Source organism: Nicotiana sylvestris, chromosome 7, assembly GCF_000393655.2.
Source record: "Nicotiana sylvestris chromosome 7, ASM39365v2, whole genome shotgun sequence".
Lineage (NCBI taxonomy): Eukaryota > Viridiplantae > Streptophyta > Magnoliopsida > Solanales > Solanaceae > Nicotiana > Nicotiana sylvestris.
In genome coordinates, this window is record NC_091063.1 from 33,045,091 (window position 1) to 33,117,179 (window position 72,089).

At 35.4% G+C, this 72,089-nt stretch overlaps 2 protein-coding genes across 10 annotated transcripts; one reads left to right on the forward strand and one right to left on the reverse strand.

Annotated features, from left to right (window-relative positions):
• The first annotated feature begins 16,434 nt into the window (after positions 1-16,434).
• On the forward strand, positions 16,435-31,672 carry LOC104250114 (uncharacterized). 9 transcript variants are annotated; one of them, XR_011400854.1, is made up of 7 exons: positions 16,435-16,561; positions 18,391-18,685; positions 18,794-18,877; positions 18,959-19,021; positions 24,003-24,079; positions 24,577-25,896; positions 30,312-30,600. XR_011400854.1 is itself a non-coding variant. In XM_009806674.2 (7 exons), the coding sequence occupies exons 2-6, from the start codon at positions 18,391-18,393 to the stop codon at positions 30,837-30,839; spliced, it is 591 nt and encodes a 196-aa protein (XP_009804976.1). In that variant the 5' UTR covers positions 16,435-16,561; the 3' UTR covers positions 30,840-30,880; positions 31,413-31,672. The 9 variants fall into 9 exon arrangements, 6 of the variants coding, with proteins under 6 accessions (XP_009804976.1, XP_070006641.1, XP_070006639.1 ...); XR_011400855.1 differs by lacking the exon at positions 30,312-30,600 and adding an exon at positions 27,044-27,845 and having other exon boundaries at positions 23,986-24,079; XR_011400853.1 differs by lacking the exon at positions 30,312-30,600 and adding an exon at positions 27,044-27,845.
• A 4,957-nt stretch (positions 31,673-36,629) lies between these two features.
• LOC138872964 (uncharacterized) lies at positions 36,630-40,141 on the reverse strand. The gene is made up of 4 exons (XM_070151387.1): positions 39,402-40,141; positions 38,556-39,189; positions 37,508-38,512; positions 36,630-37,418 (listed from the first exon to the last, which is right to left on the reverse strand). Exons 1-4 carry the CDS (start codon positions 40,139-40,141, stop codon positions 36,630-36,632), a joined length of 3,168 nt encoding a protein of 1,055 aa, XP_070007488.1.
• Between the last annotated feature and the right edge of the window lie 31,948 nt (positions 40,142-72,089).

A 72,089-nucleotide genomic window follows, 5' to 3' on the forward strand; every position in this document is an offset into this window, starting at 1 on the left:
TCTAGGAATGGCCGTTGCATGAACTTCCTCGAATCTGCACCTTTCAGGATCGGGGGTGCGCCCGGGATTTGGTCAACTCTGAAGTTATAAGTTTCGACCTTCTTATCGTTGGCTGCTATCATTTTTTCGTCTGACTCGATCCTTTTGGTGAGGTCCTCCAGCATTTTCACGATGGCGGGATCGACTACCGATCCATCGTTGCTTGACCTCTCCGGTACCCGTTCGGCTGGGGGAGTAGTTTCCGGCGCTACTGTGCTAGGAGTCTTCGGATGGCGTTGCAACTGAGCGATAGCCAACTGCTGTGTCTGCAACATTTCAAAAATATCGTGAAGACTAACTTCTTGTGCTTCCCAAGCCAGGTTTTCTTGGGCTTCCAGTTGGTCGCCATGTTGTATGCTTCCGTCGGCGTGTGAGGTTTCGTCGACCTGTTGCGCGTCTTGCGAACCCACGTCCGTTGGAATCGGGTCGGGTGCGTTATCAGGGTTCTGCGGTGGCGCACCAACGACTAGAACAGCCACACCATTTTCGCCGTGTTTTTCGAGGTAGTTGTTCTCAACCCTGTTTATTGAGCCAGACATTTCGGCCTGAAATCAAGAGATCTTGGACAAGAAAAAGTGTGAAAGATAACTTGCGTTTGTGCAATGAAGCCAGTAAGAAAATAATCACTATTATTTTTAGCCCCACGGTGGGCGCCAAACTGTTTACCGTGAAAATGGTAACAACAATTAAATTTGTTAAATGGGATTCTAAAAATACGTGATCTATTTTTATGCTAGTTGTTTAGAGCAGTTGATGCTAAAAGTATGAAGTTTAATGAAGAAATACGAGCTAAAGCGGGGCAACAATCAAACCGAGGGGCTTGTGGCCCGAGACTCGGACTGGTCGATGAAGGACCTCGAGGTCGATATCTGGCTCGATCTCGAGCTATTGAGGTAGTCGGAAATGGGATAACAGTTAAAATATAACCACGCAAAGCTCTTTACGGCCAAAACCCAGCAATAAATGAAGAACAAGTAAGAAAGCGATGGATGCTAAAGTGGCCTCGAGCGAGTAAGTTAGAGAGAAGAAAGAGGGGGAGATATTATTGATATCGTGTAGAGTAGTTGAAGCAACATCAGCCCCTTACAAAGTGGTGTGGATTCCCTTTATATAGGAGAGGGAATACAATATAGTACAGAGTGCATTAAATGCAAAGATACGGGGATGAGACGTCTAGGCACGATGCTAGACTTTACTGATGCTGATTGTTCGCCTCGGGAATTCCCCACCCTCGGAATCTTTGTTGGGCCGTGGGCGAACCTCGGGGGAGGGAGCTCGATCGTAGTCCTGCAGCCTCGAGGTACTGATATGACTCCTCGAATGCGCCTTGGTGGCGAGAAATAGACTCCTCCGATTTCACCATGTATATATATATTGGCTATTATTTGAGCGGCTATACATTGTCATTTTTTCTTACGGATAAGTTCTAAGGCCCAAAACAAGCCCTGAATGGCTGCGTAAGCCCAACCTTTTACCAGTTGCTGTTTGTTAGTCTCATGAAATGCCCAAAATACAAAAGGTAGTGCCTTTAAACTGAATAAATCATAACCTAACGTTAGTGTGTAACTAATGGCCACGATAACTTAATCATTTGCCACTTGTCCGACTGAATCAAGGCAAAGCAAATGGATAGAATATATGTTAAAAGAAAACCAGAGGTTAATTAAGCATTTCCAAACTTCCAGCAAAATATAAAGGAAATTTTTTATATTAGAATAACTGGGCTCTCTACTTTTTAATTTTACTAGTTTTAGGGTACGCGCTTTGCGCGTGTACCTATATTTATTATATAATAATATTTTTAAAAATAACATAAATAAGTATTTAAAAGTGGGGTTTGCGTTAAAATAAAAAATTAACCAAAAATTGCAAGTACTCGAAAATGATAAATGCTAATCATGTGATTAATCTTACAGCAATTATTACTTTGATTCATTCCAATACTTAAGCTTAATTGTAAAAAAGTGTTATTGAAATAGTATTTGATTGAAAGATAAAAGAAGTCGTCCTAATTTTATACGACAATTGTTTGTTTGTAACATTTGTGTACTACGACTTGCATGAATTTTGGAGTAATATTCGTTTTGTTCTAAATGTTGGAGTATATTTTCTTATTTCAGTAAAAAGGTCTACAAGAAGTTCTAAGTATTAAGAGTTTTTATCAAATACGGAAAGAGTTTATAATCAAAATTTTAGTTGATTTTAAAATCCTAAATAGTAGAAGAATAATTAAATTACGGTTTTGTCGAATGTGAAATCTATTTTAACGGGTAAAAAAGATGGAAAATAATTTACTATATGGCTTCGTGCGTTTAATATAGTTTTAATGTACCTACGTCGTACATATATTCTGTGTCTATCAATTAGAATTGTATAGAATATAGAATAATAATAAATTATGTGTAATATCAATTGACGTCAATGTAGATACAACATTCATTTAAATGGAAAAGTAAATGTTATTACATTATGCAATAGTTGAATTTATAGTATTTGTAATTATAATTTTTTTTTTATGAATAATGATATATTATGTTTTTGTATTACACGTACTATGTCTTTATAGATAATATTTCTTGGTGTATGTTTTTTTTTTGTCACTTCAATTGCTCTCTCATAATCAAAATCCTTGTTCAAACTGATATAATCCTTGAAAGTGCATAATATAGTTGTCATGTGAGAAAACATGTTGCGGCAAGTACAGTTCAATATTAGGATTATTGGGCCGTGTGCTTATCTATTTGCATATGACTTATTGATTGTCATCATAAAGCATAATTATACTGAAAATTACTTTCTGACAAATTTTAAAGTATATAATACATATCTTTTGAAATATTTTGATAGTTGCTCCACATATGAGAACACAAATAAAAATATTTATGCTTATTGTTTTAGTCGAATATTTCTTAACCTGATTCCTATATGAATGCTTAATTGTTGGAAGGAATATTTTTTTTCCTAATGTTTTCGAATCTCAAGGCCATACAAAGTCTACTAAAGCTACTCAACCAACTCATGAGCCTGTTAGAAAAGTAGAAGGAAATTTTAGCATCATCATTGTGCATTAAAAATAATGCTCAATTACTAACTATAACAAGGAAATCCACGAAGACAAGTAGTTTTCGCTAAACAATGTTTCATAACCAAGCAAGCCTCAAAAAGGAAAAGATTTATCTCTTAATCTATGACTATATGGATAAGAGTAGCACAAAACTAAGTTAACAAAATTAATAAATAAATAATAGCACTATAGTAGTAAGAGCAAAGATGATGGCTACAATTCTCGAATTGTATAAAGTGGTAATCTTTTTGAGACGGAACCAAATTGTACCGTGAAGTGGTACTCTTTAAGATGAAATCAAATTGTATAATTCTCATGGAAAACCCATGTTAAAGACAAAGTTCTAATTAATGTTAGTGTGTGTGATGTCTAAATCCCAATTTACATATTTAATTATATAACTTTTCTCGAGAAAAAGTGCCAATGTAACTCGCGAGGCTAAGAATATCTCAAAAATTATTCGGGAGGTGGAGTTAGTCTGTTTTCGGGAAAAGAATTTTTACAAAAGTCAAAGTGCTATAGTAGACTTCAAACTTTGTAAGACCTCGTACATAAATAAGAAAAAAGCAATGAATATTAAAAGCTAGCTATAGTTATAAGTTATTCAACATAGAATTCACTTATAAAGTTGAATTTTATATTTCATGTTGAAGATAGAATAGATATATAGATGAAAAACAAGAACATAAGAAAAAAATATTCAGAAATTTAAAAGATTCATAAAGCATACATGACCCATTGAATTTGCCAAAAAGCAAGGAGAGTAGAACCAAAAAGCCCTGCGAAGGATTCCCACGGATAGAACTCCGCAATTGAAATTGAAAGCAAAAGTTATTGTTTGATTAATGCATGAAAATACAGCATACAGAATAAACTAAAAAATAAAAAGAATGGTAAACTATAATTATGAATTTGACGATCTATAGGTTTTAATATAACAGTCCCTACTAATAACAAAGAGAATTACAGATGAGAGTGATAGTGAAAAAACTGAGAACTTTGACTACATATACAAACAAACAAACAAGCTAATCCAGTGAAGTTAGATGCAAAAAAAAATGATTGTATGCAAATAAAGTCATCACCTAATCATGTAAAGAATGTTCAAGAAGCATAAGAGTTAAGGCCAACAAATTAAACATGTATAGTTTTATTGCTACTCAAACAAGAGTTTGTAGCCACCTACGTACAGGCTGCCATTAGTTGTAAGTCAACTAATATTTTGAATCTTAGAAATAATTTTTTAGCTAGCATACCTGTTTTCGAGTTTTTGTGAGTTTATTCAAATTTTCAAATAAGATAAAATATAAATTGTGTGAGTTCTCAATATGAATTCAGAATTATACTCATTCTAAATATGAGTTTATTAGAATAACAAAAAAAAAATATTTCTAAAGATGAGTTCAGAATCAACATGTAATTGATGATTAAATAATTCAATTACATCAACTCTAATAGCACAAACATTATAAGGTTTATCTCTTAGTATTAAATTAAACATATAAAAAAAAGGAATCACATACATAAAAAAGAAAAAAGTTTGAAAAATAAAATAAAATAAAATAAAGTACGCTTGCTCAACAAGGAGCATGTTAGTCACGCTTGTAACATATATCAAGTTATAACAAAAATACTAAATTCACTGTTGTGTTGCTAGGAGATAATGAATGAAATCATAATAAATAACTATTAAGTTGCAGTAACATAGTCTAACTGTCTAATAACTGAATTTTCACCACTTAAATTTTTCTTACAGCAACTGGTTGAAAAATCACCAAAGAAAAATTAAAATATGTAAAAAAAAAAAAACTTATAGAAATTGTGATTCAAGAATTGTGCCTCCAATCTCAAAATTATCAAGTTTATATTTTCTTTTTGAATCTGCTATTAATGTTTCTTTTGTCTCTTGTCTAGTGAATATACAAAAATTGTCTCGCTACCAATGATGGTAAATAAAACCTAATTTCAAAATTATTAATAGCTACTAATGCCTAAAAGTAGTTTAAAATTCTACCAAAAGCTTGAAGTTCACGGTCATACCAATAATTTGAAATCTTTCAAAAGACAATATCAATTGTTTGCTTCGTCCTATCCTTATTTGCTTTTTTGGCAAGTCATTATAGCAGCTTTCACCATTGCAATAAATTCTCAAAACCCTGTTGATTAATTAAGATGGATTAAACATCAACATAAACGAATACTATAATATTGAAAATCCATTAAACTTTAGTTAAACAAGAATTACCTATCAAGCGTCTGCAATTACGAAAAAAGCTCATTCAATCATTATTCTTTAATGAAATATTACTAACCTGTTTACAGCTTATGTGATTTGCATCATTAATCCGAAACTTATGAATACCTATACAAAGAAAAAACACACGTAAAGAATCTTAAACAAAGAAAAACCTAAAGAATCCTAAACACAAAGAAAGGGCACACAGTAAAGAAGCCTAATCCTAATTACAGTATATAAAGAAGAAAAAGCTAAAGACTCCTAAACCTAAATACACATCACCTATATAGTCGACAATTTAAAGCTAAAGGCTCCTAAACCTAAATATATGGCACCTAAATAGACGGCATGTTATAAAATAAAGACTATAAAGTAAAGACAAGTATAGAGAGAAACTGATTTATTATTCGAATTCAAACTGATGTACATAATGAACTGAAATCTCTTCTATTTATAGAAGAAAGGAAGCTGTTGTGTAAGCTGCTACTATACCAGATATGGATAATCTTCTACTGAGAGCAATGTTTATCCATAACGGAGTACTGAAAGGATAAGCTTATTATACCCGATATGGATAATCTTCTACCGGGGGTAATGTTTATCCATAACTGGGTACTGAAAGGATAAGCTTATTATACCCGGTATGGATAATCTTCTACCGGGGGTAATGTTTATCCATAACTGGGTACTGAAAGGATAAGCTTATTATACCCGGTATGGATAATCTTCTACCGGGGATAATGTTTATCCATAACTGGGTACTGAAAGGATAAGCTTATTATACCCGGTATGGATAATCTTCTACCGGGGGTAATGTTTATCCATAACCGGGTATCGAAGTGATAAGCTTCTTCAGGAAGCTTATTTTCAATAGAGTACTTAAATAGATAAACATATTTACGGTGGAGTCCCATATGGATAAGCTTCTTCAGGAAGCTTATTTACAATGGAGTACTAAATGAACATCCATAATATAATATATTTATAACACTCCCTCTTGGATGTTCATTAAAAAATAATGTGCCTCATTAAAACCTTACTAGGAAAAACCACGTGGGAAAAAATCCTAGTGAAGGAAAAAGAGTACACATATTTAGTAATACGCATTGCTGGCTGCCTCATTAAAAACCTTATAAGGAAAACCCTGTGGGAAAAACCTTAGTAAGGGAAAAAGAGTACAACGCGCATTTTACTCCCCCTGAAGAAAATCTTATTTCAAATATTTGAGTCTCCGCATTCCAATCTTGTATACCATATTCTCAAAAATTGATGTTGGTAAAGACAATCTGTTGGATTGTCACTTGAACTAATTTGATGCACATCAATGTCACAATTTTCCTGAAGATCATGTATGTAGAATAATTCTGGTGAAATGTTCTTCGTTCTATCTCCTTTTATAAATCCTCCCTTTAATAGTGCTATGCATGAAACATTGTCTCCGTATAATATTGTGGGTCTTTTATCACATTCCAACCCACATGTTTCTCGAATGAATCACTGATCTCAATCATATGCACTCCCTGCTTGCCGGTTTGAAATCGAGCTTTATGGGTATCGGATAAATAACCTGCATCTGCATTACCAATACGATCTGCACCACTTTTGTTAGCATTAGCAAGATAAATAAGTGCACCATCTACACCGAGATAGAGTATTTCAGGACCAAGGAGCTCCTCATCCTCTTCTAGAGGTTGGAACGGATCCTTATTCACTTCAAGTGATTGAATATTCATTGGTGTACTTAATGGGTACACTTTGTCCATGTAAAAGTATTTTTAAGACCCTCTTGGAGCTCTTCCGGAGTTCCAATAAGATTTATGTCACCAACATAAACAGCAAGTGTAACAAATTTTGATGACATTTTCTTTATAAAAATACATGGACAAATAACATAATTTATGTAACTTTCTTTCAGCAAATATTTACTGAGGCGATTATACCACACGCGCACAGATTGCTTTAAACCGTACAAAGATCTTTATAATTTGATCGAGTACATTTCTCAAGACTTTGAATTATATGCTTCGGGCATTTTCAATCCTTCAAGGATCTTCATATAGATTTAGCCAAATAAGTCATATAGGTTAAGACTTGTATCTAAATGGTATGACATCTTCAAGTGTCTGGACTGCTAGTCCGATCCTCACAATCTTTTACAATATTGTGCACTATATTGTATTAAATATATCGTCGACGATCATTTTGTGTCAGTTCCGAAGCGACATAACTTGTGGAGATCTCATCACTTTCTTTATTTTCAGGTACCTGAACTTTTTCGGGAGTTTCATGAAATGTTATGTCGTGGGCTCTTCTAGAGCTTATTTCCTCCTCATTATGATCATTTTGATCATTAGCTCCTACTATTTTTCAAGGATTGTTACCTTTGGAACCGATTGGTCTACCACGCTTCATGCGTACAATAAACTCTATCCTTCAGGGACTTTAATTTTAATAGGAGCATTTGCAGCTGAAATATGATATTTAATTTTGGATCAGCAAATGCTTCTGGCATTCGACTTGAATTATCTTCTAAGTGAGGATCATGATAATTCGATTCATATAGCATATTTTTCAACTGTTTATTCCATCCCCCAAATGTTAGAAAAACTAACATATATCCCCAATCATCTTTGGGAAACATATCTTTGTGTATTATGGTAGAGAAATTAATCATATACCACGCAACAAAAGATAGTAAAAATATTTGGTTTCTGATCCTAAACCAATTGTGAAGGGAGGACTTATCATATATTGTTGATCTGATGCATACAAGTGCTGCTATATGCAATTTAGAAAATCTTAGACCAACACATGAAGCTTTGTTCTCATAAGCAATGGTTTAGCCATTAATAGGAGGTATTCAATGCTAAACCAGCTTGGATATAAACCAGCATTATCAAGATGAACTGTCTTGATTTCATAATCTGAAAATTATGCTCTTAATCGAGAAAAGCAATTCCAAATGCCAAACTGCAGGTTGACAATAATTACACATGTAACCATCTCATATATGCACCTATAAGTGGTTCACATGATAGGTGAACGGGCCCATATTCACCTTTTATATATTTCAGAATCAGGGGTCTTAGTCCCAACTTTAGCTGGTATAATCAATTCATTATGAGAACAAGCAACACATGAGAATTCCTGAAGAATCTTCTAGTTCTTTAGTATATGCTTATCTGAATTCTCAAATAGCTCATTTAAAAATGGCAAATGAAAACTTCAAGTTTATCATGTCATGTGTTATCTCTTAGTAAACTTCTGGTTTACTATGGCATAAACTTTTGCTTTAGTAAACTTCTGGTTTACTGTGATACATGATATAGTACAAATTAAAGAATAAGGTAGGTAACTTCTCACATACATATTATTTTACCCCCTATGATTGTGGAAACATGAAGATTATCAATCTTCCAATCATTTGTAGTCTCAATATGATAGCCATTTGTATTAGTAAACTTCAGGTTTACTACAACATATGTTTTGACCATAATCATATAATATGAATGACATATTTGTATATAAGCTCTTCGAGAGCCTTCATTTATTATCCACAATCTAATATTTATCTGGCACTACTGGTGTCATGTATTCTTTAGGCAAACATTTAGCTCTTCAGGAGTTGTTGATACATTTTGTACTATCAAATATTGCTCAGACACTGCTGGTGTCATGAGAGAAAATCACAATCAAATAAACAATGTAAAACAATTGTTTAAGCACACGAAAACTCCTCTTCATAATATTTTTCCACTTCAGGAGGCAATTTCAATTGTGTTACTTCTTCAGGAGCAAATTTAAAATACGAAATATTGAGTATATATTCTCTCAATTATATTAACTCTTCTGGAGGTGAATTGTAATGTATTCACATCAAGAGCGCGTTCATATTTACCCGACTTATTAGTATTGTCACATTCACTTCAGGGAATGGATTAATATTATCAAAAGTTCTCATCCTTCAGGAAATCGAACATAATTATCTGAATGCGCATTAATCACATCAAATTGTGATGCCTCAACTTCTTTTAAAATATTTACTACTTCAGGAGCAAATCGAGGCGTGCATTTAATATAGAGAATATTTATGTAGCTTATCTTCAATTGTAACCATAGAAAGCCTAAATTATCACTTCTGGTGATCATAGGCATATACCACTTCTGGTAGTTAACAAAATATAATTACAATGAGATATACGAAATATAACCACTTCTTGTGGTTGTATATTTCTTGCAAACTCTGCTAGAGTTTAAGTTGATCTAATAATGTTATCCATATTCTTCAAAATGACATAAACAAGATATATTATAGTAAACATCATTATCAAATCATAATTTTTCTTTATGTACAACAATTACATAACCATACTATCTATTACAAATAACAAAAATTAAAATATTTACATTTCTACAGATTCACCACCGATTACATGACTTGTTTCTCCTTCTGGGAGTGCAAAGTAATCAGCTACATCCAAATGCATGAAGTCTAAATTATCTTCAGAAATAAAATTTGCTTCAGCATTTTTCTCTGTCTTCTTCAGGGAGGCTTGATAAAGCTCAACCAGGTGCTTTGGCGTACGACAAGTACGTGACCAGTGCCCTTTTCCTCCACATCTATAGCATGCATTTTCTGCATTTGGTGCTTGCACCGCTTCATGCTTTTGTTCCTTCCTTTTCCACTGCTGGTGGTGAGTAGTGTTCTTTGGTGCATTATTATTACTATGATTAGAGTTTCTTTCCCGACCACGACCATGACCACGACTGGGGCCACGACTTTTTCCACGTTTAGCCTGTGGAAGTTCGTCTCATTCACTTCAGGGAATGGATAAGAACCAGTAGGTCGGCTTTCATGATTTTTCATTAATAGCCCATTATATTGCTCGGCTATAAGAAGATGTGAGATAAGTTCAGAATACTTTTTAAATCCCATCTCTCGATATTGCTGCTGCAAGAGCATATTCGAGGCATGAAAAATGGTGAAAGTTTTCTCCAACATATCATGATCAGTAATATTAACACCACATAACTTCAATTGGGAAATAATTCTGAACATAGCAGAATTATACTCACTGATAGATGTAAAATCTTGTAGCCTTAGATGAGTCCAATCATATCGTGCCTGTAGAAGAACGACCATCTTCAGGTGGTCAAATCTATCTTTCAAATTATTCCACAGTATGGCTGGATCTTTAACAGTAAGATATTCCATTTTCAGGCCCTCATCAAGGTAATGGCGTAGGAATATCATTGCTTTGGCACGGTCTCGGTTTGATGCCTGATTTTTGTCTTTGATGGTGTCTGCCAGACCCATCGCATCAAGATGAATTTCAGTATCAAACACCCAAGACATGTAACTTTTTCCCGATATATCCAGGGCTACAAATTCAAGTTTAGAAAGATTTGACATTATTTAGGAAAAGAAAGTTCTTACCTCAGATACTCTCAAAATATTTGCTCGAGATGGCAGAGTCTCGTGCTGATAACGTGTTATAAAATAAAGACTATAAAGTAAAGACAAGTATAGAGAGAAACTGATCTATTATTCGAATTCATACTGATGTACATAATGAACTAAAATCTCTTCTATTTATAGAAGAAAGGAACTTGTTGTGTAAGCTGCTACTATACCAGATATGGATAATCTTCTACTGAGAGCAATGTTTATCCATAACGGAGTACTGAAAGGATAAGCTTATTATACCCGATATGGATAATCTTCTACCGGGGATAATGTTTATCCATAATTGGGTACTGAAAGGATAAGCTTATTATACCCGGTATGGATAATCTTCTACCGGGGGTAATATTTATCCATAACTGGGTACTGAAAGGATAAACTTATTATACCCGGTATGGATAATCTTCTACCGGGGATAATGCTTATCCATAACTGGGTACAGAAATGATAAGCTTATTATACCCGGTATGGATAATCTTCTATCGGGGGTAATGTTTATCCATAACCGGGTATCGAAGTGATAAGCTTCTTCAGGAAGCTTATTTCCAATAGAGTACTTAAATAGATAAACATATTTACTGTGGAGTCCCATATGGATAAGCTTCTTCAGGAAGCTTATTTACAACGGAGTACTAAATGAACATCCATAATATAATATATTTATAACACGGCAGTCTTTGCTTTTTCTCCAAAAATAAAAATTTATTAGTGATTATAATTACAATTATATCCAACTTAAAATACAATACAAAGGGCAAAAAAAGCGAACGACAATTCGCTAAGGGCCTTCGTGCTTTTAATATAGTATATATATATATATACTAGTCTTAGGGTAAGCGCGTTGCACGTGTACCCATATTACAATCAAAATCTTTATAAAAATCACATAAATATTATTAATCTAGATATAGAATTTAAACTAAAGGAAATAGTTAACTTCCTAAAAATATGAATGTTAATTTTGTTTAACTAATTCTATAAGAAAAGAAATATCGCCCCACAAAGTCCTGATATATTTTATTGGATTTCGATACATGAGCTTTGTATTTAATTTAAAAGCTCAGAATAAGCACAATATGTTAATTTGTATTAGCAGTAACCTCTAAACTTCTTTATAGGAAACAACTTAAAAGGTTAAACTGAATGTAACAAGTTTGTATTATTCTAAAAAAATGAACAATAAAGAGGATACCGCAATTATATAAAGAGCCATGAATATGCTATAGTTTTATTTATTATTCATTATTAAACAATTTTATATTTTTGTATGTATAATGTTTTGAAGAATAGTACATCATTGAAGAGTAATATGATCTATTAACATTACAAAAAGATATGTTCATCCATAAATAATTATTTGTGTTATAATATTCTTGCTTTTGGAGACAAAAACACATTAACTATAATTTTATATAAAAGCAAGGATGGTTCTTTTCTTACATTGAATTATATGAACTTGACACTTTCCAAAAAAAAAATGTTCAATATAAAAACAAAACATTTTTTTTAAAACAAAATGTTAGGAGTAATTAAAAAGGTAAATAAACCATTCTTAAGTTTTTGTTTGATAAGTAGCAAAGTTGCCGAGAATTTGGAATGACAAATAGTTGATTCCTCCTTGAAAAGATATTTTTCTCTTTTATTTAACCTAGATTTTAGAAATTAAAGACAAATTAATTCCTTCTTGAAAACTATTTTTCTCATTTATTTATTATAGGAGTTCTAGGGTATCTTTTACCTTTTTTATTATTTATATTAGAATTAGAGTTGTCAATATGGGCGGGGCGAGCTAGCCCAACCCAACCCACGTGAGCTTTAGCAATTGACGGGCTGGGCTGTGCTAGCCCACCATTTTGATGAGCTTTATAATGGTCAGCCCACACTAGCCCTATTTGGACTGCTGGCCCCCACGGGCCGGCCCATCATTTTTTAAAAATATAATTTACATTTTTTCTTTAAGTTCTAACCTAAAAAGATAAATATTTAAAAGTTAAAAAAATCATATTGGAAAAATTTCACAAAACTTGATAGCTTTTTATATTGTTCCAATATATGATAAACACTAATAAAAGTATAAACACTAATAAAAGTAAAAGACAAGACTAATTATTCGTTCACTAAAAGTCAAAACTCAAAACAAACTATTCAAGAGAACATCCATTATGCTTACGGGATCCAACACATCATTTTTATCAAACATATTTGAATTCGCTTGTGAGAAAGTTGTCTTAATATCTTCACTTTCATCTACATCTACAATTCGCATGCAATATTAATTAGTTAAATATTAAGAATAATTAAATTTTTAAAATTAATTAACGTTTTATGACTTTGATCTTTTAATATGATGAGCTTAATAAACTTTAAGCTTGGATACTCTTCTTGATATTTTTTGTGTCGTATAGTTTTTATATATTATATATTTCAAATATATATTTTTATTAGGCCCACGGGCCGGCCCAGCCCAATCTCAGTCAAGCCTCTCGGGCCACGGGCTTACTCGGGTCGGGATTAAAAGCCTTAATTTTAAATGGGCTTAAAAATTCTAGCACAACCCTCCTAAATAACGGGCCGGGCTGACCTAACGGGCCAAACCCATATTGACGGTTCTAATTAGAATTTAACCATGTAAATCAAAGTGTATTTCATAATTCATTTTAGAAAAAAATGTAATTATACTCAAGATATTTCTTTTTTATATAAATTAGGAATTGTTAAATACTTCAAAGACAACTTTGTTCCTTCTTAAAGAAATAATTTTCTTGTTTATTTACATTTAGGATACTTTTTTTAAAAAAATTTATTTCAAAGGAATCAATTGATAATAAAATTTGCTACAGATCCTTGGTTGCTGCTTGGTTGTCAGAAATGAACATCTTTCAAAGGCGAAAGTAGATATAATTTCCTTCCTACGCATTTTGAATAGTTTAATTCAAATTAATTTTTTCTTTTTCTGATTTTGAAGTACGTTGTTTTTTATGGGTAAAAGGATCTAGAAATGTCAAAGTTGTTTATTTATAGTAAATTTCAATAATTCTAAATATTATGAGCTTCTACATAGTTCAAATAAGGAAAAATTTAATAAACAAAATTTTATTTAATTTTAAAATCCTATATATTAGGAGAATAATTAAATTACAACTTTGTCTAATGTGAAAGTTATTTTTAAAGGGTAAAAAAGGCGAACGACATTTCGCTAAAGGCCTTCGCGCTTTTAATATAGTATAGATAACATATATTTCAACTTACAACCAACAAGCCAAAAAATAATAGGGTAAGATTCAACATCTAACTCCAATAGGTTCTCAAAATTACTATTTAATTTTTAAAAAAGATTCCTCAAGCTTTTAAATTAATTTTTGAATCAGTAACTGTGACTCAAATATTAGTTCAACAAACCAAATTTATTTGGGTGGTGAAAATTAGATTTTTAACAAGCTTAAATATGTGAGTTTAAATTTCGTATTTGATTTAAATAGAAATTTGGAGTGGGTGTTACTTAGACTTGTTAGAAATAGTATAATGAGGTTGTATATAAAATTTGAAGTCATTTAATGGAGATTTGGACTGGTTTTGAACAAGAATTGCAACTGAAAATCGTGGAATAATTTCGTCTACAAACGCTTGTATAAAGGTGTATAATAGTGCATAAGGTGTGTTTCTACACTCATATACACTATTATACAAGATTATACATAATTATACAAAAAACTGACTTTGTCTTCTTCATTGCGTCTTTTCTGAAATTTAACTCAAATCGGTGCTCAAATCTACTCCAAATCACTTCAAATTTAAATTTTGAACTCCTTTTGATATTTTCAATCAATTGGAACAACACCCAATCCAAACAACTATCAAATTCAAAAAATCCCATTTTCGAAAGCAAAGCTTTGAATGGTCTTCAATGGTTGCCTTCTACTCTTCAATTTTCTTACATTGCAAGCAGGTGACACAAGAAGAGAAGCAAAAAATACACGGTCTCTTGAAGCATATGTAGAAGATGTGAGAAGAGAGAGTAAAAGCAATGGTTGTAAGAACATAGATTTAACTCCATAGCTTTTAAAAGTAATGGTTGTAAAAACACAGATTTTGAATTTGCTGGTGCTTTCAAAATATGTACAATGTGGGCTTGGTCGGGTAAAACTTAAAAATATGGGCCATTTTTTTGTTATGGTGTGAAGTCATGGGTATTTTCTTGTAATTCTTTCGAATAATAATCCCAGAATAAAGCAGTAAAATTAAGAAAGAATTACAAAAAAATACAAAAGACTTCACACCATAATAAAAAAAAAATAGTCCATGTTTTTAAGTTTTACCCGACCTAGCCCACATTATACATATTTTGAAAGCACTAGCAAATTCAAAATCTGTGTTCTTACAACCATTGCTTATAAAAGCTATGGAGTTAAATCTATGTTCTCACAACCATTGTTTTCACTCTCTCTTCTTCTCACATCTTCTACATATGCTTCAAGGGGCCGTGTATTTTCTGCTTCTCCTCTTGTGTCACCTACTTGCAATGTAACAAAATTGAAGAGTAGAATTTCACCATTGAAGACCATTCAAAGCTTTGTTTTCGAAAATAATTTTTTTGAATTTGTTAGTTGTTTGGATTGGTTGTTGTTCCAATTGATTGAAAATAACAAAAGGAGTTCAAAATTTAAATTTGAAGTGATTTGGAGTTGATTTCAACAAGATTTGAGTTAAATTTCAGAAAAAGACACAATGAAGAAGACGAAGTCAGTTTTTTATATAATTATGTATAATTTTGTATAATGGTCTACATGAGTGTAGAAACACACCTTATACACTTTTATACAAGCGTCTGTAGATGATCTTCTTCCACGATTTTTAGTTGCAATTCTTTTTCAAAACCAGTCCAAATCTCCATTAAATGACTTCAAATTTTATATACAACCTCCTTATGCTATTTCTGACAAGTTTAAATAACATCCACTCCAAATTTCTCACAAAATCAAATTCGGAATTTAAATTCACATATTTAAGCTTGTTAAAAATCTAATTTTCACAACCCAAATGATTTTGGTTTGTTGAACTAATATTTGAGTCACATTTACTAATTCAAAAATTAATTTAAAAGCTTGAGGAATCTTTTTTAAAAATTAAATAGTAATTTTGAGAACCTATTGTAGTTGTATGTTGAATCTTAGCCTATTATTTTTGGGCTTGTTGGTTGTAAATTGAAATATGGGTTATCTATATCTATATCTATATCTATATCTATATCTATATTAAAAGTGGGAAGCCCTTAAGCTAAGAGTCAAATTACTAAAATACCCTTTTAAATAATTTAAATACTTTACATATAAAAATATTACACAAAAATGCTAAATTTACTTGAATAGATGTGATGATCCTTCCTATTAGTATCTAATATTCAAACTGATTTTTCCTAACAAGTGTCTATTGTTTACTTTATTTTCAATCGTTTTGCCATATGTATATATATATAAAAGAGGCTTGGAAGCAGCTGGGCGTTGTCTTGCCAACTTGCCGACCAAGGTCCTTTTTGGTCATTTCATGTAGCACAATTTTAATACGTGTTGACTCTACAAGGCCTTGCACGTGAAATCTGCCTACAACTTGAGGTTAAGAAGGACAAGTGACCACTTCAATTTCTATTTAATTATTTACTCTGCTTTTCTCTTCGCCTGTACTTTGTTTTTTTGCCGGTAGTAAACATCATCGAATACCTTTGTTTCTTTGTTCGATCTCTGACCCTCCGACCAAATTACTGGTACGTTTCTCTTTCACCCAGTGAATTATAGTTTTTTAGAATATAAATTTTTAATATTTAGTTAGTAAACTTATGAATATTATGTATTTTGAAGAAGATGAAATGTCGATCAAGGTCATTTATTTCGGTCATTTAGCAAATCTTTTGTAGTGATCTAATCGCACTGATTTCTATTGTAGAGTTAGATGGGATTATTAATTACTGTATTTTCAAAATTGTAAGATCTCAATTTACTTTTTTTTCATGTGTGTTTGAATTGAATCTGAAAGTAGCGTGAAAGGAACAGTGATTTAAGTTTGCATATTTCCTCAAGTTCAAAGGATTTTACCCTATGAATTTCACTTACCATGCAAATCGCATTAACATCTGTTTTTTCTGTCTATTACCAAAAATTAAGTGATTGTTGAATGTTAGAGGTACTAGTAAGTAAATTTGACCAACTATATACAATCTGCTTTTTCTTAGAAAAAAAGCATGTTCAGAAACGTAGCTTAAGCATTGATAGTATGGACAGAGGTGAACCAAAGATTTGAAGATTATGGGTTCGAAGTGTCACTAAACAACATTGACTATTTATGTTATTGATTTTGGAATTCAGTATTTATATATATTTAATAAGAGATATTTTAATATACTTATATCCTGCCCCGCCCTCGAGATCTCACAATGTATTTAAAAGAGAACCAAGTTTTGTGTCATTTTCATTAGTTAGAAGCTACCGAGTTAATCTAACATCCAATATTGCAAGCAGACAAATCATGAAGGAATTACAAATACACATAATTAAGCACTAGAACATGACTCTGTAGCAGAAAGCATTAATTCCTGAGTATAATCAGAAACAGAATGTCTTTTAAAGCAATTAGTTTCATGTTTTATTTTATCACATTCTTCTACCCATTTCTTGAACTTCTGTATTAACTTCTCCTTTTGGAATGATCATTTGAATGAATGACCTCCATTAATATGGGAACTCAAGCAAGTTTCATTATGTCCCACTAATAAACTCCTCATGATTAAGTCATTTACTTATGGCACAAATTATGTGACAATTTCTGTTATGTATCAAGTTTTACTGGATCATAGAGCTTAGCATTTCAAGACTGAGTTTGATGAGGCTGATAGGATGGTTGGTACCAGCTGTTGTATGTGTTATAAAATATAAGTCAATCAGAGGCGGACCTAGGATTTGAGCGTGGCCAATGCACCACTATCTTTAACATAGATATAGCGATATGCACATATGAGGCCTTGCAGTGTTTTGACGATAACAATAATATTTTTCGCTTCCTTCCCTATTCAATCTGTCATGTTCCTTTTGTTTCAACTTCTGCGCTTCTTGTTTTGTTTTCTATCAGTTTATTTGGTGATAAATATTTTTTTTTGGATTTTGATATATCTCTATGAGAGTTACGACATGTGTGTATTTTAGACGGATTCTTCTGCTCTTTTCATAATTTATAGACTGTTTTGGCATATATTTTGTTGTAATTAATTTTGGCCTTCCTAAACGATCAACTTGGTGGTTAATTACACATATACTAAACAGGAAGAAAAAGAAAAACTAATAACACATTAGGTATATTAGAGGCTCACCTAAAGTGATGGGTTTCATATATTGTAGGAATGTTCCAATATTTGATTCTACGTTGTCTGCTCTGGGTCTCGCTTATATATTGTCTTTAGGGATATTTGTGTTCTTTTTAAATTTCTTCATTTTGCAATGCATTTTACAGTACATTTTCGCTCATTATTGATGGTCAGATTAATTGTTTTTTGATTTGTATTAGAGATGTCATGTTAAAAATGTATAAGTTATTCAAATACAGATGCCTATCGATATAAAAGCCACGACGCAAAGCTGTCTTTTCCAGAAGAGGAAGCGACATTACTCAGCAGAAAGAGCTTCTAAACTCAAGCTCAGGAGACATGATGTGTATGCAAATCAGTCAGCGGATAAAAAAGAAATGCTTTTAGCACAACGACGATCAAAAAATATTGAGTCGACAAGCCAAGGTCTCTTGTTTGAACATATTGAAGTAGCATCATCTTCTGAAACTGCCGCCGAGTTACCTAGACAGAGAATACTAACAATAGGGGAATCATGTTGCCTTGATGAAAAAGGTTAGGAAAAGAAATATAACTCTTATGTATATAGAATTTTGGATGTTATTTTTGGGATTTTACCTACATATGTATTGTTAATGTTAACATGCGTTCACTTCTATGTAGCCGATAAATCTTGCGCGGACGACACAACAGTTTGTTCTAACAAAGGGAAGAATATAATTGGCTCCGTTTCTGTATTCGAATATGGTTAGTGACTATTAAAATGCAGTTTCAATTTTAGTTCACTTGAAATATTTCATATATCAGTTATAATGATTTGCATATTAGGTTCCACATCAAATCCACTCGATGAACGGCGTGATCCCGAGGTATCCGTTGTCATAAAAAGAGGTTTGTCTTGGTACTCTTTTAACAATATTAGCCATATATCTTTTCTCAATACTTGTATGATATCCAACAACTTATATACACAGGTTGTAGATCAAAGATAATAGGTTGTTGGAATTTCAAACAGTTGCCCAGTAATGCAACCATTTTGAAAACTGTACCAAATTGTAAATATTGTGGAGCTAAAAGGTTTGATTATGAATCAGCAGAATTTTGTTGTAGCAATGGTTCGGTTAAGTTGACGTCATATGAAATGCCCTATGAATTATTAAATCTCTACTTAGGCAATACCGAAGAATGTGAACATTTTCGTACCTACATTAGACTGTATAATAATATGTTTGCCTTCACTTCACTTGGGGTGAACTATGACAAAGTAATAGCAAAAAGAAACCACGAAATGTATACATTTAGGGTACAAGGTCTGTATCACTTCATAAATGATTTGATTCCAACAAATCGACAACCAAGAAATTTACAGCTGTATTTTTACGATGAGAACATAGAAATATTGAATCGAATGGCTTCCTCGGATATACTTCGACAGTCGATCATTGAGAAGCTGATGGATATACTAAAGATAAATCCTTACGGTATCTTCTTGAAATCTCTGATACATATCCCGGAATTATCAAATTTTTACGCTGCATTGAGATGTGGTTCTAGCTTAGATTAGAGAGTATATAATCTGTCAACTGTGTCAGAAGTAGTAGCATTATGGCTAGAACAAGAAACGAACAACAATATTTGTTCACCGCATATCCGAATTTACACTCACAATAACAAAAGTCAAATAGTAAATTACTATTATGGTTGCAATGATCCATTGCAATATCCGATTTTACTCCCTTACAGTCAAAATTGGTGGCATTGTGGTATCCCAAAAATCTTACAGCCTAGGAATAAATTGAAAAAATGAGCTTACTACGAGACTGAGCAACTTCCAAGCCTTTGTAACATGTGTTCAATTGACGGACTACTTGATATGGAAGCTGATGTTTTGCAAAAAGGAAAACGAAAAAGGAATAATATTTCTTGTCGTGAATACTTGTTACAAACTATAGATGAGAGACAATGAGGAAAATGAAGTTTTATATTCTGGCAGATTATTTCAATACTACTCAGTTGATGAATTCATAAAAGTAGAAACTCAGAGATTAGATTTTGCCTCATTTAACCAAGATTTATTTCGGGTTGATGTATTACAAAGACTTCTGGATATCCTGAGACTTGGTAAAGAGAAGCTTCTAAATAGGAAAACAAAACTTTCTTCCGACAAATTTTACGGGAGGTCCGAGAGATATGCGCCAGCTTTATATAGATGCTATTGCATTAGTACAACATTTTGGAAAGCTTGATATATTTCTGACTATGACATGCAATCCCTCTTGGCCTGAAATAAAGGAACATTTGCTCACAACAGATGAAACTCAAAATAGGTCTGATTTAGTTAGTCGAGTGTTTAGAGCAAAAGTAGAAGAGATGAAAACAGATATATTAAAAAGAAATATATTTGGAAAAGTTGCAGCTTTTATGTACACTATAGAATTCCAAAAACACGGTCTTCCACATGCTCATTTTCTTGTTATACTTACTGATGACTACAAATTGACGTCCGAGACTTGTGACAAATTTGTTAGTGCTGAGGTGCCTGATCCTGATATGAACTCTTACTTGCATAAGCTTGTTATTAAACACATGATGCATGGGCCTTGTGGTCATTTGGATCCTACAAATTCATGTATGAAAAGAAATGAGTGCAAATTTAAGTACCCGAAGAGCTTTGCTGATGAGACAACGAAAGGAAAGAACTCATACCCAATTTATAGAAGACGAAACACTGGTAAATTTGTGAAAGTTAGGAAACAATTTCTTGATAACTCATGAGTTGTTCCGTACAATCCTTATATGCTCTGTAAATACAATTGCCATATAAATGTAGAGGTTTTCTCAGATATTAAAGTTGTCAAATATATATACAAATATATCTGTAAAGGACACGATAAGATTTCGTTTGGCTTACACGAAGATAACACAAATTTACAGATAGATGAGATAAAAGAGTATCGATCTGCTAGATGGGTGTCAGCTCCAGAAGCTCTGCGGCGCTTATTTTCTTTTCCTATTAGCGAAATGACACCAAGTATTTATCACCTCCATTTACATCTTGACGGATTACAGTTTGTCTCTTTTAAAAAACTGACACGATAGACAGTATAGTGAAAAATCCTATGCTTAAAAAGACGATGTTGACATAATATTTTTTGATGAATGAAACAAATAAAGATGCTAAACAACTTAAATTATTCTATAAAGATTTTCCACAATACTTCGTATGGTCATCTACATATAAAATATGGACTCGACGACAACGAGTTAATGTTATCGGCCGTGTTGTAACGTATCATCCAACAGAAGGAGAAAGATATTACCTTAGATTATTACTAATGAATGTGAGAGCACCAAAATCATATAAAGATCTTCTGACAGTAAATGGAATATATTGTGACACATTTAGAGAATCTGCAGAAAAAAGAGGATTGTTGCATTGTGATAACAGCTTAGTCGAATGTATGTCAGAGGCCGCTTGTTATCAAATGCCATATAGTTTAAGACGTTTATTTTCTACAATATTAGTATACTGCAATCCTGATATCCAAGAGAACTATAAGAACACTTTGAAGATTAAATGTCCGAAGACTTTAAGAGCCTAGCGAAAATAAGGCCAACGGATATCCATCTTGCTGTCTTGAATCACATCAATGACATACTACATTCTATGGGACGTGATATTAATGATTTCAACCTTATTTCAGAAATGATCACATCTTCAAATATAGCAAATGAAGCAAAGGAAGTGTATTTCGAAAAAAACATCATTGTGAGCGATGAAGATTTATTATTACATAGAAAATTAAATGCTGAACAAAAAATAGCATACGACATAATTCTCGAGAGAGTATTTGCCAATAAATCTGGAGCATTTTTCATTGATAGTCCTGGAGGAAGTGGTAAGACATTCTTATATTGTGCCTTATTAGCAACTGTGAGATCTACAGGATTTGTAGCGTTAGCAACAACAACTTATGGCGTTGCAGCTTCGAACCTGCCAGGAGGACGAACAACTCATTCACGTTTTAAAATTCCGATTAATATCGATGAAATTTTTTCTTGCAATATCAGCAAGCAGAGCTCACTAGCATTTTAATTCGCGATGGAAAATTGATTGTATGTGATGAAGTATCGATGACAAAAAAGAATATGATTGAAGCTTTAGATTCACTCCTAAAAGATATAATGGAAACAAATATTCTTTTTGGTGGAAAAGTTATAGTATTTGGAAGAGATTTTAGACAAACTCTTCCTGTGGTTCGAAGTGGAAAGAAGGAAGACTTCATTCGGCAAAGCATATTGAACTCCGAAATATGGAATGAGCTTGAAAAACTCCGATTATCAGAGAATATGCGTGCGAAAACTGATCCCTCTTTTTATGAATATTTGATGCGAATTGGAAATGGAACAGAAAAGACAAACACGGATGACAAAATAGAAATTCCGACATCTTTCATTGTTCCTTATATTACTGAAAAAGAATCGTTGGACCTCTTATTCAACATAATATATCCCGATTTGCATACGTCTTTTCATGATTCTTCCTTTTTAATCTCTCGTGTTATTTTGACAGCAAAAAATAACTTTGTTGATGAATTGAAAGATAGACTTATAACTCTATTTCCTAAAGATGCTAAGGCATTTGTTGCCACTGATGAGATTATTGAACTGAATGATCAAAGCCAGCTTGAGGATTTTCTAAATTCATTGAACCCTGCTGGTCTGCCTCCTTACAAACTAATCTTGAAAGAAAATTGTTCCTTTATATTGCTGCGAAATTTAAATCCTTGTGAAGGTTTGTATAACGGTACACGACTGATATGCTGTAATTTTAAGACTCGTGTGATAAGCGCTAAAATTACGAGTGATGATTTTAAGAATACACATGTATTTATTCCTAGAATGCCGTTATTATCTTCAGATGATGAGAAATTACCTATCCCATTTAAAAGAACACAATTCCCACTACGCCTATGTTTCACTATGACGATAAATAAAACACAAAGACAAATATTAGACTATGTTGGAATTTATTTACGCAAACCAGTGTTCTCTCATGACCAATTATATGTTGCTTTATCCAGAGCAAAGCGTTCAAGCTGTATAAAAATATTAATACGACCACCTACGACAAATAGCGATGATGACCAGTCTACATATAACATAGTGTATAAGAAAATCATTCAAAAAGCCCTTCTATAACTTTATAGCTTCCTTATTTATATTGCTTATGTGGTGTATATTTATCTTGCTGATTGCTGCTCCTCATTCACTTATTCTTAGAAAATGAAGCAACAATTTTCGTTTCTACTTATTCTACTTATATTTATTTTAATGTTTTCTTTGGGTCTTGAAACAATTTTCCTGCAATTTGGTAGGACGTAAATAAGAGTTAGCTTATTTAATTTACCTGCAAATCATTGTAACACTTTCATTCTTCTGATATAGGTTTTTATGCGCAATATACAGATAAGGGTGTTTATATTGTAAAACTCTTCAAGACCCAATCAGTGAAAGCATTCGTGTTTGCAAATTTAAATACAAAGGGTTATCACATATTTCTGTGATTTTGTAACTCTGTAAAGTTGATATGCATGATCCTCACCTCTAGAAAAAATTATGTTTTTAACTCCGCCTATGTTCAAGTTATACTGTGACACAGCCGGTCCCAAGCCCGGATAAAGGAGGAGGGTTTTTTGTCTATTAGCAATGACACTTATATTTTTATTTTTTGATTCAGTTGTGCTCAATGTGAACTGCTTTAAATTTAATTAGTATCTTCATCAGTTCCGTTAGATGGACTGTTTGCTATTTATTAAAAAAGACTTTCTAAATCTGTTATATGTTTTCCTCAGTCTTATTTATCTTTCAGGATATCATAACCAAAAATATTGTAGAGGCAACAAAGACTACTGCTGTAAATTAATGGGAATGGAGACAACTAATGAGGTGAGTTAAAATTCTTTATGAGTAACTCATGTTGGTACTAGCTGTAACTTTGCAAGGAAAGTTTTAAGCTCTATTGTTCAAAATTTGAAGAATTCTTCTATCATATGATTTTGCTGCATATGCCAAACATTGGATCCTTTATGTAGATTATTGGAAAAAATTGCAATGAGGCAATATCAGTATCAAAGACAAATTAATTGGAACCATTGGTAATTTGAAACAAGAAATCCTTACCTATATTTTCAAGGTTACATATTTAAATTTGTTCAAGATTTGCAAGCAGACCGATAATTTTCTCCTAACATATCTGTGTTAATAATGATTTAAACTCCATAACTCAAGTATTGACATGTAGAATATTCAATCTCAATCATTCCATGAACCGACAATTTGCTTTAGCTAAGAGATGAATGTTTCTCTATAACACTATAACTGGTTACCCACTTGAATATTTTTGATCAATTTAAACACAAAACGGATTTGATATTCCTTTGTAGAGTGCTCACTTAGAAGAAACTGGAAGACTTGAAATGAATGTTCGATTCGGTAGCTCCACAATCTCAAAGCAGTGGAGAATACATTCTTCATGGTTATTAGTATTTAAATCAGACTATTCTTTTTTAGAAATATGTTGTTCTTTTTTATTATTTTGGTGTATGATTTTATTGAGTTTTAATTGAGAATTTTTATGTGGGCCTTCCATTAAGCATTAGTTGTGATTGTAATGTCTAGAGATATCTTGATATATCCGAGGATGGGGGTTGGTTGAGTTGGTGAAAAGAAAAAGTGAACCATGTGTCAAATTTTGATGACCGAAGAAGAACCCAAGTAGTTAAATAAATATAGCTTGTATCTCTTTCTGATGCACTTCTCTTTCCCAGAAAGAAGACGTGTGATTAAATGTTATCTGTACTTCTATTTAAAGTGAAAGATTTTAAACCTAGCATGAACATTGGCTAACTACATCCTGGCTAAGAAAAAAAAGGCATACCTTGTTAATTGAAAGTTATAAAGAATGTTATCAAGTTGACAATAAATATTTTATTACCTTTGCCTATTAGTTGAGTGTGAGCACATATAATGCAGGATCATACATTTTATTTAAAGCTAATAATGAAGTCATCCCGCCTAATTCGTAGTATTTTATTCAATGGTTATATATACTTATCTTTTTGTTCTTTTCGCTAAGTATATATACTTCTCAGATCTTATTGCTACTATGAACAAAATAAGTCTGGCAGGCAAATTGGTTACTTTAGATGCACTACATAAGTCTGGCAGACTTACTGAGTACAATCCTACTCGGATTTCTATACCATAAATCAAATGTGAATTTTATAGATGCACTACAAAAACTCGGTGAAATTACAACGGTTTTTTTGTGTGGCGGTTGCTGAGAACCGCCGCAATACTCGATATAATGTTGTGGCAATTTGAGAACTGCCATATTTGCATTTGTAAAAGTGGCGGTGCCATAGATAAAATTGACATTTTGAACCGCCGCTATATTAATTTTAGATTTCAACATATTATAATCCAAGATCTCACTCTTCCAATTAGAACTCCCTCCTCTCACTTTCCCACCCCCAATTTTGTCAAACCCTCTCTCCCGCCCCCAACATTGACCAAATCGGCGGCATGTACACCAGATCACCGTCGACTTCCTATTCTCTCCTCTTATATTCTCTTTCCTTCCCCTCTTCTCGCCAAGGAGATGGTGGCGTTGATTGGGAAGAAACTATGAAGCTTTTGGTCTCCGATGAAGTTGCGAGGAGTTTTTTGATGATGTCCTCCCATCTAAATCAAGGTTCAGTCAGGTCCTCTCTATTTCTCTATGTTTTGATTACTTATTTAGGTGGATCTAGGTTTTCATTGTTGGTTCGCTTCTGCTCTGTCGATATAGTTGGTGAATCTGTGCTTAGCTTGCTTTTTTTCTTCAACAATTGTATGTATTCGTGTGGATATAGGGTTTCATTGTTGGTTCGCTTTTTCTCTGTCAACATAGTTGATTGAACTGTTCTTTGCTTGCTTTTTTTCTTCAACGATTGTACGTATTTGCCAAATGTAGAGTTTCATTGTTGGTTCACTTTATCTCTGTCAATTAGTTAATTGAACTGTGCTTTGCTTGCTTTTTTTCTTCAATGATTGTATGTATTTGATGCTCTACGGAATGGTTTCATTTTTGGTCGTCTACTGTTATATCCACTAATAGAGTTGTGTGATTGTATTGGCCGAATGATTGGATTGCTCTTATGTAATTGACTGTAGTATCATTTTGAGTGATGCTTCATCTTGCAAATGTTCTTTCACCTTGATACTTAACATCGAATTCTTAAATGGTGGAAAGTACATGATATGTCTTTGAGCCATGCAATTGTGTAGTTACCACAGACAAACTTACATTTGAATTGAACTTCTGCTAGCCTTTTCAGAAAAAAGTTATCTACTCAATATTTGAAGTAGATTCTCATGAAGGTTTTGTTACTTGTTTTCCTTGTTCAGAAGCTTGTTTTATTATTAGGAGGTAGTTTTTTAACATTTGAAAATGCTGCAAGTTTATCTGTCATTATACACAACTATTGGTTCCTTGGTCCATCAGATTACTAGTAGATCCAGCAATTTACAAGACACACTGTTCATCTCAAGTTTGAAGGTATCTGTTGTTTGCTTTGTACCTGAGTAGCTGGTTCAATACAATGAATTTTCTTTAAAGTGATCTTGTTTCAGACTCAAATTTCCATTTTAACTACCTGCTTAGTGCTTGGGCATGCTATTTTTGTATTATTTTGCATTTAGATCATTCTAAATTCTCTTTGGAAGAAGTGAAGGTTTTCCCTTTCTTACTTGAATGTGATCTTGTTTTAGACTCAAAATATATTTGGGCAATCTGTTTAGTGCATATTTTTTTTGTATACCTGAAACATCTTAGGATATATTGTTTCTTTTCTCCGGGATATGGTTCAGACGAAAGACTATATTGAGAGCAAGAAGAAACAATCATCTAAGGCTGAAGTCCGGAGTTTTTTGAGACAAGAGGTAAGGAAATCGAGATTATACAACTGTTAATTCTAGTAGGATCAATAGATTGTTTGTAACGACCCGACCGATCGTTTTGAGCTTTGGCCCGTTCTTCGGCGGTTTGAGGCCATGAACAGCCTCACTTTAGGTATTATGACTTGTACGCATCGCCGGAATTGGACTTCGGGAAGTTCAGAGTTGATTTGGAAAGAAAATTCTCATTTTAGAAGCCTTAAATTGAAAGAATTAGCTAAGATCAGATTTGTGAGTAAACGACATCGGAATCAAGATTCGAAGGTTCCAGCAGGTTCGTATGATGATTTCGGACTTGGCGTATGTCCGGGTCGGGTTTTTGATAACCCGGGACGTTTTGGCGCCTATTGTGGAAGTTAACATTTTGGAAGAAATTTCATAAGTTTGAGTTGAAGCGCATTTCAGTGTTATCGATGTCCGTTTGGGATTCCGAGTCTGGGAATAGCTCCGTATGGTGATTCTGGAGTTGGGAGCGCGATCGGAAGTGAATTCGGAGGTCTGTAGGTCATTTTGAAGTCATTTGGCTAAAGACAGAAATTTGAAGGTTTTTGAGAAGTTTGACCGGAAGTGTACTTTTTGATGTCGAGGTCGGATTTCGATTCCGGAAGTTGGAGTAGGTCCGTAGTATCAAATATGACTTGTGTGCAAAATTTGGGGTCAATCGGACGTGATTTGATAGGTTTAAACATCGAAAGTTGAAGTTTGAAATTCTAAAGTTCATAAAGCTTGGATTGGAGGTCGATTCATGATTTTAGCGTTGTTTGTTACGATTTGAGGCATCGAGCAAGTCCGTAATGTATTTTGGGACTGATTGGTATGATTGGTTGGGGTCTCAAGGGCCTCGGGTGGATTCCGGGTGGTTAACGGATCGAAAATGGAATTTTTGGAAGGCTGAACTTGCTGGTTGCTGTCATAACCGCACCTGTGAGAATTGGGCCGCAGGTGCGGTGCCGCAGAAGCGGCCCGAAGAACCGCAGATGCGGTTTTGGACTGGAAGTGAAGGGACCGCAGATGCGGTCGTTTTTCTGCAGATGCGGGACCGCACCTGTTGTGGAGAAGACGCAGAAGCGGAAAAAGGGCAGCTTGGGAAGGATCGCAGATGTGGTAGTGGGGCCGCACCTGCGGAACCGCGAAAGCGGTCGAGGGACCGCAGGTGCGGAAAGTGCTGGAGGCAGAGAGATGTTTTAAAAATCGGGATTTGGCCATTTTCTCTCATATTTTCTTGGCTTGGGCGATTGTTGGGAGAGCTGGATTTTTCATCATCAACGATAAGGTAAGCTAATCCTAGGGGTGGGTATAAAATCCGAAAAACCGAATTCCGAACCGAACTGAAATAATTCGGTATTTCGGTTTTGGGTTTTTTCGGTATTTTGGTCTAATTCAGTATTGCAATTTCGGTATTTTGGTACGGTCCTCGGTATTAAAATTCTTAAATTTCGGTATTTCGGTATACCGAAATACCGATTTTTAAAAGACATTTTCTTAATAACCCAGCCCACTGCCCATCGCCCCAGCCCCAACGCCCAAGCCCAAACCTTTCTTTATTTAATTCCCAACCCCAGCCCATCTACCCATCCAACTCTAATTTCTAATTTCTTAATAACCCAGCCCCAGCCCTCGACCCTTTGGCCTATAATTCTAATTCTCAGCCCCAGCCCCAACGCCCAAAAATTTTCAGTTTGCACTTTGCAGTGCACTGGAGTTATTTGGTGTTTTAGCCTATACTTTAATTAATAACTCAATTCTCTATTCTTTATAGTTCAGAGCAGATTCTTTCACAATTCACAGTGAAAGTTTCAGTTGTGCATGTGCACTGTTAGCATTGATTCTTCAGCGATTATTAAACCGAAACCATACCGAAACCAAATTAAGAAATACCGAACCGTACCGAAATATTTTAGTATGGTATTTGGTATATACAATTAATAAACCGAATACCGAAATACCGAACCGAAATTCTTAAACCGAACCGAAATACCGAATGCCCACCCCTAGCTAATCCCATCCATCTTGAGTTAAATACATCGATTATGTATGGATTTTAGCATGTAAATTGGTAGAAATTTGGGGTTTTGGTAGAAAGACCTAGAAATTTATATTCTTGGAATTTAACCACGATTTTGGGTATGGAATTGAGAGTAAATTATATATTTGAGTTCGTGGAATTATGTGTAAGCTTAATCTTCGAAAATTTTCGGAATCCGAGCACGTTGGCTCGAGGGCAATTTTGTCAACTTTTTGATCGGAGTTAGGAATTGTTATAAATTGGATTGTAATGATTAATTGAGCGTATATTAATGAATTTGCATAATTATTGGCTAGTTTTGGAGCGTTGTGCATCAATTTGAGTCTTCAGAAGAGCGTGGAATGTCGGTTATGGATCTTCGGAGCGAGGTGAGTCTCCTTTCTAACCTTGTAAGAGGAAATTGTCCCCATAGGTGAGTTAATTGGTTATGTGCTCCTATTTGTGGGGGCTACGTACGCACGAGGTGATGAGAGTTCATGCGTAGCTACTATTATGCTATTGTCTTGGTAGTTTAGGACCCAAGAGCATGTTATACTTGGATTATTTGTGAACTTATTGACAGCTTGAATTGCTTAAATCACATTGAATTAGTAAATGAATTTCTAAACTGATTAAACTTCATTTTTCTTAAATGGTTAAAAGAGGATTGACTTTCTTTGGAAAATTTCTCCATGTGGACTTCTTGGTTGTCAGTCTGTATGTGTTTATTTTTGGAGCAGGCCGAACGCCTCGGCAGATTAAATAGATGCATCTATGGTTTGCGCTGTTCGACCCTCGGCAGTGCACAGTTTAAATATTGTTGGATCTGGCCGTATGACCTCGGCTTGATTTGCGCATGCTTTATTGCTTGCCTTGAAACTCATTGAAGTCATTGTTGCCTTCTCCCCGGCTTATGAAATTATGTTTAAATGATGAATAGAAATTTGGAAATTTTCTATAAAAGAAAGAATTCCTTACTTGCTTCATTCCATTGAATTATAATCATGTTTATAAAAATCCCAGATTTACTATATTATCGATATAACATTATTGGGCCACTAGTAAGTGTCGAAATCAACCTCTCATCTCTACTTCTTCGAGATTAGACGAGATACTTATTGGGTACACGTTGTTTTCGTACTCATACTACACTTGCTGTGCATTTTTGTTGCACAGGTTCATATGTGGCTAGTGGCTTAGTGGCATAGTGGCTTTGGTTGATACGGAGACTTAGGCGAGCTGCATTCCTCGAGGCGGCCTGCAGCCATTACAGTCTCTTTCAGTGTATTGTAATTACTTTCTGTCCAATTTGCATTCTGGACAGTTGTTGTGCTTTATTCGATTCCTTAGTAATTGCTCATGCACTTGTGACACCGGGTTCTGGGATGATCACGAGATTTTATTTCAGTAGTTAAATTTTGTAAAAACATCCTCATTTATTCAGTGGAGATTATTAATTATTGTTTATTTGTTTAAAGGAAATTATTTCAAAATAATTAGATAAAATGAGAATTTATTAATACTTCCGCGGTGGCTTGCCTGACAGTGGTGTTCGGAGCCATCACGTCTCTTAGTGGATTTTGGATCGTGACATTATTAATGTCTATGTTAATTGAAAATGCGTCTCTACAGATAATGCAGCTCGATAGAAGATTAACACCAAGGCACAGTTCGATGTGCTGTAAAGAAAGCAATGGAATGTAAATCTTTCTCACAAAATATCACTCACCTCACCTCAATGTCTGGTATCTCCTTCTGCTCCCTCAAAATCCTATGACGTACTATAATATGACTCATAATTCTTGTTACTTCCGTTTTGAATAAATAAATTATATAGATACTGCAGATTTTTGTTCAAATTGAGCGTTCCACACCTCTTACATCTCTTTGTGAAGTAACATAGCTAATTTAAGGCTCATATACTCTATTGTCAATTTGCCATTGCTATTCTTATTGTTGCCCTCATGGTTATTCTTTCCAAAATTTAGCTGTTATTGTTTTATTTATATATCTTGTGTCAAACGTCGAGAATTATTTTTCCAATTAACTCCAGCCAACGACAGAAACGATTGCACTGTGGTGATGAATGTTTTTGATAAAGTATACTGTGGTGATGAATTATGTGCTCAACCAAGCATTTATAAGGGAACTTATAGTTCTTAATATTCTTAATACCATATCCCTTTTTGTTTTGTTCTTTTTACTGGTATCATATTTGGAAATTAAGAACTATTGAGGTAATATTTGTCACCATGCTTTTATCTCAACTTCTTTCAGGCAGATTTAGGAAATGGCGCTCCATAATCGATTAGGAACATCCTCAAATGAAAGCAACAATGATGCTACCACTTAGTAACCGTCGTTAGCATCAACTGTGATTTTTGGATCTTGTTGTAATGAATAACTCTATAGAAGTTTAATACTTTTGATAGTGTAATTTTAGAGTACTTTATGTTTTTGTGTAATGGATATTTTTCTTATTTAATCTTTTATAATTGTATCAAAATTATTAAAGGCATTATAGAAGCTTGGATGCATACGGTGTTTTAAATAAAATATAAAAGTGGGATGTCAATTGTTAAAATGAATGAATAAATATATGTATATATTGGCAGTAAAGAAATGCAAAATTTCAGGCAGGAGGAGACGATAGGGTGGTTTAGAATAGCCAGTTTAAAAGCAAATCAAATAGTACATAATTAGGTTAGGTTACGGCGGTCCTACACCCGCCGCAATTAAGCAATTGGAAATGCCACAAGAAGAACTATTTTTGGGAACCGCCACAAATACTGTTTTGGTGAAAGAGATTACGGCGTTTTGTAAGCCGCCAGTCTTGTGTATTGAAACCTCCATTAAACGCAAATACATATATTTTTTGTAGTGATGATTTGTATGTTTGCTGTTACTCTGCTCAAAAGTGGTGTGATGTGTTACCATAAGGTCTTTGTCAACTGTGATGTTTTGTTTCCATCCGTATTTTTATTAGAGCATTTATGCTATTTGTCTAACTTCGAGAGACTATTGCCGGTATAGCCATTGGATGCCTTCAGTAATGAACAACAACAAAGGAGCTTCAGAGTGCTATCTTCATGGTGAATGCAAAAAATATTGAGGTTAATTGAGGGAGTTAGGCGCCATCACGATCCCGACAGTGAAAAATCCGGTTCGTGACATTAATTGAGGGAGTTATAATCCAAATAACACCTTTTTGTAGACAATTATACGATTCATTTTAAGAAGCAAGAATATGCAATTGAGGTTATGATTACAAGCAATATAAATGTTGGACGTGAAGTTTTTCCGGATACAAAAATACCTTTTGGCACTTGATATAACAGTGATTACTATTCATTTGCTCGCTAAATTTTCACACTTGGTGCTTTAGAAGTACCACAACACTTCACTAATTTACTTACTCTATGTCTTGCACGATCAGAGCCCATACTCCAATAAAATACTATTTTGAAAGCAGAAGTCGGGTAGTTTATTTCAAATTAACAAGCTAAGTGGCATTATAGAAACTATTAATCATGCACCCACGTCATAAAGCAAGAAGGTTTCACATTTCTCGATAAATCATCTCCTTTTGAGTTATGAAAATATAATTAATCATCTCCAAATTTTATCGTAAACTGTATTAAGGATGAAGATTTCCATTTCTTGTCAATATTGATACAAAAAATTGAGGAGATCAAGTTGCAAGACGTTTAATTGCAGAGAGGATACAGTAAGTTGAAAATTTTAGTTTAATTAAAATTAAAGATGAAGAGATAAACAAGGAGATAATCAGGAAGACCAAATTTTTTGAAGAAGCCAATGGCAACCCAATATAATTATCACCGAAATGATGAAAACGAACACAACAAGAATATTATATAAAAGAAATTATTAAGTGAGTACACTTCATCATATTATTATAATACAATCAAAGCAAGTAAAAACAATTATCGCAAATTTGGTATATTAAGAAGAACCTGAATTTTATCGCAAATTGATGTTAGCTAAGGATTGTTAAAATTGATAAACACTTTGAGGAGCTACAGGAAGTTGAAAAAGTTGGTGCAATCGAAATGAAAATGTAAATGAAGAGATAACAATGTAAAAGATCAAAAAGTTTTACAAAAAATAAAAATGACCCAATATAATTATCATTGAGACAGTGGAAGGGAACACACAACAAAAAAATCGTTTTAAAGGAAGTATTAGGTTAGATGCACTTAATTACATGATGATTGCCATAAAATAAAACAAGTAAAAGAATTACATGCATCTAACTAAACATTAATTGTTTATCTTCGTAAAACCAAAAAATATACAATCTTTTTGACATCGGTAAACAAGTAATGATCCATATTGATCATTCGCATAAACTTATATTTTATTTTTTTGTATAATATTTTACTCAAATTATTGTTCCAATAATATTGATATTATTTTAAAAAATTATTTCTTACATGATTTGGCATACACGTGCAACACACATGTCGAGAAACTAGTTATATTAAAAGTGGGAAGCCCTTAAGATAAAAATTAAATTACTAAAATACCCTTCTAATTAAATATCCTATTAATAAAAATTTAAAAACAACTAATGGAAAATAACCTACGTACCCCTTCATGAAGGGTCGCGAGCCACAAGCAACTAGTAGATGCATAACCCCTTTTAAATGCAATGTTAAAAAAAATTTATATCCATAATATCATCAAGCATCTGTAATCATATTTGTAGAGGGCGTTTTCTTTGTTTGTGTCTATTGATACACAAAAGCGAAGAAATTGAACAAGTATTACAATAATTTTTTTAAACAGTTTCATGTCTAGCACTTCTTCTTCATCTTGTTTCCAATATAAAGGTAACGAGTCAAACGACATGACAATTATATGTCTGTAACATTGCTGATTTTTATCTTACCATAGTTCTCCATTCACATCTTTCTACTTTCTGCATTTTTCTAAATTTATAAATCAAGCAATTCAAAAAGAATTAATTACAAAATATAAATTTAACGACAAAATAATTTATTCTCTTTTTGATTATGATGCATTAGAAAATACTCCCTCCGGTCCAAAATAAGTGATTTTTTGACCTTTTTTTTGTGGTCCAAAATAAGTACTGATTTTTTCAATTCAAGAATGAATTAATTATATTTTTCCTACATTACCCTTGGAGTAATTAATGTTGGAGTATGTGTTAGGAGTGTTTATGTGAAGAGATAGTAAAGGTTAATATGGTCAATTTCATTGCTAATTAATGTTAAAAGGTGAATTTCTTATGTGTGAAAACAACCAAAAAATTACTTATTTTGGACCGGAGGGAGTATTAATATGTGATCAAGGCAGTGATTCAACAAGAACGCTTAGGCTGGAGTCGGTCAGAAAGACTTTAAATTTTTGTGAGTAAATTAATTATCATAAAAAACGCATGTATTGTATCTATAATTAACCCCATTTCGCTTACCAATATAGGAAAAAACAATGAGATGCTTACTACATAAATTTGTTTCGTGTGGTAGAACCCAATTCCTATGGCAATGAGAGCACGATTGAAATTCCTAGAGAGAGTGTTCTTCACTAGAAAAGAATTTCATTTTTGTACTTCTTTGGTTGCATTATAATTGTAGATTTTGTTCTTCTATCTCTAATTTTTTTAACCTAACTTTCACTAGCGTTATAACTCTTTATTTGTATCTTTGTTGCGTATAAAAGTGCTTTAACTTTCTTCCTATTTGTAATGACTAATTTTTCTTACTAATGACAGCTATATAGAGTTATTAGGTACAAAAATATGATGTGATCGCATTACACCTAATACTCTCTTCAAGGTTATATTTTGGGGTATGATCCATTCTAATCATGTTTCGATTGCTTTGAACTCTACTTATATTTTCTTCAACTTTTATAACTTGGCCAAACATTATATTAAATAGTATTTTATGTGATTCTGTATTATTTATTGATAAGCACAATGTGCATGCCGAAGATGTTGAGCGGTCATATTTTACTTGTTTAGATAAACACTAGGTGCCGTTGACCCGTGCTAACACGGGCCCAACAATTTGTGTTACATTATTTTATCTGATAAAATTTAATAATGATAATTAATTTAAATTCTGTATTTAAGTTAGATTTATATTTTTAAATTGTGTTTGGACATAAACTTTACTTAATGAGAAATACTTTTTAAACAAATATTTATTTTTAAATTCTCTATTTCAATCTTTGAAGTTGAAATAACGAATTAGAATTTAACGCGTACCTTATTCCGAAAATAATATTTCAAGTTGAAATCGAAATATTATATGTCCAAATTAATCGAAGTTCCAAAGAGTATTTTCCAATTTCAAGTAAATATTGTCCAGATGCGTACAATAAGTTACAATATCATAATGTTGTATAATAAATAATTAACATATGAAAATATAACTAACTTTAGTAATTCAATATCTTTTGTAGGAAGGTGACACGTCAAGCAAAGTATACAAAAGTACTGACGGCTTTGCTCAAAAGCAAAGCTCCATCACATATTATGCAACACAAACAAAACATTGGACTCATTTTTTTCAATAAAGTAAACTCTTTCCTCCCTTAGAAATCCTACTTAATGAATAAGTTGCTTGCTTTCCTGGTGTATTCATCCCTTACATTTTAACATTGAACATTATTGTTTCCCTTTCTTTATACTTCTTATTCTTCCTTTTTTTTTTTTGCAATCCACTAGACAAGCGCCTAGCGCTAGTTTTTTATTAATAATAAAAAGAAAAATACAACATATAGGAAAAGTACAAATAAGGGGGACAATAGCACCGGTATTGTTACCTATATGCCTCGGCTATATAATCACTCCTCTGCGCCTCGCATTGCCTTATGAAGGCAGCCTCACGTAGAAGATTCATGGTGTAGCTGCCGGCAAAGTCTCATGAGGGCATATAATCTAATAGTCATTTGGATAATTTCCAAAGGCATAGGGCTAAGGCAACATAAAATGGGCTAAACCTTACCTTACTAATCCTAGTGAGTCATACAAAGTCTCGCCTACTAACAAGCATGTAACAAATATGAACTTGAAAGGACCAAATATTCTCTGATCATCACATAGTTTATAACATACTCTGTGATGATATTACAGATGAGAATACTAAGAAAGTGGTAGAATAAAATGTAGTACCAATTTGATTCTTGTCCCTTCTTTTCCAAACTTGTAAAATCTTCAATGTGTAATTCTTTGTCGTTTTCCTCAACCGTGTTCAAAATGTATTCAAAAATCATCATTTCTTTTTTGAATGGTTAGACCTCGTTGATGTAGTTGGGACAGCCTGCATTTGTTTGGCTACTCTCATTGGAAGTCGCCTAACAATTCCTTCCTCATTCACTTTGCCGTCCCAGCTTTTATCTCTTGTACGAGACTTCTTACTTTGTCCGCTGTGCATAGGTGATAAATCACCTTTTCTTCCTGCCTCTGCCCTACACAGTTAGAAAATTGCATCTTCCTCTCCTTCATATAAGTCTCTCCCCAGATTGTGGAGCATTTTGGACGAAATCAAGTGCCACTAATGCAGATTGTCCCTTTGTATTTGTCACCAATGCAGTAGGGTTTATAGGTTTTGCAGAATTGGAACTCAGTATTGCATCCAAAAACATTCTCTCATCCTCTGACATAACTTGAATGGTTGTAACAATTTGCTTCTGTCCAGATGGCACGATTTGTTGCTGCCCAGCATTTGATGTTGTTGCTCCTTTTCGAACATCAGTAGGAACAATAGCTGGAGTGTTTGGATTAGATGACAAATTGTATTTTGTAGCCATTGCACTTGAACTTCTAGTAGCATCAAAGTTGTGCATAGATGACAAAACTGTTGCGCTTAGTGCACGCTGTTGCCCAGATTTTTCAACCTCTTTGTCAGCTTGTATTGTCGAACTAACACCCTCCAAAGCTGCTACAGTTTGCTGCTGCTTGGATGGTACAAAAGCAGGAACATTTGGACTTAATCCTCTCCTCTTTGGCCCGCTCTCTGTGGAATTAGAAACCTGCTCGCCTTGCACCTTTGCTGCCTCGTTCTTTGATGGAGGAGTTGCTGACTGTTCTTCCTTCTCTTCAGCTCGCTCAGCCCCCGTCTTGCGTTTAACAACAATTGCACTTGTCTCACCTTGTTGATCCATAGAACTAGTCTTCTCATTTATAGAATTTGATTGTGAAAGTGATGCCATACCTTTCTCCACATTTTGGTTGTTTCCAGTAGATATCAATTGCTGCCCTGAGTCACCTCCTTGTTCACCAAAAGACTCCTTAGATTGTGAAGGTATCTCATAGATCGAGGTATTCAAAGTAACCAATGGTGCCTTGATCTTTGGAGTGGTATGCCTCAAATAGCTACCTGGGATTCCTTTATCATGTTAGCTAATTCCTGACTGGAGAATTGTAGTGTTGGTATAGCTTCACTAGGCATTTGGATATTAAGATCATCAAAATAAACTATTTCTGTCGAACCATGTACTCGGGCACCTATTTCTTTTGAAGTTTGCTGCTGTACTCCACTACCTGAAGAACTAGTTTTTTCAGTTATTGGCCTTGCCTCATCACCAATATGTTGCTTCGTATTCCCAGCCTCCTTCGCATCTTGCTCATGTTCATTCACCAAAGCAATAAATGAATTCGAAACACCAATAGTCTTTGATGATAAAAATTGATTTTGGAGACCTGGAGATTGCTTTTTGCTGGGTGTAGGATTCACCTCTGTCCAGTCATTGCTCTTTGTAGCATAGTTGCTGGGATTTGTAGCCTGCCCAACACCTTTAACACACTCCCCAGGAGTTAAAATTTGCTCATGATCAATAGCTGCTGCTGATGCTGTTACAAAACCAGTAGCAGATTTCTTAAGAGTTTGCTGCACCTCTACACTGTTTGAAGAGTTTGTATGGGTAGCCTTTATGACTGCTTCGTCATCCTTCATCACGGCACTGATTTGATCCTCAACCAATACATCAAATGAGTTTGAAATATTGGTGTTCAATGATGCTGCAGTCATATTTTTGGTAGCATTGGAGTTTCTACTGTTATGTGAGTGATTAACAACTGTCCAGGCTCTATGTTTGGATTTAGCCGATTGATTATTATCTGCTTTTGCAAATTTGCTCATCTCTGCTAGTGCTGCTCTTTGCTGAAGCTGCCCAGGTTCAATAGGAGAAATTCCAGATGAGCCCACAGCATCATACGTCGTAGGCAAAACTGTATTAGCATCTCGATCCACAGTTGTATTCACTGTAGCAGTATACTTCAAATTTGGACATTGAAGATTCTGCCCAGAATTTTCAACAGCTGAAACTACATCAAAACCTGCATTAGGCCTTATTTGATTTCCAGCATCCTGTAACTTCCACATCTGACCACACATTAGTTTGGTCTTCATGCCCAGTTCTTTTTGCCTCGAATCCTTGCACTACACTAGTATATTTCAAAGAAGCTGTAGGTTTCAAAGCTCCAGTATTAGCCTGTACATCTGCAGCTGAATTCACCACCTTAGAAACTGTAGCATCTTCACACTCCAAAGCCTCAACACCTGCATGATCATGCCCCTCAACATTCACAACAATAGCTTTGGACTGGTATTGCTGTCCTTCACATTGTTTAGCTGTATCAGTATCCTTAGAAGCAACCACAGCTGATTCTTTAATCAACTCATCATTCCCCTGTTGCCCAGCAATTTTTGAAGCATCAATCAGTTTTCCACCTACGCCAGTTCCCTGAGACAGAGTCCCCTGCTCAAACCCCTGCTCACTTTCAGCTTGAGCATCTGGAAGTGTAGCCTCTACATTGACAGTCTTTGTACCTGTACAGACTCTTCTATTAGCTGTTACAATTTGTTTTCCATCACCCAGCTGTCCATTATCTCGCCTTGCCTTATTTCTTGTGTCCATCTGAACACTAGCATTAGGAATACCAACAATACCTTCGTTGACAGTACCAGCTTGTTGGCCTCCTTCTGTCTGCAAATTCAACATCTGGTGCTGGTTAACTTCATTAACCTCCAATAAACCTTCCTCCAGAATTTTCCCAGCTCTTTTTGCATTAAAAAAAACTCTAGCATCTCATTTTAACTGCTCAGCACTACTTGAATCAAAATCGGGCAGAAAATCATCATGTTCAGCTCGTTTTTCTGTCGCAACTGCATCATCTTCCTTAGTTTTTCCATTCGACACACGACATGACCTTTCATCATGTCCTTGATGTTTACAATATGTGCAATAACTTGGGAGATTATCATACACAACCTCCTGATAGTGCTCGACATATTTCCCAGAACTTTTGTCGACAATATGAATTTAACTCGTTTAGGATGTTTGTCTTTAAGGTCCAGTAGTACTTTTACCCTTGCGGCACTTGGTCTTGTTCGATTTTGTGTTGCTTTATCCACTGCAAGGGGCTTCCCTACTGCTGAAGCAATTGACAACACTGATTTCATAGCAAAAAAATTGGGCGGCAGCATTGGAAATGAAATCCAGACAGCTGCTTTACTTGTTTCCTCTCTAGGATTAAAACCTATAGTCCATGGAAAGGTTCTAAAGAAGAATTCCTCACCCTTTGCCTTAACTATTCCAGTTGTCCTTGATAAGAACTGAACAAAGTCATCAAACAAATCAAATCTTACCAAGATATGTCTAAATTCCAGTTGCCCGACATTACAATAGCCTTTCACGTCAAATTGCTTTGGTATGATTTGTCGCATCTCTTGAATGTCTGGTTTTCCATATGAAAACTTGAGAATTACAGCTTGGTGCAATCCTTCTTCAATGGTGAATGTATTAACCTCTTCAATAGTGAATTCCACCGTTGGTTCTCCATGAACAATATTCACAGGAATCAAATCGATTTTTGACGAAACTGCGGCAGATTTGTTTCTTTGAAATTGTCCAGCGGATGACTGTTTTGGCTTGGTATTTGGGAGTGTTTCCAGCGTGTTTTGACTTGCCTCTCCCACAGCCAAAGGCTGGGGAGAATTCACAGTAGCCATGGCTGCCCTAAGCGTGCATGAGATCGCCAAACGAGAGAGGAGACCACATCGCGTAAAAGAAAGCTGCCCAGTTCGCTACAGTGCACTTCGCACTTCGCTACAGCGCACAATTGGGGATTGTGCGCAAAGAGTAGATGCTTCATTTGATTTGTGAAATTCCACCACCGGACACTGGAGTTATGGCTCTTGAATAGTGCCGGCGCTACTGGGGAAATATTTTTCTTTCAAAATAGTGGGCTTGATAGGATTCTCTTGATCTTTCTTATTCTTCTCTTAGAATGACTGTCCATCTTTTATGTTTTTTTTAATAGTGAACTGTAGCACATACCATTTATACCTGAGAATTCCCCATATATGGTGCAGTAAAACTCTTATTTACTCATAAAAATAGGTGTATTTTTTAAATTCATATGTTGTAGTTGTGGCATATCAAAGAGGAGTATATAGTTTGGGGTTGATGGTCTACCAAAAGTTTTGATCCCCGAATCGCAAGCCTAGAAAATTGTTGGCACAACAACTATGTGATGCAAGCGAAAAGCTTTTCATCTATAATTTAGCATAATATTGAACAATTCTAAAATCTGGAATTTTGACACCGAAGCTTCACAGAGTAATAGAACATTGTTTCAGTGTGTTTCTCATGCTTAAACAATTATATTGAATTCACTAAATTTAAATTTTGAACCCAACAATTAATGGCAGTAGAAAATGAATATACATGGAAAAGTTCACAAAAATGTCAACAAAAGTGAATTATGAACCTATAACTTCTAAAGTATAATGAGTTTAGTGGTAACAATGTTAAATATTGAGTTCATTTAATTTAAACCCATTAAATTTAAAGTTTGAACTTTGAATCCATCTTTGAGTATCTATGTATTACAAAACTTAATATCAAATCCATCTTTGTGTAGCCATGTATTACAAAACTTAATAACATATTATTCCCATAGTATTTTTTAAGTAATAAAAATTACCCAATATAATAAATTGAAGAAGTCAAATGTATAGGTCGTCAAGCTAAGCACACAATTTTAGGACTTGTTTGGAAGCCTCAGTTACATTAATTTTAAAGTTTGAAACTACACGGAATTTGACACAGAGACTATCTCCAGAAGTCCAAAGCATCATTTGCTTTTTTGGATTGTTTGAAGTTGTTTCTTATTGGTTTAAATTTAAAAATGAGTAGGATCGTATATGGCAGCGTTTGGCACAGTGTAATGGATTTGCAACAAAAAGCAGACCCATTTATTTTCATCGGTTCATGTAATTGAGCTATGTGAAACGTAGCAGACAGTGCTGAACTATGCACTGTAGAATGGGGTCCATTTATGATTTATGAATCTTACGCGTGTTGACTTCCTGTCCACTTAAACGGCTTTTGAAAGCCGATACACAAATTTTGAATTTTCCCTTTTGAATACTCCTACTTGAGAAAATGTCTACTAATAAAGACATTTGACCGTTGACTATGATTAGGTGACAATATTATTGCTGATGTGGCCAATTACATGTTAATCACCGGTATTAAGCGCGTGAATATGATAAATAATTAATTTAAAAAAATAAAAAAGTCATCAAGTCAGATTTAGAGAAAAGCCACTTCAATTCATCGGGTCTGACTATTCTTCAATTTTTAATCATTCAATCTTGCAATTCCAAGCCGTAGAGATTGTTCTCCACACCAATAACTACCTCTCCATCAAAAATTAGGAGATTTCACTATAGAAATCGCCACTTCTGATGACCTGCAACTCTCCGGCAGGCTCCAGTTGGTCGGAGATGGCGTTCCAATGGTCCAAATCGCCCAAGAGCAGTGCTAATCGATTCCTGCTGAGGAGGTCACGCCTCCATGCACATATTTTCTTTCTCAAAAAGCATGCAAATATTTTCGATATATTGCCCATTCTCTAATGCTGCACACCACCTACTTCAACAAATTATTAGATAATTTGTATGATAAACTAGATAAGCGATAGCCCGTGCTCATGGCATATTAAATGTCTTTAACATTTTAATAAAATTCGTCACACCATTAACTGGTAAAACTGAAGTTTAGCGACTGGAATTAAAAATGTATGAAAAACTGAAAAAAATTAAAAGGAGTTACAGAAGTACCAAGGAAATCACTAACTAAATAGTGATACATAGCTGGAAACGATGAATGTTTCAAGCATTTATATTGGTCGACTCTCTGTTATCCATGAGGTCGAGGGTGGGAGTGTCTCAGTTACGAGAATTAACGTATTCCCTTGAAGCAACCTTGAGTCGTATTGTTCGCTTAGTTTAATATCCATAACTCTGAACCACGAGCTAAGAAAATTTTCTATACCTGCTATTAGCATATGCAACTCGAGTGTCACAGGAGTATTTTAACCTTTTTCATATTTATCGGATTCCTTTGATTTGTGTTACCAGTTATCACCAATTAGAACCAAGCTAAAAGTTAAAAATTGTAAGACGCCATAATTGAAATAATTGCTAGCTATTAATAGCATTACGATCTAATAAACAAAGAATTGCATAAGTGGGAGCATACAATATGTCCTTGTAAAATTTCAGTCGATTAAAAAATGAAGAATTTCCCCGTTGGTCCTTGAAATAATGAATTGATTGGCATCTCTTAACCTGCAAAGTTCAGGTGAAATGAAAAGGAATTAGAGGCTTCAATGCATTAAACTTATCACAATCATATTCATAAAAAATATGCACGAAAAGTATAATTTGCAGTGGCTTTCTCAGTGATATAGAAGCATGCATGTTTCTTTGAAACCAAATTAATTATGCTTTAAAAGATCGAATCATTCTGTTTCACTTGCCTAAATTGATCAGTGATATTCTCTGTAGTGTGAAGGCTAATGCATTGATCAGGGTAAACGTTAGAAAGCAATTCAGCTCATCCACGGCCATTAAGGCCAAAGTTATCATTATATATCTGATACCGAACTGCCAAGTTCAGTTCATTTACGATATTATTTTATTAAATAATCTGGTTAGTTCGAAAAATAATCTGGTTAATTCGTCTATCAAATTCAACTTCTTAATAATTCAAATCTAGTTTCCCTTTATCATATTGTGCAAAAGATGATTAGGTAGAGAAATAAGTGAACACAACTATTGAAAGCAAAAGGAAGCATTATATGCATTGCTGCTGGAACATACCCGTATTGGTGATAATTAACTGAAGAACATATTCTAGAAGACGATCTAGAATCTCCATTTCCTATGATGCCACATTTGAAGCTTTTTTAAGTAGAGGATGCATTCACGGGATTAAGATTGAGTATCGCACAAAGAACAATTATGAAGTGAAGGAAGAAGAGCTCAATGAAGGCAAAGAGAAAGAACCTTTTAAGGTTGTTGAAGACAACATTCTGGCCAATCTTGCAGTCTATGCCAAAATAATTGTTAAACCTGTCAAGAATTCCAACAAAAGTTGAAGTTTGGTTTGAAATGTTTAAATTCATTTGTATAGTGTACTACTGTGTGCGAGCTCTTTCCAAGCTATCATTGAAAGAATCTCAATAAAGAACTTCAATAAAGAGATAACAAGATTCGCTTATCAAATACCTATGCCAAAACTAATGAAAATGTTACTCAAGACATGGATGATGTGTGAGGCATAATTACCGAGAATTTTATGACGCTCAAATGTCAATGAAAAAGCTATTAAATGATAAAAGTAATTAACTAAACAAGAGAAATGCATCATCCCCTGACTTAACAATTTTAGGGAAACTCTAAATTTTCATGGAGGCATCTAGAAAAACTTTGTTCTTCAATGAGAAAGAAGCACGTTTCATTTGCCAATTTTGATTTATAATTTATTTTTCTTGGCTAGGCTACACATCATTTCCATCTTTATTATGATTTTCTCGGTTTACAGCATATGCACATATATAAAAAGATTGTTTACATGTCGACAATAACATATATAGTCTGATGGTATCAAAGGTCAAAGATGTCAAATAGATCACCACTACCAAAAATCACGAGGCTGAAAGAGTAGTTCATGAGTAAAAATGGCCCATTCCATTGCTAAGATTTCGATATCTTCCTGAACACAAGCCTGTCAATGTTAGAATAATTCATGAAAAGGACAGAGAGTTATGCTATGATGCATCAATACAACAATTTGGAAGAGATACTCTGTCAAATTTCTGAAGACAAATCTCTTCAAGGTACAAAAGAGCCTCTCAAAATTTGCTGTAGAAGGTGGCAATGAATGTTCTACATTACAAATCCTAGTGCCAAGAATTTTGACGTGTTGTATATCCAGTCTCATAAATGGAATGAACCAATAGAGTTGTCAAAAACAGATCCAAATAGGCCAATGATCAAAATATATGCTAAGACGCATTTAGATTTGGTTCCAAATTATGAATCTACATCTCCGCATCAAGTGTACAACATAAGCAACATCAGAAACGTCAGTAAGAGTTATAAGAATGCTCAGAAGCACAAAAATACAATACACCAAGTAAGATATAGTATAAACATCAAACTAAGCAATGGTCCCAATATGGATTAAAAACACATACTAATTATTCATAAGCCACGTAATGTATGCGAGCCCCATTGCATTACCTCAACTTCATTAAATAACTCAGAGTTAATATAAGAGAGAAAACTTGCTAACTGAATATGGAAAGGGATGTCTGCACTCTTTCATGTGCTATTAGTCCAGTCTAACTTCTATCAATACTAAATGACACTCATAGCCTGTTTGGCCAAGCTTTTTTTTGGCCAAAAGTGCTCTTTTTGGCCAAAAGTGATTTTGGCCAAAAAATGAGGTGTTTGGCCAAACTTTTGGAAGGAAAAAAAGCGCTTTTGAGGAGAAGCAGAAACAGTTTTGGAGAAGCAGAAAAAAGTAGTTTCTCTCCAAAAGCACTTTTTTGAAAAGCACTTTTGAGAAAAATACACTTAGAAGCAGTTTTCAAAAGCTTGGCCAAACACTAATTACTGCTCAAAAGTGCTTTTCAAATTAATTAGCCAAACACAAACTGCTTCTCACCAAAAGCACTTTTTTAAAAAGTACTTTTGAGAAAAGCACTTCTCAAAATAAGTTGATTTTAGAAGCTTGGCCAAACGGGCTATCAATCCCCTGATTCACTAATCATGCAGATCTGGAGTGAACTGTATTTTTTGTAGATCTCAGCTTTCATACTGGAACATGCATGAGAAAGTGAAATTTTAGTTCAGGAAAAAGAGGCAATAGAACATGCAAATACAAAAACAGCAAACAAGAAAATCAGTTTCTTTTACATGAAAGAATATGAGAGCTTGATTTTGAATATGTTGGCTAGGTCCTAGGCTCCTAGCTCAAGGACCTATATGACTTCTACAACTCAAGAGAAAACATGTCAAAAAAAGATCCTACAACCGTTATCTGCTATTCCTCCTCCCAAAGGATCTGCACATTTTTTAGCCCTTAGCTTATTCTTTTATCAACATCCTTAAGCTAATTTTATTGAAGGAATTTATAATACTTAGTAAAAGGAGTAGATCTTACCTCCGTAAAATGTTCAGACACCAAAGATGAAAGGATAAGCTATCTTATATTAAGTTATTAACATCTGTGATATTAACTCAGCAAGCAGATAGAAATAAGGCTAATGCTATCCTCAATCTCCTCCTCTGCTAATGCTATGACAATAAAATTTTACGATGCAAATTTTCAAATGCTTGTCCTCAAACTTAAAATCATAAGCAAGCAGGAGGGTTGCATTTGCAAATCACATACCCTTCCTAGGAAGTAGGAACTAAGCCCGATTTTAGTACTCGACTACAATAAGAAATGAATTTTCTACTCACACTTTGAAATACTATACAAACACAGCAATAGAAAATTAACACTACAGAGAGTAAAATAACTATAATAGAGAAGAGAAAATGAACAAAAATAAAGTATTATTAATAAATAAGTACAACAAATAAGGCTGGAGAAAGATAAAAATGTACCCCATTTTTTAAGTATAATTTATTTTTAATACATTTGAAATCTTTGATTCTAAATAAATTCAATTTTTTCGGCCGACATTTCGAATGTGTGCCTAGAATTGGATATTTCCAATGTCTTAGCATCCTTATTTTTTATATCAGTTTCTATTTGCTCCAAGTTTTTAACACTTGGAATGCGGAAATTCATCATTATAAACTAATAGAAAAAGTACCACCTCCGGTGAAGAGCTCCTGGCTTTGCGCCAAAGAGTCATGAATTCGTTCGCTTATGTATATCATGAATTTGTTCGCAATATAATAGAATTTAAAGGGACATTTTTTGAAATTCAAAAAAAAAAAAAAAGGAAGGGGAAAGCAAATGAAATTACTACCATGAAAAATAGAATGATACCAGCCATGAATTTGGGAAGACCGAAGAGAACCAAAAAATCAAGGAGAAAACAAGAAGAACGGATAAGATCTGGACAAAAATTGACAGATGATCAGACGTGAAGTTATAACGTAACCACCGAAGACGAATATTAAAGCAAAAATTAAAGATTCCCTTACCTGAAATTGAGAGACCCAGCTAGAAGATCAATGTAAATGAAAGAGGAGTAGCAGGTCCAAGTGTGAAGATGCAGAAAATACGTTTCGAAAGCAGAGGAGGGTTCTAGAATTGTGTAGGAATACGTATAAAAAATAAAATAAAATGGCATAGTAGAATGACAAATTCGCCCTTGGTCGACCATTCTTAGCTTTTCTATATAAACTAGTAAAGACTGGCCCATGCCCAATCACTATATTGCAGATTTGATTTTTTTTTTTTTTGTTATTCATTCAAATTTTTGGTGATCTAAGTTGTATGATATTTTACTGTAACTTCAAAAATACAATATTTGTTCCTACTCATTCTAGTTAAAAAGTGTTTTGGACTCTTGTATTTCTTTTAGAGTAGTTTTATCTTTTATTGGTGGCATAATAACAAATCATGGGGTTGTATTTTCGTAATTGAAGAACGTTTTTAGCTTCCCTTTTGTCACAAAATTGTCCAACTTGGGTATTCACTTCACTCAATTTATAAAATTAAAAAAAATGATTAAATCCTATGTTTCTGTTCCGCGTTCCTGCATTATTAATAATAGAATGGGCCATGGTGTCTATTTGAATTCATTTATCGCATAATTTTATAAGTTTGAACAGGTTAATTTGTAAGAAAACAAGTTTGATATGAAATGAATGGATAGCAAATAGAACACATTGTTAATTTTTAGTTTGTAAAAGAGTTTTGAATTAGGTATCATTATAAATTTTAAAAATATATTAAGATTTTTGAACAATATTATTTGAAAAAGTACTTTATAGAGTAGAAGTTTGTGTTAGGCTTTAATTAAAAAATATTTTCTTAATATTATAGTAACAATATATGGTTGGCCAAGATTTCAGGAAATTTTATCCCTATTCATTAGAAATCAACAAAGTCCTTTACAATCTAAATTATGCAGTACATTTAAAATATGATTATAATTAAACCAAAAGGAGAAAGAATGGCTGCTTAGCAACTACAATAAGCTAAAAAGGAAAAACGGTCAGACAAAATAATCCAAAAAACAATTGAAAGCAACTCATTGGTTATTCTAAAAAAAATAGCGATTTGGAAATGAAATTACAATCTCTCTCACAAAATAATTAATTTTTTTGTATAACCTGATATGGTAGCGCCTACCAAGTAAGATCGGCGTCATTCTATACCCATTCGTCGAACCCAAATTAAAAATATATAGTAGTACAATAATGTTTTTCTATCCCAAAAATATACCATCTAGGCAATGCCATAATTGATAAGTCAGGCGTAAATTAATTTATTTTTTCCAAAAATTATATATTTAGATATTATTTAAAAAGGTAAAATAATTTCAAAAAATTTCAATTCGGCATAATTAAGATCTATATAAAATTTATCTCTTAAGCATCTGATGTCATTATTGCTTTTTACCAGAAGCAGTACCATTTTTTGGATAAACTATCTACAATTTTTTAGTGGGAGAAAATAACAAACAATACAAAGTCATAGGAATTGTGAAAGAAGATATGTGCAGTTACAATGGATCAATTTAATTTTAGCTAACCAATTTACTGCTCCAATTATAAGTGCTACTATTACTGTTAAAACATATTTTGAATGAATTTTTTATTTTCAGGTATATCAATGTCAATTTACTAGTACTCTAGACAACAACAATAACAACCACCCACTGTAATTTCATAAGTGGGGTCTGGGGATGATAAGATATACGCAGCTTTACCCCTATTCTGAACAGGCAAATATACTGTTTCTGATAGACCCTCGGCAAAGATACTTTTACTAATGCTTTAGAGATCTATAAAATTAATGAAAAGCTCTATAAAATAAAATAAATCAGTAAAATGATATGTAAAGGTCTAGTAAGGATCCGATACAATTAATTCAGAGAGGAAAGATGGGTTACAATGTTTTCATAATTAAAACATAAAAAGGCTGACACTGAATAATTAAATTAAATAAAAATTAACATGCTTAATAATCGTAGAATACATATTTAATATTTAAATTAGATAAATTTTAGCTTAAGGAAAGTCTGCTGTTACTTCTATTTTACCGGGAAATAGAATTTCACTTTTCTAAGAATTACTGTATAACTTTACACTGTCAAAGGATCAAACAACCTTGGACAAGCAAAATTGACTGAAGAAAAGTGCAAGTAAAACATTCATGTTTTTTAGCCCAAAAAAAAAAGAACACAAAAAGAAGGAACGGAAAATGTTGCTGTACGTGTACTTCAACATGAATCAGAACCATGCACTTTTTGAACAGTCAAATTGTTCTCAAAGTTTGTTATATTTACTCAAATACCAGTGGCAACTGAAGCAATAAAGAGATTATTCAGGGGCATAAGAATTCTTCAAAAAAAAAAAACGGCGCTGCCAAAGTAACTGTGAAATTCCAGAAATATCCTTATGCCAGGGAGCCATGTTGACCATGAGCTGCCTGGTTATTCCCACTTATAGTGTTATATATCTATATAAAAATAAAATAAAGAAACTTAACATCTCATTCTTCATGCATTGATATGCTAAATAAATGAGGCCACCTACAAAATGACGCACCAATTTATTTATTTTTTAATATTAAATAACATGGTAAAGAAAAGACACTATACAAAGTTATAGGTTCGACTATGTATTTTAGAAGATTAGAATCAACTAATAAAGTTAAAAGACGTTGTAGAAGGAACTATTAATGTCCTTGAGGAGGATCCAATTGCAGGTTTTTCAAAGGATCAACTCCATGAGAAAAGTTTAAATAATTTTTCAAAGTTGCTAATACCACTTCACTTATTTGGTCAACCACTTTTATGTATGAACTATCTTCAAAGTAACTTGATTCTGATTGAAATGAGAAATTGATTTCCAATATGGACAACTTCGGAATTCAACGGGAGTATTCATCTCAAACAAGCTAAGAGAGGTTTTATGTACATACTCTCTTTTTTCTCTGCCTGATTTAGTTGCTACCTTTAAAAAGGTATGTCAGAGCCAACAGGATCTTTTAAGTGGTCCTTTCATCAGACCAAAGCATCAAACTTGTAGACCTCCTGAATATCTAAGGACGGAAGAGCAACTGATATAGTTCTTCTAAATGGGAAAATATGAATCCTTAATTATCTCCACAATGAAAACAAAAATCCATGAAATATGAAAAACAAGTAATAGTTGTACCTATTTACAGTAAAGTAACTGTAGACTACAATGTATGTTCACAATTGAAACACAAATTCACTTATAAAAAAATTTCCGAAGTAGGCAATAGAAGTTGCTAATTACACTCTCGAGTAGCAAAAAACACAAGTCTCCTAACAGAGATTCTGAAATAAAAATAGCTGATACTATAAGATTTGATAAGAGTGTTTAATTTTGAACTGATTAGTTGGTACCAGATGACAAATTTTATCAAAAAGACATAGTAGATGTGTGGAAATCAAGAATATTACCAAATATTATCAAAAAGACATAGTAGATTAGTGCAAATCAAGAATAGTTACTAACATGTACGTAAAGATGCTATCAAAAAATATTCAAAACAACTGAAAACTAACAGTTATCAACCAAAATTGTGATTACCAACGCTCCAACCAAAATTTAGAGAGCTTGCGGTAAATTTAAATAGAACAAAGATAGATAAACTATCTGTAGATACGAACGAAATAATTCACAGTGAATAATCGAGAAGTGAAGAGAAAAATAGAAGGATATACAGGGGAAGAGATGATGTAGTGTTCTTATCTCACAAGTCAGGACCAGGTCCTAAGTCCCCCCCCCCCCCACCCAACTTATCTCTGTTGCATTACCCTTTTTTTTGATTCTCCTACTTATTTCATAGCTATTATATTTTCTGTAATTGTACTAAGAGGCTCATGTCTGCCACGTCGAGAGCCATGCAAACTCAATTTTCTCAGCCAAGATCCGCATCTGAAGGAACTTCTAGAATATTTTTCTTGTGAACTAATTGGCCAAAAGTATCTTAAGCACATTAAGATCTAACCTGAAACACACACTTTCATTTGATGGAAAAACATCACAGATCATAATATACAGTCCCAAAGTAACTAAAACTACTAAAAAAGCAAAAGTTCTCATTTTTTTGCCAATAATTCTCTCAACACTCAAAGATTACAGTAATGTTTACTCAAGATCAGAATTGAAAGAACCTAACAAAAGCAACAGTTTCAAAGAACCTCAAGAATCAACCAAAAACAAAGATCCAAAAAGAAAAAAGTTCAAATTTTGAAGAAATAGGTTTGTCAAATTGTTCACAAGAACTACATCAAAAACTAATTTTGTAAAGGTAAACCACACGTTTAAATCACTTTGACGGTGTGAGTTAAGATTTGTTGAAACAACATATTAAATAAACTTAGATCAATCGTAGTTTCTTTCGGGCAATTTCGCAAACACTTCTAATACAAACCCAAGTTCAAACATGAGAAGCAAACATTGTTCAGATTAAAAATCAACTGAATCTTAAATCTAAATAACGGTGATATCATACCTTTACTGTATATGATCCAAATAGCAAAAACTTGGAAGAGAAAGACGGAGCAAAGAAGAGGAGGAACTTGAAAAATCATCAAAGATTTGCACAAACAAAACAGAAGAAGCCGAGAATAATTTCACAGAGGAAGTTCATAAGCAATCCAAATTTTTGCTAGGTAACTACGTGTCAAACCTGGAAGAAAGCTGGCAGCACGCGTCGAACTATAATGTTGGGTATTTTGATTAAATTATGATTAAACCCTTCTCACCCGCTTTCTAATCGGATGCTGCTCTTTTGTTTAACCAGATGCAGCTCATCATTCCCGCTTATTAATAGTAGTAATATGCAACTAATTACCGAGTCCATTAATGCTCATTCAACATCAGAAATTATTTACTAAAATCGTCGTTCTTTCGTTTGTAGCAATAAAGTCACTTAACTGTGTCTATAGCACTCAAAAGGTCATTCAACGGGATTTCTCAAACTTTTAATTGCCAAAATACTGATTTTACTCTCTAAATTATCAATTACCTATAGAATAAATATATTTTAATAATAAATTGAAAAATAAAACAGTATTTATGCATATATAATATTGGAATAATAAAATATTGAGCATAGTAAAAAAATTAATTAGAAAAAATTGTTCGTAATAATAATTTAATATTAACAACAAAAATTCAAAAATTTATTTACACGATCTAGAATGAAAGAAAAGAATTTTTTTAAAATATATATACCATGCATGTAATATAGAAAATAATAATTTAAAATAAATGTATTTTTATAATATACATGAAGACCTAAGAAGTATTGGGGAGAGGTGATCAGACAGGACATGGCGCGACTTAGGATTACTGAGGACATGGCCCTTGATAGGGAATTATGGAGGTCGAGCATTAAGGTTGTAGGTTAGGGGAGAGTGTGAATATTTCTACAGCACAATAGAGGGAGACTATCTAGTTAGGAGTTAGACTAGGAATGTCATTGGTCGTCTATTGATGCAGGGCTTTACCTTCTAGTTGTATTATACTAGCCATCTATTTCGTATTTCGTATTTCGTATCCTGTATTTCATATTTCATATCTCTTATATATTGTTGTTATTTTTATTACGCATTTTTATGGTACTAATATATCATCTCCTATTGCTTTTTTGAGCCGAGGGTCTCCTGGAAACAGCCTCTCTACCTTTCGGGGTAGGGGTAAGGTCTGCGTACATATTACCCTCCCCAGACCCCACTTGTGGGATTATACTGGGTCGTTGTTATTGTTGTTGTTGTTGTAAGTCCATAATGTAGTATAAAAGAGAAAAAAATCATAATACTTAAAAAGCAAAAAAGAAAGAAGAAGATAAAAGTTGATAATTTAGAGGGTAATAAAATAGGTATTTTAGTATTTGACAATCAAAAGTTTGAGAAATCTGGTTGTTTGACCTTCTGAGTGCTATATATGAGCATAGTTAAGTTACTTTTCTGTTACAAACAAAAGAAAGAAGACTTTATTAGATAATTTCGAATAGCTAAGTGGCCATTTAAGTAATGGACTCGCTAATTACCATAAAAACATCATCAAAATATAGTTCATGCCTTATCTATTGTACACTCAAAATAAAGTATAATAATAAAGTCCATTGTATATGTATGTCTGCGTGAATATATGTACATAATGTTTACTTATACCAAAAAAATAATAATATGTACGTATGATACTTTATTTGTGACAAAATATTTATATTCCCTTTTAGATTGAAGAAAAAAAATTATTTGGAATAGCATAATAAAGGATTAAATTGTATTGATTCAAATAATAAAAGATGTGTCATTTCAAAAAATGCGATCGAAAAAGCATAATATAAATTGGTTATTAAGGCTTAATATCAGCAAAATACGGAAATGGAGATATGTTTAATGCCATACCTTATGGATTGAATTTCTTTGTTTTATTACATTTTTAGAAAATATTAGGTCTTACTATCAATTGTACAATATTTTTTTTATGTGAAATTTAAGAGACATTACTTACATCTAATTATCATCAAATACTTAATTATAAGTTGCAAAAAGTTCTAAATGCATCTTTTGTATTAAGAAGTTTCATTCTGAGCTTTCAGTATATATTTTATTTCTCGAGGGAATATATCAAATTAAACCAGTATTTGTAATTGGAAGATATATATTTCACAAAAATATCCGAGCATTTAATAATATCTTTGGTTTAATTTTACCTTTTTCAAATAAGCTTGATAAATGAATGAAATTTTCAAGAAAAGAAATTTACACATTTAAGGACAAAGACAGATATATTACAATCTTTCAGAAATTAATCCCTAAGTGATAAGGATTCATGTTTCTTTAGTTGTACTTTTTTAGACAACCTATGAATTGTGCAATAAGATGTCTAAACTCCTAAGAAACAAACTTATAAGAGAGAGTCGTGGATAAAATCAGGCAAATAATCGATGAAACTCCGTAAACATAATTATTTTGCTAGCTAAGATGTATCATTCAATATTTTGAAATTTGATTATTAAAATAAAATAGAATTAAGTAAAAAATAATATCTATCTAATTAAATTTTCACAGTTCATCTTCATAATTAAGATGATTTTCAATCAGTTTGACCTCGATAAACAAGTCATCGTACAAGAATCCATATTTATATTTCACCAAAACTTGCACACATCTTATTCTTTCATGTATAATTACTTAATTACTCAATACATTTTTAAGATATTACTATTATTGTTAATTTATAAAACTGTATATTACTTTATTTGGGTTGCACGTGTCGAAAAACTAGTAAAATTAAAAAGTAGGGAGCGCAGTTATTCTAATGTGAAAATTTTCCTTATTATTCCACCATCTGACAGGTATAAATTGTCCCACTATTATTTTTAATCCTGGGATAACTTAACCTAAAATTAGTAACCAAATAAGGAATAAGGCGATACTAAATTTTTATCCCCAAATTATTTTTACTTATCCATCATACTAAACGAAAGAATTAATCGTGACCTACAAAATGGTGTCGTTTTTTCAAATAGCCACCTTTAGAAGAAACTTGGGTAAAATAAAATATTGGTATAATTATTCTACCTTTCAAACCACAAGGGTACTGTAATACACATTAGCCTGATATGTTCAAACGTGATTTTCCACGATACCGAAGAAGACCATTATGTTCTTGATTGTTCATGAACTCTTTAAATTTCAAATTTTTAGTCTCAAATCTTACCTCGAATGAAGTCGTAGATACAAGATAATTAAGAAGAAAATACGAAAAGAAAAATAATCAAACAATTGAAGTTCTGGTTTCCTTTTCCATCATATGCTTGTGTTCGAGTAATAATAATGTACTCCGGAGTCATGTCATTCACGCGGCATTCTTTCTAAAATAGCTACTAATAAATTAATAATGTCACATACATAAAATTGGTTTATTTATGATAACATGGTATGTGATATAACATTTTAGGCCTTTGACTACTCCGGAAAAGTGTGGCCTTTGGTCAAAGGCAACGTTTTTCCACTTTAGGCAACGCTTTTCTAGGGGTGGCCAAAAGAAGCGTAACCTTTGACATAAGCCATGCTTAAAAGCGTGGCTTATTAGTCAACAAAGACAATGCTTGTTACACCCCATATTGCAAAGCTTTTATACCCTACAACTACACACAAAAAGTATGGCTTTTGTTACCTTTTAGGCCACACTTGTTAATCGTGGCTTTTAAAGGAACACTTAGAACGCGTGGTCTTTGCTTATATACATGGTAGACGTATAGACATATGACCACACTTTTAAAGCGTGGCAATTTTGGCTAGGCTATATAATTTATTTTTTAATTTTAAAAAATTTACATTTTACATATATCATGTAATTACAACTATTTCAAGCACATGCATTATTAGCATATATTTTGATGATATAAAGAACTAAATTAGATAAATACCAAAAATAATAATTCAAATGAATAAACATACTAATAAAATAATATGTCAAAATGCCCATTAACAACAAACTTTTAAAAAGTGAGTATATTCATATAGTATCATGAATATTAGACATCTCAATTATCCAAAAGTTCTTCGCATTCACATTAAGATCAAATTGACTTTCCGCCACCATTTCCAATTGCATCACCCACTTTCTCCTACACATAAAAAGAAATTTATAATTAGATAGAAACTAAACTCAAGAAGAACAAAGACCATAATAACATATAGTAACACCATGTTTTGCATATTTTTCAGTCACATATAAATAAAAATTGAATAATGAGTACAATAAACAAAATATAGTAGTTCCATTTCACTCATCGAAACAATAACCCCACAAGTACTGGTGAAAAAAGTAATTTAAGAATCAAACAAAACGAATGGACAAGTCAATGTTTATCCTTACTAGTTTCTTGTAACTTTGATCATTTATGTGTACAAGAGTGGAGGCTTGAATAAAACAAATGGAATCAAGTTTATTCTGAGTAGCTTTGTGTGATGACCCGGCCAGTTGTCTCATGAGTTACCGCTCCATTTCCCCCATTTCTACTTCTTTATGCTTCGTTATCTGTGTTTTATGTGGTCGAGTTGATTGGTTTGCGGTTGGTGTGGTTTTGGTAAGAAATGAGACACTTAGTCTCTTTTAGAAGGTTTAAGTTGAAAAAGTCAACCGGATGTTGACTTATGAGTTAGAGAGATCGGATGTGAGTTTCGATGGTTCGGTTAGCTTTGGGAGGTGATTTGTGACTTAGGAGTGTGATCGGAAGTGGTTTTGGAGGTCCGGTGTAGAATTAGGCTTGAATTGGCGAAGTTAGTATTTTGGCAATTTCCGGTTGATAGGTGGGATTTTAATCGGGGGCCGGAATAGAATTCCGAGAGTTGCTGTAGCTTCGTTATATCATTTGGGATGTGTGTGCAACATTTCAGGTCAATTTGATGTGGTTTGGTTGGGTTTTTGATCAAAAGCGTGTTTCGGAAGTTTTTAGAAAACTTAGGCTTGAATTCGATGTGAATTGGTGGTTTTGGTATTGTTTGTGGTGTTTTGATGATTGGAACAAGTTTGAATGAGGTTTTAAGATGTGTTAGTGCTTTTGGTTGAGGTCCCTGAGGCTTCGGGTGAGTTTCGGATGGTCAATCAGACCAATTTCTATGTTGAGAGGTTGCAGAATTTGAGCAGCAGTGTAGAGGATTTTTTTGGCCTCTGCGATCGCGTAGAAGGAATTTGGGTGGGCCTGAGTTTGTGCTTCGCGTTCGCATCTGAGGGCTCATGTTCATGGAGAGTGAGCAGCTTGTGCTTCGCGTTCGCAGAAGAGAGTTCGCGTTCGCGTATAAGGAATCAGGTTCGAGGGCAATTGCTCTTCGCGTTCGCGTATATGGGGTCGCGTTCGCATAGCTCTGGGAAGTTAAAGCATCGCGTTCGTAGCATCATCATCGCATTCACATAGTGTTATTTTGAGAAGCCAGAATTTAGTGCTTCGCGATCGCGAGACCTTGGTCGCGATCGCGATGAAGGAAATCCAGAACTGGGCAGTGAGTTTATTAAACATTTCATCCGCAATTTTGAGCCATTTTTCCACCATAGCTGAGTATTTGAGAGATCTTTGAGGAAAATTGAAGAGGGATTCGAGGAGAAGTGATTGGAGGTAAGATTTATGAGCATAAAACGTGATTCTATTGTGAAATTAACCTAGAAATTTATGGAAATTTAGCTAAAAATGGAAAAACTAAGGCTTGGGATTTTGAGATTTTAAATTGGAATTTGAAGGGCTATTTGAGGTCCGATTTGAGAACTCTTGACATGTATGGACTCGTGGAAGGATAAGAAACCCGTTGATGTGAAAATTTTTGAGTATCGAGAAGTGGACTCGAGGCTCAGTTTTGCTAATTTCAGGATTTTTTTTGATATTTTTCGATTGTTTTCGCTTGGGTTATGTTCCCTTAGCATATTGTGACCTATTCATTCTGCTTTTGGTCAGATTCGGCGCGCGAGGAGGCCGATTTGAGGGGCAAAGGCATAGCGAGCTAGAGTTTTTGTCGGTTCGAGGTGAGTAATGAATGTAAATGATGTCCTGAAGGTTTGAAACCCCGGATTTGCACATCGTAGTGCTATATTGAGGTAAGACACACGTTTGATGATGAGCGTGGGGTCGTTTACTATTAGGGATTGTGACTTGGTCCGTCCCAAGTGATGCTTTTACCGCGTATTTGATTGAAGCTTATTTGTTATCATCATTATTTGGATTGATTGCCATATTTGGGCTTCGTGCCAACTATTTGAACCCTCCGGAGAGTTTTATCACTATTTCCTCACTGTTTTGACTAACTACTTGAACTCAGTCGTACCATTTTCCACTGTTTTACAACTCAGCCACTTTTACTCGGTTTTGAAACTATAATGATATATTAAAGGAAGTTTTGGGCTAAGAACTACTGCTTTACTAATGCCCGAGGGGCTTATATGATTTCTGGACTAAGTACGGCCAAGGGCCAGATGTGAGGATACTACGGGATCGGGCTGTGCGCCACAGCAGTGTTATACTGATATTGATATGAGGCCGAGGGCCTAGGTTTGATGCCACGAGATGGCTTGATATTGTGCTTGGGCCGTAAGGGGCCCCTCCCGGAGTCTACACACCCCCAGTGAGTGCCGTCGACGAAATATATGGATCGGGCTGCACGCTGCAGCGGGTACTATAGGGTACCGTTCTATGTGTTGATTTTCTTTATATGTCTGTCACTTAACCGCTTATTTGTTGTAGCATTACCATATTTCGTTTCCATTGGTTTACCGCTTTCATATTACTTATTTAAATTGTCGCATTATAGATTACTTTGTGTTTTTCCGTGACTTCTTATCCTCAGTCATTATTTATGCTTATTACTCACTGGGTCGGAGTACTCACATTACTCCCTGCACCTTGCGTGCAGATCCAAGTGTTTCAGAGGCTGAGTGAAGATTTTCGGTCGATCAGTTCATATCCGGGAGCATCGAGGTAGCTGCATGGTGTCCGCAGCCCGGATCTCTCCCTTCTATCCTTTCGTTTTATCCGCATTTCCTAGACTGATTATGTATTAGGATGTTAAACTTGTACTAGAGGCTCGAGACTTGTGACACCGGATCTGTATGGGCTATGTAGTAGTATTATCATTTGAATTTCCGCATATTTAACTCGTTGTCTTAAACTTTTATTAGGGTAATTTAGCAATTTAAATGTGTTAGCTGATAATGATTTTTTATAAGAAAACGGATTGAGGTTGTTAGTTGGTTAGGCTTGCCTAGCAGTATGTTGGTCACCATCACGACCGGGGTTAGGGTTGTGACAAGTTGGTATCAGAGCCTAGGTTACATAGGTCTCGCAAGTCATGAGCCGGTTTAGTAGAGTTTCGTGGATCGGTACGGAGACGTCTGTATTTATGCTCGAGAGGCTACAGAACCTTTAGGAAAAACTTCACATTCTTGAAATTCTTGTCGTGCGACTTTGTTGATCCGAGAACTAAACTTATGTTATTCTATTCTCTCACAGATGGTGAGGATGCGAGCTACCGGACGAGGTGGATGACCACCAGTACCACCCACTGAGGCCATCAGAGGCCGTGGACGCGGTCGTGGACGTGGCAGAGGCAGAGCATCAAGGGCAGCACCTGTTGATCCATCAGTTGCCCCAACTCCGGATCAGGCTCCAGCAGCACCAGTTCAGGCACCAGCTGTGCCCATCGTGATTCCGAGCATTTAGAGGCATTGGCATAGATCTTATCAGTTTGCATTGGCCTGGCTCAGGCAGTTTCAGCCACTACCGCAGCAGCTACTTCATAGGTCGGAGGAGGCAATCAAACCCCCCTGCTTGCACACCTGAGTAGGTAGTGCAGGGACTACAGACGCTGGGGGCACCTCCAGCTTAGCCGGTTGCACCAGTTCAGGAGTTCGTAGTACCAAGCATGCCGGATGATGAGCAACGTCGTCTTGAGAGGTTTAGTAGGCTCCAGCCTCCGTCGTTCAGCGGTGCTGAGGGCGAGGATGCCTAGGGTTTTCTTGACAAGTGTCAGCGGAAGCTCCGTACAACAGGGATTCTTGAGTCTAGTGGTGTGGCATTTACCACCTTTCAGTTCTCGGGGGCTGCCTTTACTTGGTGGGAGGATTTTGAGAGGTGTAGGCCTGTCGGTGCAGCACCCCTTTCTTGGCAGCAGTTTTCCGCTCTTTTCTTGGAGAAGTATGTACCGCAGTCCCGCAGAGAGGAGCTGCATAGGAAGTTTGAGTGGTTGACGCAGGGGGATATGACCATGACCCAGTATGGGATGAGGTTTTCTGAGTTGGCTCGTCATGCCATTTGGATGATTCCGTTAGATCATGAGAAGATCAGGAGATTTGTGGATGGCCTTAACTACCATCTCCGTATTCTGATGACTAGAGAGAGAGAGTATTGGGTGCTACGTTCGAGGAGGTGGTTGATATCACTTGTGAGATTGAGACGGTTCTCCATCGGGAGCGAGAGGAGAGGGAGGCCAAGAGGTTTCGAGGATCGGGCAGTTATAGTGGTGCTCCTTCGAGGGGCCAGTTCCAGCATGGTAGAGGTCATTCTTTCAGACCTGCTTAGTCGGCCCATCTAGAGTATCATGGGGCATCTTCAGGTCGTGGTCATCATAGGTCTCAGCAGGGCCAGCCTTCATTCAGCGCCCTCCCAGCTCAGAGTTCATCTCGTGCCCCATCAGCTCAGGGTTCTTCTACGCCGAGTGCATCTGCTAGTCACTTCGGTGTGAGGGGTTCCCTTCAGTCCCCATCTCCAGCATCGGGTAGTTGTTATGAGTGCGAAGAGTTTGGACATATGAGGAGGCAATGCCCTCGACTTCGTGATGGTCAGTTTCAGTAGAGGGGTTAGCCCTCGACTTCTGCTCCAGTTACTTCACCACCCGCCCAGCCAGCTAAGGGTGGAGCTCAGGCAGTCAAGGGTCACCCCAGCGGGGGAGGTCGATCAGGCGGTGGCCAGACTCGTTTCTATTTTATTCTAGGCAGGACAGATGCTATTTATTACGCCCCACAATATTACGTCGATATTACGTTCGACAGTATTATATTACGACAGTTTTGTACCCAGCCGTATTACATTACGGTGATGTTACGCTTCGCAGTAATAAGTTACGACGATGTTGCACCCTGCAGTAATGTATGTTGAATTTGTCGTAAAGTAATTGACATCAGTCCAAGGAAAAGATTATTCGGGATTATAAGGATAATAAGTGATGATTAAATTCGTGAAGGTAAGAGGGTAAGTAATATCAAAGAAAATGAATTTTGTCGAAGTTTGGCATGTTGGGGTAAAATACGGCCCGAACTAAAATGCCCGGTATTTATGGACTAATGCCAATAAGGTACTACATGACCATGATAGTAAGGTGTATAAGGTATGTAGAAAGTGAGTAATATTTTAAGTAATTTATGGTAATTTTTAAATTATATAGGTAATAGATTAATTACCGGGTAACGAAACATTACCCGGTTAACTAATAAGTGGATAAAAAAAATAATTCCCACCCCCAAAAGCAATGTGGCAGCTAGCCACCTTACAAGGATATGACTAAGGTCATTCCTTGATTATGTGTCACAACACTAAATATCCTTTCCAATTCCAAGGATTTCAATTCTTGGAAACTTTAATATTCTATTCAAGGTTACATAACTTTATCCTTTTAATTCATAAACAACACTTCTGTTTCTCATTCACAAAAGAACAATGAAATCCTTGGAAACTTTAATATTACATTCAAGGATTGATAACTTCATCATTTTAATTCATGAACATGAGCAACACTTCTACTTATCATTCTCAAAAGAACACTCCAAAAATTAGAATTTATATGTTAAGTAACGTGGTTAATCCTGTAGCAACGTAAATCTTCAATAGTTCAACGTAATGTGGTTCTAAAGGAGTACAGTGCAATCTTCTCCAAAAATATTATACGGAGTTGTTCTTATTCCCGGTATGTTAAAGCTATCCCTTCTTTCTTTTGGCATGATCCATACGATACGAACGAAACGTGCAAATGCACAAATTCCATAAATGACTATATTCATAGAAGTATTAGAGATATCTATGTTCCTAAATTTTCATGTGTCATAATATTTTATCATCTGTTCATGGGTCTCAGAAAAATATGAAAGTTGAGAAAAAAAAGTTTACTTTATGAGATTGCTCAAGACAAAATGGTCTTATGAAATTCTAAAAGATTTTATTAACGTACTTTTCATGTATTGCATTCATGTGTATTGACCCATGAACAAATGGCATTATATACGCGTATATATGTAAATATATGTATATGGGATATGGGAAAAGGTTACGACGTTATATACACACTACAACCTAATCAGTTGGTATATGATAATGATGTTGCCCACAATGGCTGAAATATGATTCAAACGGTGTTATATACACATATACATATGTAAATATGATTCAAACAGCTCTATATACGCGTATATATGTATGTATATATGTATATGGGATATGGGAAAGGTTATGGCGTTATATACGCACCACCGCCTGATCAGCTGGTATACGATGATGATTTTGCCCGCAGTGGCCAATATGATATGATGGGATGCCCTCAGAGGCTGATGATGTTATGAAATATGTACCTATGCATGACATGACATTCATACAAATACGCATGATGCTAAAAGTAATTTATGATTTACAAAGTTATTCAGACATACAGGTTGAGTCATGTACTCTATATGTCTTCCATGTCTCTTATGTATTTATTTATGTACCTTACAACTCAGTACATTATTCGTACTGACGTCCCTTTTGCCTGGGGACGCTGCGTTTCATGTCCGCAGATCCCGATAGACAGGTCAAGAGCCCTCCATGTAGGCTATCAGCTCAGCAAAAGATGTTGGTGCACTCCATTTGCTTCGGAGTTGCTTGTTTGATTAGTATGAGTTAGATATATATTGTTTGGTATGGAGGGACTCTGTCTTGACCTTTATTATATTTATGTATTCTTAGAGGCTTGTAGATATATGTCGTGTACATAAAAGATTTTACGGCCTTGTCGGCCTATGTTTCGAGTTTATAAAGAATCATGTTGGACTATTAGGCCCGTATGTCATGTGTATATGATGATGTAATAAGAAAGATATGTTACGTTGATACTCGGTTGAGTAAGGTACCGGGTGCCTATTGCAGCCCATCGGTTTGGGTCGTGATACTATTGCTTCAGAAGCTGTCTTTACAGGTATTGTTTCAGTCTGCCACAGGGATGCCTCTGTATTATTTGATCCCGGTTCCACCTATTCTTATGTGTCCTCATATTTTGCTCATTATTTGGGTATGCCCCGGGAGTTTCTTGCTTTACGTGTTCATGTGTCTACCCTAGTGGGCGATACTATTGTTGTGGACCGTGCGTACCGGTCATGTGTTGTGACTATTGGGGGTCTGGAGACCTGAGTTGATCTATTGCTATTGAGCATGGTGTACTTTGATGTTATTTTGGGCATGAATTGGTTATCTCCGTGTCATGCTATTCTAGACTGTCATGTTAAGACAATCACTTTGGCTATGCCGGGTGTACCACGGATCGAGTGGCGTGGCATGACTGATTATGCTCCTAGTAGAGTAATATCTTTCTTGAAGGCCCATCGTATGGTTGGGAAGGGTTGTCTATCATATCTAGCGTTTGTGAGGGATGTTGGATCTGAGACTCCTAGCATTGATTCTGTTCCAGTTGTGAGAGATTTTCCTGATGTTTTTCCTACAGACTTGTCGAGCATGCCACCAGACAGGGATATTGATTTTGGTATTGACCTGGTACCAGGCACTCAGCCCATTTCTATTCTGCTGTATCGTATGGTACCAGCAGAGTTGAAAGAATTGAAGGAGTAGCTTCAGGAACTCCTAGATAAGGGGTTCATTCGGCCTAGTGTGTCACCGTGGGGTGCGCCGGTTCTGTTTGTGAGGAAGAAGGATGGCACAATGAGAATGCGCATTGATTACCGGCAATTGAACAAGGTAACAATTAAGAACAAGTATCCTTTGCCTCGCATTGATGATTTATTTGACCAGCTTCAGGGAGCAAGGGTGTTCTCTAAGATTAATCTCTGTTCGGGCTATCACTAGTTGAAGATCAGGAATTTAGATATTCTTAAGACTGCTTTCAGGACTAGATATGGTCACTATGAGTTTCTTGTCATGTCTTTCGGGCTGACCAATGCCCCAGCAGCGTTCATGCATTTGATGAACAGTGTATTTCGACCTTATCTGGATTCGTTCGTTATTGTATTCATTGACGATATTCTGGTGTACTCGCGTAGTCAGGAGGAGCATGCAGAGCATTTGCGAGTTGTATTGCAAAGATTAAGGGAGGAGAAGCTTTATGCAAAGTTCTCCAAGTGTGAGTTGTGGCTTAGTTCAATGGCTTTCTTGGAACACGTGGTGTCCAACGAGGGTATTCAGGTTGATCCGAAGAATATAGAGGCAGTTCAGAGTTGGCCTAGACCGTCCTCAGCCACAGAGATTCGTAGCTTTCTTGGGTTGGCAAGATATTATCGTCGGTTTGTTCAGGGATTCTCATCCATTGCATCGCCCTTGATCAAATTGACTCAGAAGGGTGCTCCATTTGTATGGTCGGACGAGTGTAAGGAGAGCTTTCGGAAGCTCAAGATAGCTTTGACCACAACTCCAGTATTGGTTTTGCCATCAGATTCAGGTTCATATACCGTATATTGTGATGCTTCGAGAGTTGAGATTAGTTGTGTATTGATACAGGAGGGTAGAGTCATTGCTTATGCTTCTCGTTAGTTGAAGCCCTATGAGAAGAACTACCCTGTTCATGATTTGGAGTTGGCTGCCATAGTTCATGCATTAAAGATTTGGAGGCATTACTTGTTGACGTATCTTGTGAGGTATTCACCAATCATCGCAGTTTTCAGCATTTGTTCAAGCAAAAGGATCTTAATTTGAAGCAGCAGAGATGTCTAGAGTTGCTTAAGGATTATGATATTACTATTCTGTATCATCCAGGAAAGGCCAATGTAGTGGCCAATGCTTTGAGCCGAAAGACAGTGAGTATGGGGAGTTTGGCGTACATTCCAGTTGGAGAGAGACCTCTTGCAATTGATTTTCTGGCCTTGGCCAATCCGTTTGTGAGACAAGATATTTCGGAGCGCAGTCGGGTGTTGTCTTGTGTGGTTTCTCGGCCTTCCTTATATGATCGCATCATAGAGCGCCAGTATGATGATCCGTATTTGCTTGTCCTTAAGGATAGGGTTCGGCATGATGATGCCAGAGTTGTGACCATCGGTGATGATAGTGTGTTGAGGATGCAGGGTCAGATCTGTGTGCCCAATATGGATGGGTTTAGAGAGTAGATTCTGGAGGAGGCCCATAGCTCGCTGTATTCTATTCATCTGGGTGCCGCGAAGATGTATCAGGATTTGAGGCAGCACTATTGGTGGAAAAGAATGAAGAAAGATATTGTGGGATTTGTAGCTTGGTGTCTCAATTGTCAGCAAGTGAAATATGAGCATCAGAGACCGGGTGGCTTGCTTCAGCAGATGGTTATTCCCGAGTGGAAGTGGGAAAGGGTCACTATGGACTTTGTGGTTGGACTTCCTCAGACTTTGAAGAAGTTTGATGCTATTTGGGTGATTGTGGATCGGCTGACCAAGTCCGCGCACTTCATTCCTGTGTGTACTACCTATTCTTCAGAGCGGTTGGCACAGATTTATATACGGGAGATTGTTCGGTTGCATGGTGTTCCGGTTTCAATCGTCTCAGATAGAGGTACTCAGTTTACTTTGCAGTTTTAGAGAGCCGTGCAGAGAGAGTTGGGTACCCAGGTGGAGTTGAGCACAACATTTCATCCTCAGACGGACGGACAGTCCGAGCGTACTATTCAGATATTGAAGGACATGTTGTGTGCTTATGTTATTGATTTTGGAGGTTTATGGGATGAGTTTCTGCCACTTGCAGAGTTTGCCTACAACAACAGCTACCAGTCGAGTATTCATATGGCTCCATATGAGGCTTTGTATGGGAGGCGGTGTAGATCTCCAGTTGGTTGGTTTGAGCCCCGCGAGGCTAGGCTATTGGGGACAAATTTGGTTCAGGATGCCTTGGAGAAGGTGAATGTGATTCAGGAGAGACTTCGTACAGCGCAGTCGCGTTAGAAGAGTTATGCGGACCGGAAGGTACGAGATGTATCCTACATGATTGGTGAGAAGGTCTTGCTGAAGGTTTCGCCCATGAAGGGTGTTATGAGATTTGAAAGAAAGGGATGAGTCCGCTGTTCATTGGGCCTTTTGAGGTACTTCGGAGGATTGGGGAGGTGGCTTATATGCTTGCTCTGCCACCCAGCTTGTCTAGCGTGCATCCGGTATTTCATGTTTCTATGCTCCAGAAGTATGTTGGAGATCCATCTCATGTTTTGGACTTCAGCACGTTTCAGTTGGATAATGATTTGACCTTTGATGCGGAGCCAGTAGCTATTTTGGGTCGCCAGGTTCGGAAGTTGAGGTCAAAAGATATAGCTTCAGTGAAAGTGCAGTGGAGAGGTCGGCCCGTGGAGGAGGCTACCTGGGAGACCGAGCGGGAGATGCGGAGCAGGTATCCTCACCTATTTGAGGCTTTAGGTATGTTTCTTGACTCGTTTGAGGACGAACGTTTGTTTAAGTTGGGGAGGATATGACGACCCGGCCAGTCGTCTCATGAGTTACCACTCCGTTTCCCCTATTTCTGTTTCTTTATGCTTCGTTATCCGAGTTTTATGTGGTCAAATTGATTGGTTTGCGGTTGGTGTGGTTTTGGTAAGAAATGAGACACTTAGTCTCTTTTAAGAAGGTTTAAGTTGGAAAAGTCAACCGGATGTTGACTTATAAGTTAGAGGGTTCGGATGTGAGTTCCAATGGTTCGGGTAGCTTCGGGAGGTGATTTGTGACTTAGGAGAGTGATCGGAAGTGGTTAGGTCCGGTGTAGAATTAGGCTTGAATTGGCGAAGTTAGTATTTTGGCGATTTCCGGTTGATAGGTGAGATTTTGATCCGAGGGACGGAATAGAATTCTGAGAGTTGCTGTAGCTTCGTAATGTTATTTGGGATGTGGGTACAAAATTTCAGGTCATTTAGATATGGTCAGGTTTTTGATCAAAAGCGTGTTTCGGAAGATTTTAGAAAACTTAGGCTTGAATTCGATGTGAATAGGTGGTTTTGGTGTTGTTTGTGATGTTTTGATAATTGGAACAAGTTTGAAGGGGGTTTTAGGATGTGTTGTGCTTTTGGTTGAGGTCTCGGGGGTCTTGGGTGAGTTTCAGATGGTCAATCAGACCAATTTCTATGTTGAGAGGTTGCAGAATTTGAGCAACAGTTGCAGAGGATTTTTTGGCCTTCGCGATCGCGTGAGGGCCCTCGCGATTGCGTAGAAGGAATTTGGGTGGACCTGAGTTTGTGCTTCGCGTTCGTGTCTGAGGGCTCGCGTTCGTGGAGAGTGAGCAACTTGTGCTTCACGTTCGCAGGAGAGAGTTCGCATTCGCGTATAAGGAATCAGGTCCCAGGGCAATTGCTCTTCGCGTTCGCGTATGTGGGGTCACGTTCGCGTAGCTCTGGGAAGTTAAAGCATCATGTTCACAACATCATCATCGCGTTCGCATAGTGTTATTTTGAGAAGTCGGAATTTAGTGCTTCGCGATCGTGAGACCTTGGTCGTGATCGCGATGAAGGAAAACCAGAACTGGGCAGTGAGTTTATTAAACATTTCATCCGCGATTTTGAGCCATCTTCCCACCATAGCTGGGTATTTTAAGAGATCTTTGAGGGAAATTGAAGAGGGATTCGAGGAGAAGTGATTGGAAGTAAGATTTATGAGCATAAAACGTGATTCTATTGTGAAATTAACCTACAAATTCATGGAAATTTAGCTAAAAATGAAAGAACTAGGGCTTGGGATTTTGAGGTTTTAAATTGGGATTTAAAGGGCCATTTGAGGTCAGATTTGAGAACTCTTGACATGAATGGACTCGTGGAAGGATAAGGAACCCGTTGATGTGAAAATTTCTGAGTCTCGAGAAGTGGGCCCGGGGCTCGGGTTTTGCTAATTTCAGGATTTTTTTGACATTTTTCGATTGTTTTCGCTTGCGTTATGTTCCCTTAGCATATTGTGACGTATTCGTTCTGGTTTTGGTCAAATTCGACGCGCGAGGAGGCCGATTTAAGGGGCAAAGGCGTAGCGAGCTAGAGTTTTTGCCGGTTCGAGGTGAGTAATGAATGTAAATGATGTCCTGAGGGTTTGAAACCCCAGATTTTCACATCGTAGTGCTATATTGAGGTGAGACACGCGCTTGATGATGAGCGTGGGGTCGTTTACTATTGGGGATTTTGACTTGGTCTGTCCCGAGTGATGCTTTTACTGCGTATTTGATTGAAGCTTATTTGTTATCATCATTATTTGGACTGATTGCCATATTTGGGCTTCGTGCCAACTATTTGAACCCTCCGGGGAGTTTTATCACTATTTTCTCACTGTTTTGACTTACTACTTGAACTCAGTCGTACCGTTTTCCACTGTTTTACAACTCAGCCACTTTTACTCGGTTCTGAAACTAAAATGATATATTAAATGATGTTTTGGACTGTGAACTACTATTTTACTAATGCCCGAGGGGCTTATATGATTTCTGGACTGAGTACGGCCAAGGTCCAGATGTGAGGATACTATGGGATCGGGCTGCGCGCCGCATCAGTGTTATACTGATATTAATATGAGGCTGAGGGCGTAGGTTTGATGCCAGAGATGGCTTGATATTGTGCTTGGGCCGTAAGGGGCCCCTCCTGGAGTCTGCACACCCCCAGTGAGCGCCGTCGACGAAATATATGGATCGGGCTGCACGCCGCAGTGGGTACTATAGGGTACCGTTCTATGTGTTGATTTTCTTTATATGTCTGTCACTTAACCGATTATTTGTTGTAGCATTACCATATTTCATTTCCATTGGTTTACCGCTTTCATATTACTTGTTTAAACTGCCGCATTATAGATTACTCTGTGTTTTTCCGTGACTTCTTATCCTCGGTCATTATTTATGCTTATTACTTACTGGGTCGGAGTACTCACATTACTCCATGCACCTTGCGTGCAGATCCAGGTGTTCCGGAGGCTCAGTGAGGATTTTCAGTCAATCAATTCATATCCGGGAGCATCGAGGTTGCTGCACGGCGTCCGCAGCCCGGATCTCTCCCTTCTATCCTTTCGTTTTATCCGCATTTCCTAGATTGATTATGTATTAGGCTGTTAAACTTGTACTAGAGGCTCGAGACTTATGACACCGGATCTGTATGGGCAATGTAGTAGTATTATCATCTGAATTTCCGCATATTAACCGTTGTCTTAAACTCTTATTAGGGTAATTTAGCAATTTAACTGTGTTAGCTGATAATGATTTTTTATAAGAAAACGGATTGAGGTTGTTAGTTGGCCAGGCTTGCTTAGCAGTGTGTTGGGCACCATCACGACCGGGGTTGGGGTCGTGACAAGTTGGTATCAGAGCCTAGGTTACATAGGTCTCGCAAGTCATGAGCCGGTTTAGTAGAGTCTCGCGGATCGGTACGGAGACGTCTGCACAACCCCCTTTTTTCACACAAAAACAACTACTTCAAAAGTTGAGTTCGTCGGCTTCAGAAAATAGTCCCTTTTTTTAACATATATATAGACCCCAAATCTTTCCATAACCAATGAATGATCCATAATACTTTTGAGGTTAATTAAAGAATTGATCAATTTAATGAACTTAATATCTATTATAACAGTTTGCAAGACAAATTGGAGTCTAAATACCTTTTCAAGAATTGGACCATGGGTTGATCCAGAAGAATGTGGGAGATATTTTTTCCTTATAGCTTGTGCGCTACTTGCATCAACTGGAGAAGGTTGGTTAGATCCGACAAACCCTTGTATATTTGAACTAAAAAGTTCAGGATTGTTTTGCACCAATAGATTAAAGTACTGACGCAATTGCCTCAATTCTTGCATTTCTTCTCTCATTTCTTGCATTTCTGCTTTCAAAGTAGAGACTTCATTGTTATACTTTTGTTGAAGCTTATTGATTTTATCATCTTTTTTTAGAAAACTTATTGTCACTGATCTACCATATCATCATATTCGACCATGCTGCTCCTTTCCAAACACCGCCCTAAATGCTTCATCCGATGTTTCCCCAGAGTTTTGACGGTTCTGAAGTTCAGACTGTCAAAAAAAAATTGTGAGAACCATATAAAGAATCTAAGTCCCAAATAATATATTAGTTGCAACATGACTTACTATTGCAATTTGAGCATCTTCATGAACTTGCTTCCCTTGTTTTATACGAGTTGCAATAAACATTTCAAACTTAGATGGTTTCTCGTTATTCTCTTTACTTGCACACTACAAATTATATTAGAGAAATAAATAACAAACATAAATGTATTCAAAAAAAATATGTAAAGAAATGAAAGCCATATTTTTCACAAAGTATCGAATAAATATTACTAATGCCACGCGTACTCTTGCAAAATTAATAGGTCCCATCCGATGCCTCCATTTTTGTTTTTTTTCTATTTTCAGAATTTAATTTGCACATGGCCTAACATCAAAAGAAATTTACCAATTAATAAATAAAAAATGGAAAAATAAATAAATAATGCAACAATATGTTCAAGAGTAGAAACACACAGTTTAATCTCACTTGAACATCTGAATCCCTCCAATACTCAATCAATTGGAGGAATTGAACTTCTGGTATTTCAGCGGGACGTTGTTTTAACATATCTTCAATAGTATGATACCCATCAAAATGATTCTTCTTAATATTTCTCATGTGTCGCCTCCAAGTATCGCGAAGAACATCCATCACCTACTTCTTTCCTTCTGCTGGAATGATGAACTTGGTCTATGAAAAATAACATATATGTTATCTACGTTTAGTAAGAAATACAATAAGATACACAATTGAAAATTGATCGTCCTTACGTTGACATATTTCAACATTCGTTGTTTAATATCATCAGTGACAACATGCTAGATAGTGAACAACAAGGTGATAAATTTGGTATTCCTGGAAATTGTTCCTATAAAGTTGCTTAACTCAGACACTCTTTTGCCGGTTGGTCCAACAGCTTGTCCTTTATTAAATGTCACTTCCTATCTTTCCTCAAAATTTCTTGCGTGAATCATCTTACATTTTGTTTGACCTTGAACTTTCTTCTTATCTAATGTCCCTAATGTAAAAACCAAGACATAAGGAAAAAAATACAATAAACACACAAAATTACTAAGTTTAAGACATACCACCTGTAGCAGAATCAACATCCATAGCTTCGTCTCTAACACACTCATTGTCATGACCCAATCACCGAACCCGGTCGTGACGGCGCCTCTCGTGAAGACAAGGCCAGCCAGACCAAAATGGAATAACTTCTTTAAACAGTTAATCATCATAAACAGTAATAACATATAATATAGTACTCATAAATTGCGGAATTTAACGATAATAACCGCAAGAACCATCCCGACACAGCCCTAACCGGGGTGTCACAAGTCACGAGCATCTACTAGGGTATAAATATAACTGAAAGCCTGGAGTGTGCAAATACAGACTAATTAAATGAGGAGAGAGAAAAGCAGTGATGCGAACGCTGGCAGCTACCTTGCTAAACTCTGATGACTCTGCCTCCGATCAACCAAAACATACCTGAATCTGCACACAAGATGTATGGAGTAATGTGAGTACTCCGACTTAGTGAGTTATAATTATAAATAATGGCTGAAAGTATGAAAATACGTAAAGGCACAGAGCAATTCCATATCAAGCAGTAAAATCATTTAAAGCAGTAAATTAGTGAAGAAATCAAATGATATTCCTTTTAAAACAAGTAAAACCGGTAATTTAATAGGTAAATAACAAGTAAAAATCCACCACTTGGGCACAGTATCAATCGCTTAGCATAGTATCAGCCCCTCAGGCTCACTCTTAGTACAGTATCAGCCCCTCGAGCTCAGTATCAATCACTCAGAAAAGTATCAACCCCTCGGGCTCACTCTCAGAATAGTATCAGCCCCTCGGGCTACCTCACAATCACTCATATCAGCCCCTCGGGCATAGCATCAATCACTCAGAACAATGGGTACTCGCGCTCACTGTGGGTGTGCAGACTCCGGAGGGCCCCCTTACGGCCCAAGCGCTATATCAAGCCACCTCGTGGCATCATCACTCAGCATATCCTCACACCACTCAAGCCACCGCGTGGCATATAAAGTATCTCAGGCCCTCAGCCTCATATCACTCGGCCTCACATCACTCAAGCCACCGCGTAGCATAAATAGTAACTCAGGCCCTCGACCTCATATCACTCAGCATATCCTCACATATGGACCTCGGCCTCACTCAGTCCGGAAATCATCATAAGCCCCTTGGGCATTAGTAAAACAGTAGTTCTCAGCCCAAAACATGATGTAAAAATATCATTTTAGTTTCAAATCTGAGTAAAAGTTGCTGAGCTTGTAAAACAGTAGATATCAACAGGACTGAGTTCAAATAATAAGTCAAGCAGTGAGGAAACAGTGATAAAAATCACCGAAGGGTTCAAATAGTTGGCACGAAGCCCAAATCTGAGAATCGGCCCAAATCATGATGATAACAAATGGATTTCAGTCAAATATTCGGTAAAATCATCAATCGGGATGGACCAAGTCACAATCCCCAGTAGTGAAAGACCCCACGCTCATCATCCAGCGCGTATCTTGCTCAATATAGCACTACGATGTGCAATCCAGGGTTTCAAACCCTCAGCATATCATTTACAACCATTACTCACCTCGAACTGGCTAATTCTCTAGCTCGTGACGCCTTTACCCCTCGAATTGGCCTCTATGCGCGTCGAATCTACCTAAAATCAGAACGAATACGTCACAATATGCT

Bases quoted from the DNA above. Each gene is read 5' to 3' on its own strand.
- LOC104250114 (XM_070150538.1), top strand. From the start codon at position 18,391: ATGCCTATCGATATAAAAGCCACGACGCAAAGCTGTCTTTTCCAGAAG. The intron at 18,878-18,958 runs GTTAGTGACTAT...TTTGCATATTAG, and splicing joins CGTTTCTGTATTCGAATATG to GTTCCACATCAAATCCACTC. The intron at 29,525-30,311 runs GTGAGTCTCCTT...TTTGTTGCACAG, and splicing joins TTATGGATCTTCGGAGCGAG to GTTCATATGTGGCTAGTGGC.
- LOC138872964 (XM_070151387.1), bottom strand. From the start codon at position 40,141: ATGGCTACTGTGAATTCTCCCCAGCCTTTGGCTGTGGGAGAGGCAAGT. The intron at 38,513-38,555 runs GCAAAAAGAACT...ATGTGTGGTCAG, and splicing joins GTGTAGTGCAAGGATTCGAG to ATGTGGAAGTTACAGGATGC. The intron at 37,419-37,507 runs GTAGCTATTTGA...TCACAATCTAAG, and splicing joins ACATGATAAAGGAATCCCAG to GAGTCTTTTGGTGAACAAGG.